Raw genomic sequence first — 61562 nt, 5'->3', positions numbered from 1 at the left:
AAAAATATTTTTCCATTGATTTGAGAGAGAGAGAGAGAGAGAGAGAGAGAGAGAAACATCAACTCTTTGTTCTACTGAAGTTGTTCCATTTAGTTGTGCCCTCATTGGCGGCTTCTTGTATGTGCCCTGACTGGGGATCAAACCTGTGACCTCAATGCGCTGGGATGAGCTCTATCCATTGAGCTACTTTGCCAGGGCTGGGTATTTTCTCTTGAATGGAAAATCATCAGTGAGTGATGGTAAAGATGTGGAGAGAATTCTAGTGCACAGCTGGTGGGGATGTACGTCGTGCAATCACACCCTGGTAAGCCAGCATCTCCACCGGGTATATTCCCAGAGAGGCTGCAAGTGGGGACCCAGCTAGTTCACCCCGATGGGCAGAGCTGCGTTCTCTGCAGCAGCCAAAGGGCAGACACAAGTTGGGTGCCCAGCGACAGATGAATGTGTTAACTAAACGTGGTCTAGACACACGGTGGTCTATTACTCAGCCTCAGAAAGCGAGGAAATTCTGTTCTGACAAACAGGCTACAACACGGATGAACCTTGACAACATTATGGGAGTAACGGAAGTCACATCAGGACAACAACATTATGATTCCACTTCGATGATGTAGCTACAGGAAGCAAATTCACAGGGACAACGCAGAAGGGGTTACTGTGGACAAGGCAGAGAGGGTGATGGGGAAGGAGACGGTATCGCTGAATGGGTAGAGTTTCTGTTGGGGATCATGAGAAAGTTATGGAAAAGGGGTGGATGGGGTGATTGTACAACACCGCAAACATACTTAATGCCACTGAATTGTGCTTATGAATGGTTGAAATGGTAAATTTTGTATTCTATGTCGATAACAGTGTTTGAAATGGAATCATTGAAAATAAGTTATGTAATTTATTATATTGATGTACTTACGTATTTATTGTAGATTACATTTGTTTATACTTTAAGTATAAGTTAAAAAATTTTAATTTAAATAATGGTGGGTTGTTTTTTAGCAAGAGAGAGACAAGGACAGAGGCAGACAGGGAGAGAGATGAGAAGCATCAACTCATCGTTATGACACTTTAGTTGTTCATTGATTGCTTCTCATATGTGCCTTGACTGGGGGGCTCCGGCTGAGCCAGTGAACCCTTGCTCAAGCCAGTGACTGTGGGTTTAAGCCAGTGACCTTTGGGTTTCAAGCCACAACTGTGGGGTCATGTCTATGATCCCACGCTCAAGCTGGTGACCCACACTCAAGTTGGTGAGCCCATGCTCAAGCCGACAACCTCAGGGTTTCAAACTTGGGTCCTCAGCATCCTGGGCTGACACTCTATCCACCGTGCCCATACCTGGTCAGGCTAATTCTTTCATCTTTATAGAGTTGTGATGGAAAAATAAAAATTGTATATATTTAGGTTGAACAACATGATTTTCTTAGGTATGTGAAGTAATGATTTAATATATGCCCATTGTGAAATGATTACCACAATTCAGTGAATTAACGCAAGCGTCCCCTCATGTGGTTGCCTTTTTTTTTCTTGTGGTGAGGAAACCTATGCTGTCTCCTCTTAGCAAACTTCAAGTACACCATACAATTTTATAAAAGCATAACCATCGTATTATACATGAGACTGTTGAAAGTGACTCAGCGTATAACTGAAAGTTTGTACCCTGAGCAGTACTTACCTTTCTACTCTCTGGTTTTATGAATTCAACTTTTTTAGATTTCACATGTACATGAGATCACGCAGTGTTTGTCTTTCTGTTTCAGGCTGATTTTACTTAACATGATGCCCTTCCACATTTAACCGCATTGTTGCAAACGGCAGAACTTTCTTTCTCTTTAGTGGCTATATACTTTTCCACCGTGTGTCTACACCACATGTTCTTCATTCATTGACAAATACCAGTTGTTTTCATAGTTGGCTATTGTGAATAATTCTGTAGTGAACATGAGGGTAAAGAGATCGCTTTAAGATCCTGATTTTGCTGCCTTTGGATATCTTCCCAGAAGTGGACTGGCAGGATCAAATGGAAGTTCTAATTTTTAATTTCTTGAGGAAATTCCATACTGTTTTCCACAGTGGCCGCACCAATGTGCATTTTCACCAACAGTACACGAGGGTTTGTCTGGGAAATGATCTGGTCCTGGGCTTGTCTTGGTCAAGAAGTTATTGATTACTGCTTCTGTCTCCTGACTTGTTAATGGTCTGTTCAGTTTTTCTATTTCTTCCTGATTCAGTCTTGGCAGGTTGTATATTTCTAGGGGTTGACCCATTCCTACTCAGTGGCCCAGTTTGGAGAGGTATATTTGATAACAGTCTCTCACGATCCTGTATATTTCTGTGGTATCAGTTCTGACATCTCCTCTTTGATTTCTGATTTTATTGGAGTCCTCTCTCTCTTTTTTTCATAGTCAGTGTGGCTAAAGCTTTGTCCATTTTGTTGATCTCTTCAAAAAAGCAGGTCTTGCCTGACCAGGCGGTGGCGTAGTGGATAGAGCGTCGGACTGGGATGCAGAGGACCCAGGTTCGAGACACTGAGGTCGCCAGCTTGAGCGCGGGTTCATCTGGTTTGAGCAAAGGCCCACCAGCTTGAACCCAAGGTCGCTGGCTCCAGCAGGGGGTTGCTCGGTCTGCTGAAGGCCCGCAGTCAAGGCACATATGAGAAAGCAATCAATGAATAACTAAGGTTAACGCGCAATGAAAAACTAATGATTGATACTTCTCATCTCTCTCTGTTCCTGTCTGTCTGCCCCTGTCTATCCTTCTCTCTGACTCACTGTCTGTCTCTGTAAAAAAAAAAAAAAAGGCATCTCTTGGTTTCACTGATCTTTTCTAGGTCTGCCTGGTCTCTATTTTACTTGTTTCTGCTCTAATTGTTATTATTTCCTGTCCTCTGCTAACTTGGGGCTTGGTCTGTTCTTTTTCTAGTTCCTTAAGGTGTCCACTTGGGTTGTTTATTTGACATCTTTGTTTGGATATTTTTGGCTCAGAGATCAAAGATATCAGAATTCAAAAGGAGTGGTGGAGGTTGAGTGCTGACCTAAGGAGTGGTGGTCATCAGAGGGAGCTGGCCATGGCCAAACACCGTGGCAGTGAATCAAAGGAGATAAAACTTTGAGATGGTGGCCAACCCATGATGACTTGAGGAAAGCATCCAGAAAGTTCTCAGATGGCAGGGATGAGAATCAAAAACATAATCATAAAAAACAACTCAGAGAAGCAGCAGTGTATGAGTAGCAGGTGGACAAGGAAGACGGCCCTTCTCTCTGATCAGTGATTTCATTCTTCTGTCCCTTCCTCTCCACAATCTACTCCTGTCCACAATAAATGTGAGAGAAGAAGACAAAGAAAGAAGAACTAATGGAGAGGGAATGGAGAGAGGGGAGTCACATATCTTCAACTCTAGGAACTTTTTAGAAATTCCAACTGAGTCTTTAAAATAATCGTGGTATAGCCTGACCGGTGGTGGCTCAGTGGACAGAGAGTTGACCTGGGACACTGAAGTCACTAGTTGGAAGCCCCAAGGTCGCTGGCTCTGAGCACAGGCTTGTCAGTGCAGGGTCACCGGCTTGAACAGGGGGATCGTCCACAGAATCCCAAAGCTCGCCAGTTTGAGCGCAAGGTCACTGGCTTGAGCAAGGGGTCACTGGCTCCACCCCGGTCAAAGCACATATGAGAAGCTCAATGGATAACTAAAGTGAATGCACCTACAAGTTCATGCTTCTCATCCTCTCTCCCTTCCTGTCTTTCTCTCTCTCTCTTTTTCTCTCTCTCTCAAAAAAAAGGAAAATAAAGAAAAAAATCATCTAAAATTGTTTTCTGTTGATTTGAGAGAGAGAGAAAGAGAGAAGCGTTAATTTGTTGTTTCACTAATGGCTCCATTCAGTTGTGTGTTCACGGGTTGCTTCTCATACCTGCCCTGCCCAGGGGTCGGACCCATGACCTCTGGGGCATTGGGTCAATGTTCTATCCACTGAGCCACTTGGCCAGGGCTACGCTAATTTTCATATAAAATTTCTAAGGGTCAGATATGCAGGAGGGGTTAGCCAGGTGCTTCCACCTCATGGTGTTCTGGGAGGTCTCGGTCGACCTACTGACTGGAGTTTGCTGGGGACTGAAGGGTCCACTTTCAAGGGCACCCAGGTGGCTATTGGCAGGAGACCTCATGTGCTCTTTGTGGGGAAGCTGCCAGCTTCCTCTGGAATGAGAGATAAAGAGAGAGAGAGAGAGAGAGAGAGAGAGAGAAAGAGAGAGCCCAAAGCAGAGCCAGGGTTGTTGTTTTTTTTTCTTTTTCTTTTTTGTATTTTTCTGAAGTGAGAAGCGAGGAGGCAGTCAAACTCCCACATGCTCCTGACTGGGATTCACCCGGCATGCCCACCAGGGGGCGATGTTCAGCCCATCTGGGCTGTTGCTCTGTTGCAACTGGAGCCATTCTAGGGCCTGAGGCAGAGGCCATGGAGCCATCCTCAGCGCCCGGGCCAACTTTGCTCCAATGGAGCCTTGGCAGCAGGAGGGGAAGAGAGGGACAGAGAGAAAAAAGAGGGGGAGGAGTGGAGAAGCAGATGGACGCTTCTTGTGTGCCCTGACCAGGAATCGTACCTGGGACTTCCACATGCTGGGCCAATGCTCTACCATTGAGCCAGCTGGCCAGGACCTGAGCCAGGGTCCTTTATTACTGCATCAAGAAGGTGATGTGCCATCCCTTCTTCCCTATCCTGTGGGTCAGTGAGAGAGAGAACCACATCAGAGCGTGTATAATGGAGGGAGGACCATTGAGGGCCAACGGGAAGGCTGCCTACCACAACTAGTGCCTGGTGGAAGCAAAGCTTGGACTCCGTCCCTGAGCTCTGGAGAGCATCCCCCACTGGTCTTGATCTCTCCATGGGACAGACTGAAGGGGTCTCCTGGGTGGTACATTTGTGTCCTAGAGATCTTGCCTACTTTTTCCAGGACAGAAAGAAAAAACCCCAAAATACTTCATTTCTCTACTTCACAGGGAGAGGAAACAGTCACGAAGTAGACATGATGGACAGGCTGGAGGGCCCCAGAGTGACCTTAGACACCCTGAAGATAGCCCAGGACTGGAGTGCGGAGGGCTCGGACCAGGCAGCGTGGGTGGACTGAGCCGGCGACCTCCTTTGCGTAGCTTTGTCCCTGGTGAAGAAATGGGGGAAACTGCTGCGTGCTCTGTGGGCCATTCTCTGTCTGTAATGGCTCAGTTAGTTCTGGAAAATGGTGTTGGGTATAACCGTCTCACCCTAAACTGCTCCCTGGGAGGTACCGACAGTCCTGTCTTCAACAATACCTCCCAGGGAGCAGTTCAGATTAGACAGTGATTTGGGGACACCACAGTGAGGAGGATCAGGCTCACTGCCATCCCTGGTTCTGATGTCTTTGGATAGATCATGTCAACGCTGTCTCTGGGAAACAAACGTCTGTCTCACCTGATAAAAAGTGCTGGTAGAATTTAATTAAAAACGTGCACGAAGGCAACTTGAAAACGGTTGGATTGTCCTCCGCCACCCTCTATCTAGTTCTCTGTGCCCCTCCCTCTCCCCCTAACTCTCTCCCTCCCTCCCTCCCATCTGACTTTGGGTGAGGGGTACGCAACATAATTTAGTGACAAAATAACCTAGACATGTTTTCTTTGAATATATGTACCCTGATTTATTAATGTCATCCCATTACCATTAATAAAAATTTATTTAAAAAAAAAAAAAAAAAAGATAACGGTTGGAGTGCTGTTCATTGACCCGTCGACGCGTGCATCACCTGTTAGAAAGGAAAACAATTCCAAGAGAGACAATTCCGTGTCCGGGAGGGAGAACTCCCTCAGTGCCTTTGTTTACTTTATACATCTGAACTAATAATGAAATAGGAAAATTGACCCTGGCTGGGTGGCTCAGTTGGTTACCGTGTCATCCTGCTACACTGAGGTTGTGGGTTCGATCCCCAGTCTGGACACATACTAGAATCACCAATGAATGCATGAATAAGTGGAACAACAAATCAATGTCTCTCTCTCTCTCTCTCTCTCTTTCTCTTTCTCTCTCCCTCCCTTCTGCCCTCTCTCTAAAATCAATCAATCAATAAAAAAATTTTTTTAAAAAAGAAAGAAAATTGATACCATATTAGACGAACACTTGGAAAGACCAATTTACTATGTGCTCATGGGAAATTAAAACATGATGCTTAGATCGTAAAACAGGGCTCAGGGAAACAATGGAACCAGGCAGCTTTTTGTACTTTTTAGACAAAGAAACAATACATTTGTGAGAACCTGTGTAGCTTTTTTTTTTTTTTAACAGAGACAGAAAGAAAGGGACAGATAGGGACAGATGACAGGAAGGGAGAGAGATGAGAAGCATCAACTCGTATTTGCTGTACTTTAGTTGTTCATTGATTGTTCTCTCAGATGTGCCTTGACTGGGGGGCTACAGCATAGTCAGTGACCCCTTGCTCAAGCCAGTGACCTTGGGTTTCAAGACAGTGACTTTGGGCTTCAAGCTAGCGAGCGACCTTTGGGCTCAAGCCAGCGACCATAGGGTCATGTCTATGATCCCACACTCAAGCCAGCAACCAGCAAACCCATGCTCAAGCCAGATGAGCCCATGCTCAAGCCTGTGATCCTAGGGTTTTGAACCTGGGTCCTATGTATTCCAGTCCTATGCTCTATCCACTGTGCCACTGCCTGGTCAATAACTGTGTAGCTTTTAACCAAGAAAGTCTGTGCCCATTTGATAGGCATATTGGAGGGCCTTGGTCCGCGGGAACTCCAGTCAAAGTGAGGGCTTGAGTGTTGCCAGGTTCCTTTCTACAAGCTTTCGACTTGATTCTTTTCATTCTTGTCACAAGGTTGTCAGGCATCTTGCAGGGACATGGGTGGGGCCTGTCCTGCTTTTAGGGGGACAAAGAGGTCAGGATTTTTTTCGTGCATGGGCATCTTTCCTTTTAAAAACCATTTTCAACTTTGCAATTACAGTTAACACTTGCTATTCCTTTTTTTTTTTTCCTGAAGTTGGAAACAGGGAGGCAGTCAGACTCCCGCATGCGCCCGACCGGGATCCACCAGGCATGCCCACCAGGGGGCGATGCTCTGCCTATCTTGGGGTGTCGCTCTGCCGCAATCAGAGCCACTCTAGTGCCTGAGGCAGAGGCCACAGAGCCATCCTCAGCGCCCAGGCCAACTTTGCTCCAATGGAGCCTTGGCTGCGGGAGGGGAGGAGAGAGACAGAGAGGAAGGAGAGGGGGAGAGGTGGAGAAGCAGATGGGCGCTTCTCCTGTGTGCCCTGGCCAGGAATCGAACCTGGGACTCCTGCACACCAGGCCAACACTCCGCCACTGAGCCAACCGGCCAGGGCCAACACTTGCTATTCCTTTAAATCAAACTTAGGCATGCAGCATTGTGGTTAGACATTCATATAATGTATGAAGCATTCCCCCTGGTAAGACTAGCGCCACCTGGCACCATCCATAGTGATTATCATATTACTGACTGCATTCCCTGTGCCATGTTTTACATCCCTGTGACTGTCTGTAACTGCCAATCTGTACTCTCCATCCCTCCCCTTTATCAACTGTCCCCCAACCCTCTCAACTCCCTCCCTCTGGTGACCATCAGTTTGTCCTCTTTCTATGAGTCTGTTTCTGTTTTGTTTATTTTGTTTTTCAGTTTCTACACATAACTGAAACCACAAAGTATGTGTCTTTCTCTGCCTGACCTATTTCACTCAGCATAACCCCTCTAGGTACAAGAAGCTTCTTCAATGATTTTAATTTAAAATAACCTACCAGGCCCTGGCCAGTTGGCTCAGGGGTAGAGCGTCGGCCTGGTGTGCAGGAGTCCTGGGTTCGATTCCCAGCCAGGGCACACAGGAGAAGTGTCCATCTGCTTCTCCACCCCTCCCCCTTTCCTTCCTCTCTGTCTCTCTCTTCCCCTCCCGCAGCCAAGGCTCCATTGGAGCAAAGTTGGCCCAGGCGCTGAGAATGGCTCTATGGCCTCTGCCTCAGGCGCTAGAATGGCTCTGGATGCAACAGAGCAACGCCCCAGATGGGCAGAGCACCACCCCCTGGTGGGCATGCCGGGTGGATCCTGGTCAGGCGCATGCGGGAGTCTGTCTGACTGCCTCCCCGTTAACAACTTCAGGAAAATAAAATAAAATAAAATAAAATAAAATAAAATAACCTACCGTAGGCCTGACCTGTGGTGCCTGTGCAAGTGCAGTGGATAAAGCATTGACCTGGAATGCTGAGGTCACTGGTTCGAAACCCTGGGTTTGCCTGGTCAAGGCACATATGGGAGTTGATGCTTCCTGCTCCCCCCCTTCTCTCTCTCTCTCTCTCTCTCTTTCTCTCTCTTTCTCTCAATCTCTCTAAAAATGAATAAAAATAAGTAAATAAATAAAAACTAATAAAAAATCCCCCAAAACCGTCTTCTCAAAATAACCTACCGTATCTCCCCATATAGAAGACGCTCCCATGTATATAAGACACACCTTAATTTTGAGGCCTGAAATTTGAAAAAAAGACAAAACATATTCCATCAAGTTATTGAACTCAAGTTTTATTTATCATAACATTCATACAACTCCTCATCCACATGAAAAAGTGGGAAATGCAAATTAAAAAAAATCTACAACCACTTGTAGAATATGCACCCAGTTTTTAGATCCCAAATTTTTCCAAAAAAAAGGTGCACCTTATACATAGGGAAATACAGGATGTGCTGTGGTGAAGTATCTTGGGTGGTGGCTTGCCCTGAGCCCTGACCCCAGCAAGTAAGTGATGGAAAAAAGGAATCATGTCATGTTGAATGGGCTCTTTAAAAAAAAAAAGAAATGTGACTCATCTTTTTTAAAAGCGAGTTTCATCCATTCATAGTGTAAAACCAACTAACGCAAGTTTTCTCGGGCCTGCGGTGGACTGAATGCAGCCCCAGGTGGATCTTGGGGGGGGGGACCCACGTTCTCTGTCTCCTGAGCGTCAGCCACAGGACCCTGAGAAGTTGTTGGGATGAGTATGAGGGAGGGACTTTGAGTCCTGGGGCAGACCCTGAAGTTTTTCAGGTCCCACCTACCCAGGACATCATTAAAGGGGTTAGGACAACATCGGTCACTCAGTGACCCAGAAAGCAATCAGAGAGCTGTTTTATTTTCCTTTGGAAATACTATTTTTTTGTTGTATTTTTCTGAAGCTGGAAACGGGGAGAGACAGTCAGACAGACTCCCGCATGCGCCCGACCGGGATCCACCCGGCACGCCCACCAGGGGCGAAGCTCTGCCCACCAGGGGGCGATGCTCTGCCCCTCCAGGGCGTCGCTCTGCCGACCAGAGCCACTCTAGCGCCTGGGGCAGAGGCCAAGGAGCCATCCCCAGCGCCCGGGCCATCTTTGCTTTAATGGAGCCTTGGCTGCGGGAGGGGAAGAGAGAGACAGAGAGGAAGGAGGGGGAGTGGTAGAGAAGCAAATGGGTGCTTCTCCTATGTGCCCTGGCCGGGAATTGAACCTGGGTCCCCCGCACGCCAGGCTGACGCTCTACCGCTGAGCCAACTGGCCAGGGCCTACTGCATGTGTCTTTACGTATCAATGTTTCTGAGTTTTGGGGGTATATACCCAGTAGAGGGATTGCTGGGTCATAAGGTAGTTCTATTTTCTGGGTTTTGAGGAACCACCATACTTTCTTCCATAATGGTTGTACTACTTTACATTCCCACCAACAGTGTATGAGGGTTCCTTTTTCTCCACAGCCTCTCCAACATTTGCTATTACCCGTCTTGTTAATAATAGCTAATCTAACAGGTGTGAGGTGGTATCTCATTGCAGTTTTGGTTTGCATTTCTCTAATAGCTAAAGAAGATGAGCATCTTTTCATGACATTCAATATTATTTTAAAATACTTCCAGAGGAACCCCGGCCCGTTCTCGAGGGGCAGACAATAAAGAAAGACCCGTGCAAAGTCAAGGTCTTTTATCAATTTGTTTTCTCATTCATTCTCCAGAGCCCAGAATTGAACAGCTGCTGCTGATCACATGCCTGGGATGACTCCCATGCCCCACCACACCGCATGAATAGTTGTGGCTACTCTGAGGGCCTTGCTGGGGTCCCTGGGCTCAGAGGGGGGCCCTGCAAAACCAGAGACCCACCCACTGAGGTGCTCCCCAAACAGCCTAGGAGACACCCCGTCTCCTCAAGCCCTAAGGGAACGTGCCTTCGGAAGACTGGGGCAAAATGTAAGACGGTGCTCCCCGATTTCAGTAACACACTGTATTCCACGGGGGACCTTTAAAAGGGCATAGGGTAGCTCCTGGCCCAGCCACACTGACCATGGGAACGGGGTGGGGCTCAGGCATTGGGGATTTGAAAAGTACCCCCAGGTGGGTCTCACCCTCAGGTGGGTCTAACCTGCAGTGAAGTGTGGGAAGGACTCCGTAGGCGATAGCCTTACATCTTGCAATATATAAATGTATCACATCAAGCTTCAACCTATACACAATGTTGCCAGTTAATATATCTCCATCAAGCAAAGGGACAAAAAAAAAAAAAAAGAAAAGAAAAGGAAAAGAAAAAGACTTCAGTTCTGACTGGGTAGCCCAATTGGTTAGCGCATCATCCCCATATGCCATAATTGTGGGGTTGATTCGCCCATCAGGGCGCATACAGGAATCAACCAATGAATGCTCAACTAAGTGGAGCAACAAGTCGACGTTCTCTCTCTCTCTCTCTCTCTCAAATCAATTTTTAAAAGAAATAAATAGAAGATTTCAGGAAGTAACCAGTTACAAAGAGCCTGGAGGCATCAGGTAGCTGGTATGTCTGCTCCCCAAGGTAGACACTTTAGAATGTTGGAGAAGAATCTTATGATGGCAGACAGGTGTGCTTACAAGAGGTTCAACAGGGAACTCAGGTCAGAGCATTTCCCAGAGAAAAGCTGAGTCAACACACAGCATCCTGAGCGACTGGTCAGTGAATGCCAGGTGATATTCCCAGGTTGTTTCAAAGCCAAGGACAGGTGAAGGCTGTGCTCGCCGGAGGGCCCCCCCCCCAGGAGAACAGGTAAACCAGCCGCCCCTCCCTCCTCCATAGGGGCTGACCCTTCCCCGTGGCAGCCAATGGTCCATGAATACGTCACGTCCCAGATTCCCCAAAGGCCAATAGACAGCTTGTGGCTGCTGGCTGGCAGCTGGCCGTGGAGGTGAGGAGTCCAGTCGGTGAGTGTCTCCTCCTGTCTTGTTCCCAGCCCCCCTTCTTGCTCTCTTACTGATGGAAACCGGCTTGCTGAACCCTAGCCTGCAGCCCCACCCTCTCCGCTGAGAACAGTGGGAGCCCAGGGGCCCCTTTGAAAGGATGACACGTCCAATTTCCCAAACAAAACACCCTTGTTTAGGGGGTGGGATTTAGGTGAGAGCCTCGCTCACTTTGGTTTCTGTGTCTAGGACAGAGGACCGGGCTGGGGCACCGCCACTCAAAGTCAAGGTCAGCGAATGTCTGGGAGTGTTTCTGTGTGCACGGTCATCCATCCTCAGGGGGCTCTATGTCAAGGGAGGAAACCGAATACAGATGAGTTAAACGGCTTTTGCCTGGGGTGGGGGTTTAACCCACCTTCAGAACTGGGCTCTGTCATGGGGACTGCTTCTGTGGGAATCACTGAAGAAACCTGTGACATCACAGGAGTGGCGGGGAGCAGAGAAAGGATGTGGCCAAAGTGAAGCCCTGGGAAGTCCTTTGTCCTGAAGAAATAGCCTTGCCTGCCCATCTTAACTCACCTGCCTCTGACCTCCACTCCTGCTGGACTCCATCTCTCCATCTCTCCGTCCCTCCATCCGGCCCCACTTTTCCAGGAGGAGTTTGTGTGCAAATCCACGTTCATGTTTCCCCCTGAGCTCTAACCTCATTCACCTGTCTGTCTCTCGGTTCAGTGTACCAGCTTCCTCTCTGGGATGGAGGAGGAAAGCTATGGGATTAACCTCAGATGTGCCTTCAAATGCTTCTGGTGCCCTGGCCCAGGTAGCTCAGTGGTTTAGAACAATGTCCCAATTTACCAAGGTTGTGGGTTCGATCCCTGGTCAGGGCACGTAAAACAACCAAAGAACGCACAGATAAGTGGAACAACAAGTCACTCTCCCTCCCTCCCTCCTTCTCTCCCTCTCTCTGCCCCTCTCTCTCCCTTTCCTCTCTCTTTCTCTCCCCCTTTCCCTTCCTTTCCCTTCCTTTCCCTTCCTCTCTCTAAAATCAATAAAATTAAAAAATATTTTTTTAATGCTTTTCACTAAAACACAGCGAGCTATCCAAGTGGCCAGAACTCCGTCTTTCAACTCTGTGAACTGAGGACCATAATCTTTCGATAATCTTTCTATCCTGAGGCTGTATGAAAAGCGAGGATGGAGGATTTAGATAAAAACATGCATTCGTTTATTTTTGTTGTTGTTCCTTTTCTGCCTCTGCCTTAACATGTTCTTAGCGAGGAGCCAGCATGTAGATCTTCTCAGTTATCCCATCCTGAGAGGGACCCTCCCTGCCCTGAGCTGGTTTTCTGACTCCCATGCAGGGCTTGTAGCTTTTTATGGCCCGGGCTCTAAACCTTCGAGTGAGTTTCTGTGCTGGGGGTTTAATTCCAGTGCTTCCTTCAAAATTATGTGTGTGTGTGTGTGTGTGTGTGTGAAAGGGTTTAAGGGTAACCACTTGAAATTCATTCTCTTTTAAATCAACTCCTCTCATTAATTTAATCACTTAACTAAATAATTGAGAGGGGTTTTGTGTGTGTGTGTGTGTGTGTGTGTGTTCAATTTTCTTTTACGTTAGAAGTTTGGAAAAATGAGGAATTTATTAATTTTTTTAGCAAATTTCTTTTTCTTTAGAAATTAAATGTAATGGGATGACATTGGTCAACAAGAGGACATGGCTTTCAGGTGAACAACTCCGCAGCATTTGAACTGTTGATTGTGTTGTGTGCCCAACACCCAAAGTGTAAATCTTAAGTTTAATTTTCACCTAGTAGGAAACCAATTGCTCCATGGCTAGGATGCAACCTTTTTAACTTGTTCTTAGACATAAGTGGGGTTTTTGTTTTTTTCCTTTTAACCACCAATAGGGTCAATATATTTCCTAGATAGTATATGAGAATGTGCAGAAACACTTAACTTCTTGCTAGAGTTCTATGCACAGCACATAAACTTGATCATCTGTCCAGCATCAGTAATATGTCTCTCCCTCCCTCTCTCTCCTTCCCTCTCTCTCCTTCTCTCTCCTTCTCTCTCCCTCTCCCTTTCTCTCCCTCCCTCTCTCCCTCCCTCTCTCCCTCCCTCTCTTTCTCCCTCTCTCTCCTCCCTTTATCACTCATAGCCAGGCAATGGCAATAACTCAATTGTTTTAGTAAAACTCATCTATTTCTACGAGCTTCCACGAACACGATGTTTTCAAGGGGGGATACCTTTTCGTGTTTTAGAACCAAACCGTCTGTGAAGGTAGAAAGTAAAATACAACTTTCAGTTCTCTCTCCCCCACTCAATCCATTTCCTTCTCATCCCTACCACCCCCCAATAGTGTATTTTGGGTGGGAATGTTTATACCTTACAGGCGAGGTACCATCCTGTGCTGACCCATTGGGGCATTTTTTTTAAGGAGACAGCACTTCGGAGCGTGAATGAATGAACACACCTGTTATTCACCAACACCCAAATGGCCTTCAGTCTTCTGGTTGCAATCAAAAGCCTGAGGCTGATAACAGTTGCAATTCAAGTACACTGACCTTTCCAATCGCCCCCCATGTGGCACGTCCACCCAAAAGTACAGGAAGCATCTTTTTCTCATCTGGGAGCAAAATAGGAAGTGATCAGATGTGATGGAGGTGGTCGGCTTGGGATACCCAACTTGACACCAACTGACGGGTTTTAGAAAACCAAACTATTCCCTCCCAGCGGGTTGTGGTCTGTTATTGGCTCTCTGTGCCCAGACGCTGGTAATTCTCATTAATCATCGGTGTGTTCCTGTTCTTAAACCAATGGCCTTCAGTTCCGCAGTTTCCCCAGACGATGTGTAGGGTTGTGACTCTACCTTAAATAGAATCTTCTCCTCTGTGTGTGCATGTGTTTGTGCGTGCGGTTAGCTATCTTTCCTCTGAGCCTTCATTCTCACCACTGGTACCCGCCCGTTGACTTCACGCAGCCCGTCTCCAGGGGGGTTACACTCCATCTCCCTCTAGGAAACGCTCCATTCGTGTGACGAAATATTGGTTAAAAACTGACCACGGTGTAGAGGGGCTAGAGATACTTCAAATTTGAGGTCATTCACAGACACAAGAAGACTTGAAATTGCTTTGAGTATAAAAACATAGTTGTTCTACGTTTATCAACACGTGGAGGTTTCTGACCCACGGTGAGGGGAAAAGGCTATTAGTAGCTACTCTTTTTGTTGTTGTTGATGATTATGATAATGCTTTCTGCAGAGTTTTAACATTTATAATTTTTTTCAGTGACAGTTGATGTTTAATATCATATTAGTTTCAGGTGTAGCACAGTGGTTAGGCATGTAGGTGGTTGAGGTTCTGGGTGGAAAAAAGGTGAAGAAATTATTATTTATTCTTACAACTGTTTCAATCATGTAAATAACAAAATGGTAACATAAAAAGGATTTTTTTCCCCAAAAGGTCGGAAGGTTTGTGGAAATCTTGCCTCTTGTGACACAATTATAAATTTCAAAGGCTGGATAAAGGCTAGATTATTGACCTTAAATGTCCCAACTCTTAATCTTCAGACATTCCAGAGCTAGCAAGATGTAAGGGTTCCCCAGCCTCACCCACACACCACAGACTGAAGAGTTCCATCCCAATTAGAATGAACCCTGGGTCCGTTTACAAGTCCTACTACTTACTGTGCTTGGGAAGTCTCATTCTCATCGTGTAATTATTAGAGCAGAAGTTAATTTTCAGAATTTCAATGTTTGTATGTGTTGCTTCCCTGAAACCTCACAAGATCTCTGGGAAATGGAGGTGTCTGACTCCCACCTTCTAGAGGAGAGGTCTCCCCAAACTCAGGGGTATTTGGTTACCTGGCCCCAGAGGACGTATCCTAAAGGTTATGGGAGCAGGAACAGGACTTTAAGCTGTCACTGTTATTTTGGGAGCCCTTGTCATGCCAGAATTACCTATGAGGGACATTTCTCCCCAGCTTTATTGAGTGATGATGGACAAATAAAAGTTGTATATGTTTGGCCCTGGCCAGTTGGCTCAGTGGTAGAGCATCGGCCTGGCATGTGGATGTTCCAGGTTCGATTCCTGGCCAGGGCACACAGGAGAAGTGTCCATCTGCTTCTCCACCCTTCCCCCTCTCCTCTCTCTCTCTTTCTCTCTCTCTCTCTTTCTTTCTTCTGCTCCCCTCCCACAGCCAAGGCTCGATTGGAGCAAGTTGGCCCTAGGCTCTGAGGATGGCTTCATGGCTTCTGCCTCAGGTGCTAAGAAGAGCCAAGTTGCTGAGCAACAGCAATGCCCAGATGGGTACAGCATAACCCCCTAGTGGGCTTGCTTGATGGATCTCAGTCAGGGCAAATGTGGGAGTCTGTCTCTGTCTCCCCTCCTCTCACTGAATAAATTTTTTTAAATTTGTTTATGTTCAAGGTATACAGTGTGACATTTTAACACATGTATGCATTGTGGCACAATCGCCACCATTGAGTTCACTTATCCATCACCTCAGTTACCTTTCTTTCTTTCTCTCTCTCTTTTTCTTTCTTTTCTATTTTTTTTTTTTTTTTGCATATATGGTGAGAACATTTAAGATCTACCCAGCAGATGTCACCTGCACAATACAGTGCTGCTAAATTATATTGCTCACACAAATTAGGGGATATTTCAGAATGAATAGGAAGTGATAAAACATCCCCTAATTTGTGTGAGCAGTGTATCTCCACCCACTCTGCATGGGAGCCCCAGGAATTACTCATCTTAGAAGGAAACTTTGTACCCTTTCAGCGGCATCTCCCCCTTCCCCCAGCCCCACCCCAGTCCCTGGCAGCAACCAATCTCCTTCCTGTTTCTGTGAGTTCAATTTTCTGGGATTTCACCTCTGTGGACTCTGAATCTTCAGACTTGGCACCACGAGGATGCAGACGTGGTGGCTGTTGGCCACGGTGTCGCCGCCATTAGCATTTCCTTTGGCAGAAAACTCTCTGGGGTCCGAAGAGAAAAACAGAAGGACGCAAGGGGGAAAAACAACATGAACTTCTCCAGGAGGCTGATCAGCCCACCACAGGCGTTTAGGGAGCACTACCCAGGACTGTTTTGAGGGACACTTCCTGTGGACAGAGCATTCGTGATAAATAATCTCTTTCCTAGGTCCTAGGAGAAAGTCACACCCGTGCACACCCCATCATCTCTTTACGTGGTGTTGGGAATAGTCTGACATAAGAAATCTAATATTTTGTCCCATGGGTGTCTCTCTGTCCCTTTTTTTGTCACCCCCTAGAAGTTGTCTTCCATATATAATCTTTTTTTATTAATTGCATTTTTTGGGTGACACGAGTGCACAAAACTGCACAGGTTTCAGGTGTACAGCTCGCCAAAACATCCCCTGCACATGGCATTGTGTGCTCACTGCCCCAAGTGAAGTCTCTTTCTGTCTCCATTCCCCTCCCTCCACCCCCCTCTCTCTCCGGCTGTCACCAACCTGTGGGCTGGGTCTGTGACAATATATTTTTCTTGTTTGTTGTGTTTTCGTTTTTGTTTTTGGCTAAGTCCTCCACTTTCTTTCATCCAGTTACCCCCTGACGGCTGTCAGCCTGTTCCCGGTGTCCACTCTGTTTCTAGGTTGTTTCTCCATTTATTTGGCTGGTTAGATTTCACGTACAAGTGAGACCACTGACTGGCTTATTTCACTGAGCATCATGCTCTCCAGGTCCATCCATGCCCTCACAAAGGGTATGATTTCCAGCTGTGGTATGTTTACACAGCTGGCAAGAGCAACCCCAATGGAGGATAGACACTCAGACAACTTAGTTAATAGAGGAAGGAGAATTTATTAGTAGCTGGCAGAGCATGTGAAAATAGTAGCACCAAAGACATGTGCTAACCGGATTATATGGTATTCCAGCAATGGGCATGTGATTCCTTTAGGGTTTCCCAGGATTCAAAGAGAGGGGAGGGGAAGTTTTGGTAGGGTCAGCAAGGGAGAAGGGGTTTCCACATCACTGGTCGTAGCTACAGACAGATCCTGCTTTTCTTGCTTTGTGTTGCCAGTGGCTATAAGCACCCATTTAGAGAACTATGGGATGTAGTTAATTTATCACTGGCTGACTCGGTTACCCCTGCTAGCTCCTTTCCCTTGTATTCTTCTGGATTCTCTCCTCTCAAGGTAGAAGGGAGGTTCGCCCCCTACTCAGGAATACTACTTGGCCATGAAAAAAAATGAATGTGCTCGTTGGATGCAAGAGTCTCCTCTGAGTCTTGTCACTATCTCTACCACCCCACCCCCAGGTCCCATCTGCTCCCTGCAACCAGAGAATTGACTTTTCCATCCACACCGCCGCCCCCTGCCCTGTGTGAAGATGGGAGAAGCCCACATGCCCTCCTCTCCCCACTATGGGCTGCCATGGTACCTCCGGCAGCTGACCAAAGAGGAGTTTCAGACGTTTAAAGAGTTCCTGAAGGACCGCATCCCCGAGCTGGGAGCAGGCTCTTCTCCACGCGCCGAAGTGGATGATGCTGACATGGAACGGCTGGCCTCCCTCGTGCAGGAGCACTGTCCAGGAACCCTTGTCTGGGAGGTAGCCGCAGGCATCTTTCAGGAGATGAACCTGCCGGCGCTCTCTCAGAAGGCCAGGGACGAGGTGGAAAGTGAGTCAGAAAGACGTGGGGCCGACCTAAGGGTAGGAAAGAGAAGCTGGGGTGGGTGGGGTGGGGTGGGGTGGGGGGTCTCAAGGTCCCATGGGAACAGGGAGGCTACCATGGGTCTCTCTCACTGGGTCTGCCTCTACGGTTGAGTCTAAACTCTTGAGAAGTAGCTCATCAGTCATCCTCCCTGTCTGTAAGTGAGCGTGTTCTCTAGCCTGGGAGAGAATGAAGGGGAAGAAATGTCCAGCAGGATGCTCTACCTGGGCAGAATTTATTCATAGGCAGGATCTGGAGTCACACAGAGCTACTACCCCTTGTGACCCTGACCCTTGGGGTCCACATCTTATTGCACTCAGCATAATACTCCAGCTCTACCCATGCTGTTGTGCAAGGTAAGATTTCCTTCTCTTTTCAGGGCTGAGTGGTATGGTTGTCCCTTGCTGTACCGCGGTTCACTTTACGTGGTCTCACTGTATCATGGATTTTTAAAATTGTAAAGATCTAATTTTGTATCGAGGATGTTTTGCTATGTTGCAGGATTGGGAGGTATATAGGTGTTATTATATATTTATTATTTTAATTATTTCTGTGGTAAAATAGGTATTTTCTAGCTTAAAACATTGAAAATATAAAAAGTTAAAAATATTAATTAAAAGAATATTAATTCAAAATGAAATACAAGTAAGTGGGCAGCAGATGAGTAGACAGAGACTCGCACGTACGGAAAGCGCAGCTACAGCCGCTTCTGCTTGAGCTAGTTGGCCCACGTGAGCTCGTACACGGCACACCGCTGGGTGGTGGATGGGAGGCCACCCACCAGAGCACTGTGTTCTGTGTATATAAATAATAGAATAGATATAAGGTCGCTGCTTTGTGGAATTTCGCCTATTGGGGGCTCCTGGAACCTAACCCCCCGCGGTCAATGAGGGACCACTGTATTCTGTTGTAGATGTACCACAGCTTTTCTCTCCACTCGGCCACCGATGGGCACTTGGGCAGTTTCCAAATCTTGGCTATTTTAAAGGAGGCTGCAATGAACATAGCGGTTCATGTATATTTTTTTATTCTAATAAGTCTTTCAAGTTTCTTCAACTATATTCCCAGAAGTGGGATTGCTGGGTCATCAGGCAGCTCTATTTTTAATTTTTAATTTTTTTGTGTGAGAGAGAGAGAGACAGAGAGAAGGATAGATAGGGACAGGCAGGCATCAATTCTTTGTTGTGGCTCCTTAGTTGTTCATTGATTACTTTCTCATATGTGCCTTGACCGGGGTGGGGGGGCTACAGCAGACCGAGTGACCCTTTGCTTAAGCCAGTGACCTTGGGCTCAAGCCAATGACCCGATCTGTGCTCAAGCCAGATGAGCTCGCACTCAAGCCAGTGACCTCGGGGTTTTGAACCTGGGTCCTCTGTGTCCCAGTCCAATGCTCTATCCACTGTGCCACTGCCTGGTCAGGCCCATTTTTAAATTTTTTTTTTTTTTTTTTTTTTTTTTACAAAGACAGAGAGAGAGTCAGAGAGAGGGATAGACAGGGACAGACAGACAGGAACGGAGAGATGAGAAGCATCAATCATTAGTTTTTCATTGAACTTTGTGACACCTTAGTTGTTCATTGATTGCTTTCTCATATGTGCCTTGACCGCGGGCCTTCAGCAGACCGAGTAACCCTTTGCTGGAGCCAGCGACCTTGGGTTCAAGCTGGTGGGCTTTTTGCTCAAACCAGATGAGCCGGCGCTCAAGCTGGTGACCTCGGGGTCTCGAACCTGGGTCCTCTGCATCCCAGTCGGACGCTCTATCCACTGCGCCACTGCCTGGTCAGGCCCATTTTTAATTTTTTGATAAAACTCCCTATGGTTATTGGTACAGCCACCAGTGTGCATTCCCACCACTGGGCACCTACCTTGACTATCTCATGTCAGGTGCCAGGAAGCTCTAACTTTTGGTGAGGTGGGGGAGAGGGACAGAGGAGTGACTTTTTAAATGGATGGCATAGAAAAACAGGGGAGGTTTTTACTTTAGACAAGAGGGAAGTGAACATTAGAATCACCCCCTAGAAGAAGTAAGATTTAAGCTGAGACGAAAAAGAAAAATGAAGGAGTTCGCCGAGTGCCATGGGCATGGTAGAGAAGAAGTTCTGAGCCAAAGATAACAGCTCTGTGAAGAATTCAACAAAGAGCGAGCCCAGGTAGACCAGGAAGAGTTGGAGGGCAGGGGGCGGGAGATGGTGATGGAGAGATAGACTAGAAGTTGGACAACACAGCATCTTGAAAATACATTTTTTGGGGGTGGGGATAGGCAGAGAGAAAGAGAGAGAGAGAGAGAGAGAGAGAGAGAGACAGGAACACGGAGCTGCTCCTGTATGTTCCCTGATTGGGGAATTGAACCTGCAACCTCCCCTCTCCATGAGGATGTTCCAAATAATTGAGCTTTCCAGCCAGAGCTTAATCTTTATTTTAATTTTTAATTCTTTATTTTTATTAGAGATAGAAGAAGGGAGAGAGAGGGCAGGGGGAAGGGAAGCATTCATTTGTTGTCTCGCTCAGTCGTATATTCATTGGTTGCTTCCCACGTATGCCGTGACTGAGGATTGAACCAACAAGCTTGTTGTTTCAGGATGATGCTCTTAACCAACTGAGCTAACTGGTCAGGACTGAAGATAATTTTAATAGCAAAGAGGAAGCAATTAAATAATTTTAAATGAGTGGGGGTACAAATCATCAAATTGGCATTCCAGAGTCATTACTGTTGGGTTGAGTGGTCCAGGAAGAGTCACGAGTAGATAGATGGGTGTTGGCCCACTAGGAGGCCATGGGAAGAAGGCTGGAATGACAGTGGCATCTAGAGAAAGAAGCAGAAATGAGACCAGAAGGGCCCTGGCTGGTTGACTCAGTGGTAGAGTGTTGACTGTGATAGAGTGTTGACCCAGTGTGTGGAAGTCCCGGGTTCGATTCCTGGCCAGGGCACACAGGAGAAGCACCCACCTGCTTCTCCACCCTTCCTCTCTCCTCCTTCTCTGTCTCTCTCTCTCTCTTCTCCCGCAGCCAAGGCTCTATGGGAGCAAAGTTGGCCCCAGGTGCTGAGGACGGCTCCATGGCCTCTGCCTCAAGCACTAGAATGGCTCCGGTTGCAATGGAGCAATGCTCCAGATGGGCAGAGCATTGCCCCCTGGTGGGCATGCCGGGTGGATCTCAGTCGGGCACATGTGGGACTTTGTCTCTCTGCCTCTCTGCTTCTCACTTCAGAAAAATTAAAAAAAAAAAAAAAAAAAAAAGAAATGAGACCAGAAGGTGTTTCAGAGGCAGACACAGCAGTTTCAGTTTTCAAGGGCTATGTGCAAGAGAGGAGGTGGTACCAAGGACAATATCCTGAGTGGACAGGGTCCCATTGCCTCCTCCCAAGAGATGCTGGGAGAGATGTTTTGCAGCAAGTAGCCCAGGGAAGAGTGGCCAATGGGAGACCTCACGAGTTGGCGATACCTCTGTTTGGATAACTCGCAGGTGTCTACTGAGTGGTTCACTCATCGGAAGTCAACAGCAGTGTCTCAGATGGCTTTCAAAGATAAAGTCTTAATAATCACAATATGCTGCCTTGTTATATGACTTACCCAAGGCTTATCCAGCAAAACAGGGGGCAGAGATTTGTTTCCAAGTTCCACATCAGAGTGATCTTCACACACATCTCTGTTGTCTCTCTGTGACGGTGGCCGATGTGGCTCTGGGTCCACCGTCTCCATTCTGGGCCAGCTGTGGGATACACACTGTGCGATCCTGAGGCAGCTGGTGTTGGTTCCCCTCAGTAATCTGGGCAGAGGGTGCTCTCCCCTGTGGTCTGTCTGGGTCATTATTGCTGGGACATCATGGAGACCATTCGTTCGGTCATCTGTTCCATGTTGCAGATTCCTCACTGGCTGAAACACAAAGAGATTCTACACTCACGAAGACTGACCAAGAAACAGGCATGGAGCAACTTTCAGGTCAGCGTGGGGTGGCGGGTAAAACATTTTCTATCTTGGTCAACAGCACTGCCAGCCACTGAGCTATTCACACTGAAAGCCTGGTCATTGTGTGTGTGTGTGTGTGTGTGTGTGTGTGTGTGTGTGTGTGACAGAGACAGAGGGACAGATAGGGACAGACAGATGGGAAGGGAGAGAGATGAAACGCATCAATTTTCCGTTGCGGCACCTTAGTTTCTTAGTTGTTCATTGATTGCTTTCTCATTGTGTGCCTTGATCGGGGGCTACAGCAGACTAGTGACCCCTTGCTCAAGCCAGCAACCTTGGGCTTCAAGCCAGTGATCATGGGGTCATGTCTATGATCCCACACTCAAGATGGCGACCTCAGGGTTTCGAACTTGAATCCTTTGCATCCCAGGCTGATGCTCTATCCACTGTGCCACTGCCTGGTCAGGCCAGTCTGTTTCTTTGTGATTGAGGGAGTGAGTGATTCTTTTTCTTCCTCTACTCTCTACGTAATTAGTCAGGAAATCATGAGGCTGACCTCTGACGTGTGATTCACTCCTACACATTTCTCACCACAGCCTGTACATCGGAATTATCTTGCTTGCACCTCTCAATCGGTCTCCACTCTGGTTACACGGCCTCTGTTTTCCCCACAGTGACAACCAAGGTGATCTTTTAAAAACTTTCCATCGGATCATTTCATGCCTCAGCTTTAACAATCCTGAAGGGGTTTTCCATGGCACTTGTGATAAAACACGCGATTTTCTGCAGCAGGCAAGACTAATCCCACCCTTGTGACAGCTGTATAAGCAGAGCAAGTCATTCCCTATACTTCCCTCAGACTGGTACAGAGACACACCAGGAAGTGATGTCCTGATGGGAACCCATCATGGTCACTCACGTGTCAGCTGTGAGAGCCAGAGGCTGTTTTGTTCTTTCTGAAGTCTCCTTGTTAATCCTTCAGAATGACTTCAGAGCATAGGACCTGCTACTCTGGCTGTGTAGACAGACATACAGAAGCACATGAGCCCCTGGAGTTGTCCGAGTCCTCACAAATAGAGACGGAATTCACATTTAAATTGACTCTCTGGGCTCTGGCTGGTTGGTTCAGTGGTAGAGCGTTGGCCTGGCAATGTGGAAGTCCTGGGTTCAATTCTTGGTCAGGACACACAGGAGAAGCAACCATCTGCTTCTCCACCCTTTCCCCCTTCTCTGTCTTTTTCTTTATCTCTCTCTCTCTTCCCCACCTGCAACCATGGCTCAATTGGTTCAAAAGCATTTTCCTGGGTGCTGAGGATGGCTCTGTGGAGCCTCCACGTCAGGTGCTAAAAATAAGTCGGTTGTAAGCATGGCCCCAGTTAGGCAGAACATCAGCCCCAGGTGGGGGTTGACAAGTGGATTCCGGTCAGGATGCATGTGGGAGTCTGTCTCTGTATCTCTCTTCCTCACTAAATGAATGAATAAATGGATCAATCAATTGAGTGTCTGATGCAGACCTTAGTTCTTAACCCACTAGGTTTGACCTCTCAATTTTCTGACAAATTTTTAAATTTTTATTTATTGATTTGAGAAAGGAGAGAGAGAGAGAGAAGGGGGGAGGAGTAGGAAGCATCAACTCCATGTGCCTTGACCAGGCAAGCCCAGGGTTTCGAACTGGAGACCTCAGCATTCCAGGTCGACACTTTATCTACTGCGCCACTGCAGGTCAGGCTGATCTTCCATTTTAATAACTTGCCCAAAGGTCTGTTTTCCATACGCTCTGCTCCTCCACCTGAGCCTGTGATTCCACATGGGTCCACAGGTGAAATCTGGCATCGCAAACCACGTCTTGGAGGTTCTGTGGATCTGCCCCAGATAATTTTCCTAAGTGTGTGGGGAATTTATTCTTCTCCCCTATTTTTTTTTATAGAAATGTCACAAGCTGTGGAACAAGATGGTACCACAGCAGCAGAGACAAAAGACCAAGGTAAAGAATTCTGATTTAGGTGTGTGTGTGTGTGTGTGTGTGTGTGTGTGTGTGTGTGTTTGCCATCTTGGAATGAAGTTGGGGGACGCATCATCTGTGGAGTGTAGACGGCGAGGAATCCACTCTTCCTTTCTCCATTCTCATTTCTCTCTGGTGCGTCAATCCCTTCCCTCCGAGTTCCTGGAATCGTCACTATGGGCAAGGTCACAGAAGTTCATGGTCATTATCAGCAGTCTCTGCTTTTCTGTGTGTGTGTGTGACAGAGGGACAGACAGACAAGAAGGGAAAGAGATGAGAAGCATCAGTTCTTTGTTGCGGCACCTTAGTTGTTCATTGATTGCTTTCTCATATGTGCATTGACCAGGGGGCTACAGCAAAGCAAGTGACCCCTTGCTCAAACCAGTGACCCCTTGCTCAAGCCAGTGACCTTTGGGCCCAAGCTTGTGAGCCTGTGCTCAAGCCAGCAACCTTGGGGTTTTGAACCTAGGTCCTCAACAGTCCAACATTCTATCCACTGCGTCACCACCTGGTCAGGCAAAATTTTGTTTCTTTTAAGAAAGTTCTTAATTCCCCCTTTCCACCTTCCATTAGTGAATACCTGCCATTTGAAGAACTGTGAGGAGGATTTAGTGGCAATATATATATTTCTTGCCTTCATACTGGTGACAGTTCAGAGTTACACATTAATTAAACTCAACGATATAAAATGAAGACGAGACCCCAGGGGTGATGATTGTGTGAAATGACAATTGACCAGTCCAGGACGTCACAGCCGGTTTCCCTGAGGAAATATCACTTAAGACTTATTTTATATTGACAAATAATTTACCAGCAAACTCATCCTTTTTCAAGTGCACGATCAGTGCTTTTTAACATGTTCAGAAGGTTGTACTACCATTATCACAACCTAATTCCCGAACATTTTCCTTTCTCAAAAAAGAGGCCCCAAACCCACTAGTGGTCATTCCCAATTTCCTCTTCCCCAAATTCCTGAAAATCCCCTAATCTGTTTTCTGTCTCTATGAATTTGCCCATTCTAGACATTTCATAGACATGGAACCATACAATTGGAGCCTTTCTTTTCTTTTTTTTGTAAGCAAGAAGCGGGGAGGCAGAGACAGACTCCTGCATGCGGCCCAACTGAGCTCTCTGGTTCAAAACCCTGGGCTTGCCTGGTCAAGGCACATATGGGAGTTGATGCTTCCTGCTCCTCCCTCCTTCTCTCTCTCTCTCTCTCTCTCCCATCTCTAAAATGAATATATTTTCTTTTTCATTTTTTTTTTTTGTATTTTTCTGAAGTGAGAAGCAGGGAGGCAGTCAGACAGACTCCTGCATGAGCCCGACCAGGATCCACCCAGCATGCCCACTAGGAGGTGATGCTCTGCCCATCTGGGGCTGCTGCTCTGTTGCTCAGCAACTGAGCTACTTTAGCACCTGAGGCAGAGGCCATGGAGCCATCCTCAGAACCTGGGGCCAACTTGCTTGAACCATTTGAGCTATGGCTGCAGGAGGAGAAGAAAGAAAGAGAGACAGAGAGAGAAAGGAAAGGGGGAAGGATGGAGAAGCAGATGGTCTTTTCTCCTGTGTACCCTGACTGGGAATCAAACCCAGGACTTCCACATGCTGGGCTGACACTCTACCACTGAGCCAACCGGCCAGGACCAATAGGGAGCCTTTCATAACTGTCGCTTTTGGTTTTAGTAGAATATTTTCCAAGTTCATCCCTGTCATAGCACATACTGGCATGTAATGCCTTGTTACGGCTGAGTAATATTCCATCAAACGAACAGATGGCATTTTCTTCGTCTGTTCACCAGACAAAGGGCCCTTGGGTACTTTCCACTCTCCGTGGCTGTTTTATGAAGAACGCTGCTAGGAACATTCATATACAAGGACGAGATCATGGAAAGACGTGATTTCTCTGTGAGACAGACTGCTCACAAAAATCGGGATGTTTGATTGCTTCATATTCATTTTGAAATAACCCCTGGTTTTTGTGAGCAGTATAACAGGGTTTGGGGTTTCAGAAACAAAAACACTTCAGGAATTGGCCACCACCTTCCGCTTGGGCGGCTGGTGGTACTGGAAGTCTCAGCGGTTTGTTTCAGACCCTGGAATCACCTTCATTGAGCTGGGATTTTCTTGTCACCTGTATGGCACAGTGTGATGGCCTGGTATGAGCTACTTAATTGTTCCACGGGACAAACGCTTGAAACCTAACAGCTGCCGGTATTGTCCATTTTTATTTGGGATGAATAGTAGTAAGGACCAATGTGGATGGCATGTATCGGGGACTTCCCACGGGCCGGGCGCTGGTCTCCTCTTTCATGACTGTGTGTGGCCTCCTACACCAATCCCCCAAAGAGAGAATTAGTCTCTTTTCCCCCCACCCCCCAGTTTATAGACAAAGCAGCTACTGTCCAAGGGTCAGTGGGAGGCTAACGTTAGATTTAGGTATAAAGCACTAAACCAAATCTCTGTTCCAATGTAAGTTCACAAATATTTTTTTTTCTTTTAAAGATTTTATTGATTTTTAGAGAGAGAGAGAGAGAAGGAGGGAGCTGGAAGCATCAACCTTTAGTAATAGTTGCTTCTCATGTGTGCCTTGACTGGGCAAGCCTGGGGATTTGAACCAGCAACCTCAGCATTCCAAGTCGATGCTTTATCTAGTGTGCCACCACAGGCCAGGAATAGTAGGGTTTTTTTTTCTTTCTAATGATCACTTACAGAAAACTCGTGAGAAGTACAATTTGGGTTGGAGGTCAAAGATGAGATGAGGTTTTGATGTGTTGACTTCGAGATTTCTGTGACATTATAAGGTGGAGAGCTAGACACAGAGCCTGGGTTTGTTTGTTTGTTTTGTGGGGTTTTTTGTTTGTTTTTTTGAGAAGTCAGCACAAGAGAGAGGTTTGGAACCCTTAAGCGCAGACAAGATACAGAATAATGAGGTATAAGGTTTAGAAATTTGGTGTAGAGATTTTATGTACGAGCTGGTCAGGATCTTATTATGCACACATGCAAGAATCCTTGCTGTTCTTTTAAAAAAGATTATGGTAATGTCAGCCAATGAGAGGAATCAGAATTAGAGGGGTTTCCCCTTCACCCCCACCCCATGTTACTGAGCTCCTGTCGGATGTCAGAGACTGTTGAAGAGGCTGTAGGTACTGGGATAGAATGACAAGGCACTTTCTCATGGGACGTGCATTGTGAGCTAGGGGTCAGACAGTAATTACAGGAACAGACTTATAGATACAGAGAACAGAGTGCGGGTTGCCAAAGGGCAGGAGGGTTGGGGGACTGGGTGAAAAAAATGAAGGGACTGAGAAGCACAAATGGTTGTTACAGAATAGTCATGAGGACATAAAGTATAGCATAAGGAATATAGTCAATAATATTGTTGTTGCCTGACCAGGCGGTGGTGCAGTGGATAGAGTGTCGGACTGGGACGTGAAGAACCCATGTGCAAATCCCCGAGGTTGCCGGCTTGAGCGTGGGCTCATCCAGCTTGAGTGTAGGGTCACCAGCTTGAGTATGGGATCATAAACATGACCCCATGGTCACTGGTTTGAGCCCAAAGATTACTGGCTTGAGCAAGGGGTCACTCACTCTGCTGTAGCCCCCAGTCAAGGCACATATAAGAAAGCATCAATGAATAACTAAGGTGCCGCAATGAAGAATTGATGCTTCTCATCTCTTTGGTAGAAAGTATGTTAAGTCCCAAGGATGTGTTCTTGGAGTGAATGGTCGAGGGACGGGGTTTGTTATCGATCACACGTTACTGAGAAGAAACCAAGTCTGGTGGATGTTGAGTGTCTGAGATCCAAGCTGCCTTCCAACTTTGTTTCCTGTTTATTTTTTTCTCTCCCCTTTTTGGCCCATCGTAGGTGAAGGAGGGGATGCATGGGACTACAAATGTCACATGAGGACAAAGTTCGCCACGACGTGGGACACGCACCATGGTTTCGAAAACTTCACCTTGAATTGTCCACAGATGCAAGCATTGGCTGGTGCTTTTACCCCCGACCTGTCAGGCTTCCGGCCTCTCACCGTGGTCCTGCACGGGAGGCCGGGGGTCGGGAAGTCGGCCTTGGCCAGAAGCATCGTACTGAGCTGGGCCCACGGGGAGGTCTATCTAGGCCTGTTCTCCTACGTCTTCCTCTTCATCGCCAGAGAAGTCCAGTCGAGATGGAACAAGAGTTTCGCGGAGCTCATTTCCAGGGAGTGGCCAGACGCCCTTGTCCCCGTCAGGAAGATCCTCTCCCAGCCGGCCAAGCTCTTGTTTGTGGTCGACGGTCTTGAGGACCTGGACATGGCCCCTGGAGATGCTGACCCGGCTCTCTGTGCCGACTGGGCAGAGAAGCGGCCCGTGTCCGTCCTGATGCGGAGCCTGCTGAAGAAGGTCCTGCTGCCCGAGTGCTCCCTGCTGGTCACCGTCAGCGACGTGGGCATGGAAAAGCTCACGTCCATGCTCATCTCTCCCCGTTACCTCTTGGTGGCAGGGCTCACTGTGGAAAGGAGGATGCAGCTGTTCCTTGAACACCTCAAGAGCGAGGACCAGGAAACGCACGCCTGGCACTCGCTGGTGGGCAACCACGTGCTGATGGACCTGTGTGGGGCACCCATGGTGTGCGCCCTCATCTGCCAGGCTCTCGAGCTGCAGGCAGCAGCCGGAAGGAGCCAGCCCCCGACCTGTCAGATCCTCACGGGCTTGTACGCCACCTTTGTCTTCCACCAGCTGGCCCCCCGACAGGCGCCGGCAGGCTGTCTCAGTCCAGAGGAGAGGGTCGTCTTCAAGGGCTTGTGCCGGATGGCTGCCCAGGGCGTGTGGACCACGAAGTTCGTGTTTTACGGCGACGAGCTGTGCGTTCATGGGCTGACAGAACCGGAGCTGTCTGCCCTGTCTTGTAAGAACCTCCTTCTTCAGGATGACTGTGCTGAGGGCTGTTACACGTTCCTGCATCCGAGCCTGCAGGAGTTCTGTGCTGCCCTCTACTACCTCCTGGAAGGGCTGGAAGCAGAGTGGGACCCCCACCTCCTGTGTGTGGAAAACATGAAGACCCTGGTGGAGCTCAGACAGATCAGCCTCAATGTCCACTTGCTCCAGATGAAGCGTTTTCTGTTCGGCCTCATGAATGGGGAGGTGGTCAGGGCCCTGGAGCGCCTGCTGGGGTGTCACGTGGCCCCGAAGATACGGCGGGTGCTTCTCCAGTGGGTGTCTCTGTTGGGTGGCCAGGCCAAGACCGCCACCCCTCTGGACTTCCTGGATTCCTTCTACTGCCTTTTTGAGACCCAAGACCAAGAGTTTGTCCGTTTGGCTTTGGACAATTTCCAGGAAGTGAGGCTGACAGTGAACCGGCCCATGGACCTGGCCGTGTCTTCCTTCTGCCTCCAGCATTGCCAGCATTTGCGGAAAATCCGGATGGATGTCAGGGAGATCTTCCTGGAAGAGGAGTCTACCAAGGCGGGGCCCATAATTCCACAAGGGTGAGCATCCCCCTCTGCCACTTTATTCTTTCCATCTTTTTAAAAAATATTTTAAAAATATATTCATTTTAGGCCCTGGCCAGTTGGCTCAGCAGTAGAGCATCAGCCTGGTGTGTGGAAGTCCCAGGTTCAATTCCCTCTTGAATTAGGGCACACAGGAGAAGCGCCTATCTTCTTCTTCCCCCTTCCCCCTTTCCTTCCTCTCTCTCTCGTCCCCTCCTACAGTCAAGGCTCCATTGGAGCAAAGTTGGCCTGGGTGCTGAGGATGGCTCCATGGCCTCCACCTCAGGCACTAGAATGGCTCCGGTTGCAACAGAGCAACGCCCCAGATGGGCAGAGCATCACCCCCTAGTGAGCATGCTGGGTGGATCCCGGTTGGGTGCGTGCGGGAGTCTGTCTGACTGCCTCCCTGCTTCTCACTTCAGAAAAATACAAAAAAAAAGAAAAAGAAAATATATTCATTTTAGAGAGGGGAGAGAAAGAGAGAAGGAGGGAGGAGCAGGAAGCATCAACTCCCATATGTGCCTTGACCAGACAAGCCCAGGGTTTTGAACCAGAGACCTCAGTGTTCCAGGTCGATGCTTTACCCACTGAATCACCACAGGTCAGGCCATTCTTTCCATCTTGACTGAGGTATCAGTGTTTTGAGATGATAATCGCCACAGTCAAGCTATTTGGCATATCTGTGACTTACCTGGCTACCATTGTGTTTGTGTGTGTGTGTGTGCGTGCACACGTCTGTGCACGCAGGATGAGAACACATAAGACCTTGCATCCTAGCAAATTTCAAGTGCGTAACACCAAATTGTTGACCACAGTTCCGTGGCTGTGCCTTAGATGGCCACCTCCTGTAACTGAAACTTTTGTGCCCTTTGGCTATCATGTCCCCATCTCTCCCCCTCTCCCTCCCCCATGATACTGCCCACCACCACATTCGCTCTGCCTCCGTGATTTTAGATTTTGAATGTGAGATTGGGCATGCTGTTTCTGTGTCTGGCCAATAGCTCACTCAGCGTTAATGTCCTCCGGGTTGATCCATGCTGTTGCAAATGGCAGGACCTCCTTGGTGAAGGCTGAGTCATATTCCATGGGGTGTGCGTGTGGCATTTTCTTCACCCATCTGTCCATCAGCGGGCATGCAAGGTTATTTCTATATGTTCACTGTTGTGAGTTAACAGAGCGCAAATATCTCTTAGGATGCTGAGGTCAGTTCTTTCATACAAGTGGGATTATTGGACCATGTGGCCGTTTTAGTTTTATTTTATTTTTTTTGAGGAATGGCCATACTGTGTTCTATCGTGGCTGCACCATTTTACATTCAGAGGGGGTGCTAGAATTTAAGCACAGTGTGATTTGAGAGCCGGTGGCCCAGGGGTGGGATTCAGCCAGTTTGCACCAGTTCGGCAGAACCGACACCTAATTTTTTGTTGAGTTCGGAGAACCGGTTGTTAAAATGGCACTTGTCATCAGGGTTCTCTCTAAGATGGGTGCCCAGGAAGCCACCCAATGTGAAAATCACAGATTTACGTTCCTTATTCTTTTTTAATGCTCATCTGAGCAACGGTGTGTTCTCAATGCTGGTAGTAATGTTCATTCTGTCCATAGGTGAAAAAAATTGCAAGTGAGGATGCCAATCAAAAAGTAATATGAAAATATCTTAAATAACAGTTTTATTGTTTATTTTGTCAGGTATTATTTAATTTTTTTTATTAATATTTTAAAACTTTTTTATAACATAATCTAGTTTTTGTTTGTTTTTTGGCGACAGAGACAGAGGGACAGATAGGGACAGACAGGAAGGGAGAGAGATGAGAAGCATCAATTATTCATTGTGGCACCTTAGTTGTTCATTGATTGCTTTATCATATGTGCCTTGACCAAGGGGCTACAGCAGAGCGAGTAACCCCTTGCTCAAGCCAGTGTCTTCGGGCTCAGGCCAGCGACCTTTGGGCTCGAGTCAGTGACCATAGGGTCATGACTATGATCCCACACTCAAGCCAGTGACAGCATGCTCAAGCTGGTCAGCCCACACTCAAGCCAGCGACCTCGGGGTTTTGAACATGGGTCCTCTGCATCCCAGTCTGATGCTCTATCCCCTGCACCACCACCTGGTCAGGCTAACATAATCTAGTTTTGTGTGCCTCTTTTATTGTTCTCATTTAAGTACTAAATGCATGAAATAATAAACTATCTTTTGGTATATCATTTTTTTTATACTTAAAATGGTCATTAGGGCAGAGAGCCAGTTGTTGAATTACTTGAGTCCCACCACTGCAAGTGGCCCCAAACCACCCTTGTATACTCCTGAATACCAAATACTCAGGACGCAGGGTGGATGGGAGCGTGCTCATGCAAAGCACGAAGTGACGTCACCAATGTGTCCTCAGAGGACACCGTCCCTGTCTCATCCTGATAGGTCTCTTATTTTTTTTTTTTTTAATTTTTCTGAAGCAAGAAGCGGGAGGCAGAGAAACAGACTCCCGCATGCGCCTGATCAGGATCCACCTGGCACACCCACCAGGGGACGATGCTCTGCCCATCTGGGTGTTGCTCCATTGAGGCCGGAGCCATTCTAGTGCCTGAGGCTGAGGCCATGGAGCCATCCTCAGCCAACTTTGCTTCAATGGAGCCTTGGCTGCAGGAGGGGAAGAGAGAGACAGAGAGGAAGGAGAGGGGGAAGGGTGGAGAAGCAGATGGGTACTTCTCTTCTGTGCCCTGGCCGGGAATCAAATCCAGAACTTCCACATGCCAGGCTGACGCTCTACTGCTGAGCCAATCGGCCAGGGCCTGGATCCCTCTTCTCTGATGTGGTTATGGGAGCTGCTTGTGTGGAAATCCATCCCATGGGAGCAAATGTTTTTTCCTTCTCCAACATAGGATGCTGGTCAAGCCCCTGGTTAGCGAGTGGTGGGAACAGCTCTGCTCCGTGCTCAGCACCCTGCCGACCCTCCAGCAGCTGGACCTCAGTGGCAGCATCCTGAACGAGGGGGCCATGAAGACCCTGTGCATCCAGCTGAGACAGCCAACCTGCAGAATACAGAGGCTGATGTAAAGCTGCCCGGCCCCTGGTCCACGCCATCTTTGCATGGCCCGTGTCACAGCCCTCCTCCCCTACCTGCTAAGATCAATCCATAAAACATATTTGGAGGGGGACAGATGCTACGGGAGGTGTAGGGACCGAGTTCCCAAAAGCATAGGGTGGGGAGTGACGCAAGACCTGGTGGAAGGGCTTGACTGAGGTGGGTTTGTTTATTTGGGGTTTTGAAGGATAAATAGGAGTTGGCTAGTTGGGGCAGGAAGGCAAGTGGTAGAACATGAGGCAATGGCAGGATCCGAGTGCCTGATTGATGGAAGCCTTATTTCTATCGGCATCTTAGGGTCTCAGGCTGATTCTTAAGGTCACAAATACTGAAACACCCGATAGGTTCCTGGGTCCGTTGTAGAAGACTCCAGGGAACTCGCCAGGCACCTGCCGGGGAGATGCGGGGCTAGTTGTTCATCGAAGGCTCTATTCTTTCATTTTCCTTCCAAGACCAAGCAAAGTCCACATGACAGCTAAGACCAGGGACCCTGTCATGCGTGTTCTTGGTTGCGAACATCTTTCCCTTTCCACCGTTTCTGTCTGTAAAGGGCTCTTCTTGACCTGGGCTGAGCTGATGAGCTTGGTGATCCCAGAATCATGAATGATGCCCTTGTCACCAAACCCAACTGCTCTGCCAGCTGTGAGCTAACAGCTTCTCCCTGGGGAAGCCTCCTCAGTGGTTCTGCCCCCTCCCTTTTTGTTTATTTGAGAGGAGGGGAGGCAGAGAGACAGACTCCCACGTGCGCCTCGACCAGGATCCACCTGGCAACCCCCATCTGGGGCTTATGCTCTGCCCATCTTGGGACATGCTGACAACCAAGCTATTTTTAGTGCCTGAGGCAAAGGCTCCATGGAGCCATCCTCAGTGCCTGGGGCCAACTCACTGTAATCCCATTGAGCCATGGCTGCAGGAAGGGAAGACACACACACACACACACACACACACACACACACACAGAGAAGAGGGGGAGGGAGGAGAAGCTGATGGTCACTTTGACTGGGAATCTAACCCGTGATGTCTGCATGCAAGGCTGACTATCCACTGAGCCAACTGGCCAGGGCCTACATATTTCATTTTTTAAATTATTATTTTAGTGAAAGGAGGGGAGGCAGAGACAGACTCCCACATGCACCCTGACCAGCAAGCCCACTAGGGGGCGATGCTCTGCCCACTTGGGGCCCTTGCTCTGTTGCAACCAGAGTCGCTTTTTAGTGCCTGAGGCAGAGGCCATGGAGCCATCCTCAGTGTCCAGGCCAACTTTGCTCCAGTGGAGCCTTGGTTGCAGGAGAAGAGAGAGACAGAGAGGAAGGAGAGGGGGAATGTTGGAGAAGCAGATGGGCGCTTCTCCTGTGTGCCCTGGCCAGGACTCAAACCCAGAACATCCACACACTTGGTCGACGCTCTACCACTGAGCCAACTGGCCAGGGCCTTCATTCTTAAGTATAATCCTTTTGTGCGTCTCTTTGCTGACCGTCTCCCCCATTAAGTTAGGCTCCACAAGAACATGAAATACTAACATTGGTAATAATCTCTTCCCTTGCCTGCTCCACTGTCGGGGCTGAAGTATTTGTCACTTTAAAATGAAATAGATGCAATCAACCAAAGATGAGAGAGTTGTAGTGGGAGGGGCATGCAAAGGAAAAATTAGGGTAATGCCTGCATGTCACCGTGCCCACTTCACCCTTTCTTGTTTCTCTTCTGTAGACTTCAAGGCACACAGATGACCCTGGGCCTGCCTCATCTATGGAAGACTCTTATCATCAACTCTAACATTAAATACCTGGACCTGGAGAGCACTCATCTGAATGATGAAGGGATCATGGTAGCATACGAAGCATTGAAGCACCCACACTGTATGTTGGAGTCTTTGAGGTACGTCCCGGGTATGGCTTTCACTTATTTAATTGTAGAGTTGGGGGTTTTTCTCTTTTCTTTTTCTTTTATTTTTGGTTGTGTTGCTTTTACTTTTTATTTTTCTTTTTGAAATAATTGTTCACAGCGAGTTGCCAAATATATTGCTGAGGGCTGGGAGAAATGACAGGGTGTGGAGATGGATGGTGGTCATGTGACAATGACAATGTGAGTGTACTTGAATGTCACCCACTTGTGCACCACAGAAAAAGAAATGATAACCAGGGGATCCGACAGAGCGCTCACTATTGCGGCAGCGGCACTCGGTACCTGTGTCACCGTCTCCGCCTGCCTCAGAGCTGCGGGTTCTCATGTTAGGTGTCCACAGCATTGTACGTCCAATGTATTTCAATTTAGGAAGCAACCAGTGTGAATATAAATATGTGGAATGTTTGCAGGTGATCCATGCTATAGATGACATCATGCTGGAGGAAGGGGCGTGGGGTGGGCATAGTATAAGGTAGCGAGACAGGCTTACACAGAATGGAGACCCTGGGGTGGGGGATGAACAGGGATGTCACAGAGGAACAGAAGACACTCAGACTCTGAGCCACAGCAAACAGCATCCCAGAACCAGTGATGTAACCAGAGCAGGGACACTGGGTTGCCTTTGGGAATGATAGTATGTTTCTCACCTTCCATGTCTGCAGGTTGGATCACTGTGGCTTAACCCACACCTGCTGCCCGGTGATCGCCCAAATCCTGGTGACATCCACCAGCCTGAAATCTCTGAGCCTCGCTGGAAATAAGGTGGCGAACCAGGGCGTCGCATGTCTCTGCGAGTCCCTGAAGGTCTCACAGTGCACTGTGCAGAAGCTGATGTGAGTGGTCCTTCTTTTCATAGGGGTCATCTTGTCCTCTCTGGAGTCCTCCAAGTGAAGGGGGAGGGGGGCCGGCTGAGGCAGGAGCCAAGGGTTAAAGTAGGAGTTGTGACCTCACGGGAGGGGCCCCCATGTTGAGGTTCAATGATCAAGACCTAACAAATAATACCCATGCCTGTGCTGTTGAGCTCTGATATAAAAGATGGAGTAGAATGCAACTTGTAGCATCAGAGAGGAGCTGGTGTTACCAGGGGCTGGGGGTGGGGGTGGGGGGGATGGGGAACATGAGGAGATGTCCATCAAAGGGCACAGACTTCCGGTTATAAAATGAGTGAGTTCTAGGTCTCTAAAATACAATTGGTGACAACAGTTAACGATCCTGTATTGTGTACTAGAACATGTCCCTAATGCTGAAGTTGCAGAGGGTCCTAGGCTGGTGGTTAGAGCTGCCACCTGAGCTAAGTGTTGTTCTCCCAATAATACCATCTCCTTCACAAGCATCTGCCAGGTAGGAGCTGTTTTCATGCCATTTGCTGAGCAAGAAAGCAGATTTCAGCAGAGGAAGGGAAATCTCTCTCTTTTTTTTTTTGTATTTTTCTGAAGTGAGAAGCGGGAAGACAGACTCCCACATGCACCCAACTGATATCTACCCAGCATGCCCACCAGGGGGCGGTGCTCTGCCCATCTGGGGCATTGCTCTGTTGCAACTGGAGCCATTCTCGCATGTGAGGCAGAGGCCATGGAGCCATCCTCAGCGCCCAGGCCAACTTGGCTCCCATGGCACCTTGGCTGCAGGAGGGGAAGAAAGAGAGAGAGAGGAAGGAGAGAGGGAAGGGTGGAGAAGCAGATGGGTGCTTCTCCTGTGTTCCCTGATTCAAGAGGGAATTGAACCTGGGACTTCCACACACCAGGCCAACACTCCACCACTGAGCCAACTGGCTGGGGCGGGAACTCTCTTGTCTAAGGTCACACAGAGCAAAAGGTACAGCCAAAGCATGAGCTCCTCTTTGATACCTAAAGAACTGACCTGTTACCTGGGTGTGTCCTCTGGTGTCCTCCAATCCGGACAAGGTGGTTTCTCCCTGGAGCCCCCATCACACCTCCAAAGCATGCCGTGGCCATAGCAGCCCTTCCTGTAGTGGGAGTTTGGTTCTAAAGCCCTAGTAAAAATGGAGAACCGAATAACACCAGTTCCCCTTGGTGGAAGGTAATAGTAACAATGAGAGACACCTTTTCTCCCTTAGTCTGTAGGAAAGAAAAAGAAATTCAAATGCTTTTTATCCACCCTCTTAGGTTCCATGTCTGGGGCCTGTAAATTAAAGGGAGACTAGACCAGTGATACGAGAGGACAGGCACACAGATTTTATTGACATTCATTTTTTTTGAAGTGCTTGGAGACTTCACAGAAAAGAAGTGAGAAGCCCAAAGGTGTGGGTAGACTTAGGAGCTTATCTAGCATTTTAACAAAAGGCAATGCATTATAAGTAAACAGATCAAGGAAAGGAGGTTGGTGCTCCTAGGGAAATAAATCGTGGGAAAGAGTCTAGGAAGTACATGAGGAAATTGATGGTAGGTAAGGGCTATATGAAGACTCATCTCCCATGGCTAGTGATAAGGGTCATCGTCCTCACTTGGTCCAGGAGAAAGGGATTTCTGCCAAAGGGAAATTCATGACCTGCTTTTAGGCAAATGGGAGGGAGGGCTGAGTGCTTTTCCTGTGTTTGCTTTCTTTCAATTGCAACCAGCTCAAAATAACCCAAAAGGGGCATATTTAGTGGTAGCCTATCCTGGTCCCCTTCAAATCCAACCAAACCAGCATTTCTTTTTTTTTTTTTCTTTTCCAAATGAGAGACAGACTCCCCTATGTACCCCTGACCGGGATATACCTGGCAACCCCCATCTGGGGCTGATGCTCTGCCCATTTGGGGCCATACTTGCAACCAAGCTATTTTTGGTGCCTGAGGCAGAGGCTCCATGGAGCCATCCTCAGCACCAGGGGCTGACATGCTCGAATCAATCGAGCCATGGCTGTGGGATGAAAAGAGAGAGCAAGAGAGAAAGGGAAGGGGTGGAGAAGCAGATGGTTGCTTCTCCTGTGTGCCCTCACTGGGAATTGAACCTGGGACATCCACATGCCAGGTTAATACTCTACCACTGAGCCAACTGGCCAGGGCCAGCATTCCTTTATTGAAAGAGATCATGACCGATAACACAAAGTGTTTGCTCTATGCAGTGCACTGCTTGAAGCATGTTAGCCATGTTTGTTTATTTCTTTGCACCCCAATAGTCCCATGAGAGAGGGACTCTAAAGCCTGACTCTCAAATCTGATTGCTTCTTAAGCCTTGAGAGACAGGTGGCTGGTGTCGTTCATGTCCAAGGGTCACGATGCGTTCAAAGTAGGTTCCTTCTAAATGGGAAGGTCGCTTGTCTCTGTGAAACCTCGCTCCATTGTGTGTCTGGGAACATAATCAGCCAGACCAGAGAGCAGAGCCTCGTGGCTGGCATGCTCCCCTTTGTGGACGCCGCAGACCTGATTGTCCAAGACACTTAGTTATTGCTGGCCTGGAGTACTGGCATTGAGTTCATAAGATAAATGCAGGTACAGTGTGACCCCGCCGTATGGCCGTGAGGGTGCGTCTGCTCTGGGGGCGACATTTCTTTCCCTTCCTTATGAGAGATGTGCAATGTGTAGACCCCAATGTTTTTTTTCTGGGCTCTCCTCTTGCAGCCTGGGGAACTGTGGCCTTGCGGCTGCCGACTGCCAAGACCTGGCCTCCCTCCTGACCAGCTACCCGAGCCTCACACACCTGGACCTGTCCGACAACCGCCTGGGGGCTCAAGGCGTGGCTCTGCTGTGTCGGGCCCTGAAGCTGTTCACCTGTGCTCTGCAGAGGCTGCTGTGAGTCGGATTGGCTTTTCTGGGAGATCTTGGTAGCTCTGCTTTGTAACCAAGGGCGTCTGCCCGTCTCATAGAGCAGGGAGTGTGGACAAGCTTGGGAGGGGGGACCTGCCGTGGGCCACATCCTGTCCCTACGGATTATGGATTACGTACCTCCTAGGGTTCACACTCTCTCGGAAAGTTCAGTCGCTGTCATTTTAATTGATTATAGAGAGGAGGGGCCGGGAAAGGGAGAGAGAGAGAGACAGAGAGAAATAGATTTGTGGTTCCATCTATCCACATAGTCGTTGATTGATTCTTGCACGTGCCCTTACTGCCGGGGATCGAATTTACAACATTGCCTTTTTAGAACAGTGCTCTGACCCATGGAGCCACCTGCCCAGGGTTTGGCATTTGTATTGACTTGTGATTCATCCAAACACAGCCGATTCTCATGAAGGGCAGTATTCACGTTCCATCAAAGCCACAGAGAATGCTGAGTTAGCGGCACAGAACCACGGCCCCTGAGGAGAGACGCAGGGTTAGGCCCCCCAGTCTCAGTCACAGCCTCTTTTACCAATGGATCAATATCTCACCTTGTGTCGCGTGGGTCTGTTTAAAAACACCATATGTTAGACTAGAAAGCCCGGCGGTCATACGAAATGACTGCTGTTCTAGATATTATAAATTGTAATTAAAATGATTTGTGCAAAGGTGTCTGCTAATTCAAACTGAATTACCCAGGGCAGGCGGCGAGGACGCCCCTTTGCTTAGTGCCCCGTGGGGTTTCCCCCTTCTACTTGCTTAATTGCTTAAAGTAGAGTGCAATGAAGGAAACCACTGGCGGTACATTTCTTAAGAGCCACCGCTAGCTCAATAAATAAAGGTGATTTAAATAATAAAAATGTTAATTCACATGTCAAAGATCTCTTTGTACACATTTCTTGTGTAGATCTTTCCATCATTTTTAAGCTCGCCTTGCAGAGGACCATCAATTATTTTTAATTTTATGTCCGTTCTTTCATGAACTCTTGAACAGGCAACATAAAGTTGACCGTGTCCAAATGCAGGCTCAGGTAAAAAAATGCCAACACGCTTAAGCGCGTTGTCATTTTGTATGACCGCCGGGCTTTCTAGTCTAACATATGGTGTTTTTAAACAGACCCACGCGACACAAGGTGAGATATTGATCCATTGGTAAAAGAGGCTGTGACTGAGATTGGGGGGCCTAACCCTGCGTCTCTCCGCAGGGGCCGTGGTTCTGTGCCGCTAACTCAGCATTCTCTGTGGCTTTGATGGAACGTGAATACTGCCCTGAGACTTATTGATGGTCATAGCAAAGGCAAGTTTTACAGGAAATTGTCTACGTCTCAATTGAAACGACAACCCTGTTTGAGATGGAGCCAAATCAATTCTTGGAATGACATGTATTTCACCTTTAGAGGAGCCAGTCAAAGACTTAGCTATTATGACATTATTTTTCAATTGGAGAACCTCTAGTCTTGTACCATTGCAAAGACCCCTTCTGGTGTTAAGATTTCTTAACAGCATAATAATTGCTCTAATCTTTAACCTCAATTTGTGAGGTGGCATGCCAGAAGGCGAGACTATTTGAATGCCGTGGCAACTTCACCCCATTGGCTAGTACAGTTACGCAAGCAACCAATAAACTATCGGCAACAAACAGACACTTAAGCTGCATATAATAAAGATCGATTTGCTAATACCGAGCTTGTGCCTAACAGCACTGTCACACGCATGTGTGGACTGAGCTGGTGTGACACACGCTTTTCATCCGTGAACCACGCCATGGCAGGAATCAACCCATGAACACATAATTAAGTGGAACTGCAAATCAATTTTTCCCTCTCCCCTTCCCCCTCTCCCTCCCCCCCTCTTCCTTTCTCTATAAAAAGAATAAAACTAGAAGAAAAAGAATAGAACTTGCATGCACATCACCTTCTAAGGGTCCCCGGTAAACTAAGCAACAGGGACATTCTGAGGAGGGTGGTTGATGGAATGATAGAGTGATGACCCCACGTCCTCCAAGATTGTCCGTGTTCTCATCCTTGGAACCTATGATGATGGGCCCTCCTGTGGCTAAGGGGACTTGGCAGATGTGATGAAGGGTCTTAAGATGGGGGAAGGGGCCCTGGGTTCTCACCAGGGTGTCCTTAGAAGGGAGGGAAGGAAGGATTCAGGTGGAGGTTGCTGAAGGGATGTGACCACAAGGTCAGAGTGATGAAGTTACTGGCTGGGGACCAGGAGCAGAAAAAGCTGGCCGGGTGGCCCGTAAGTGCCAGAAGGGCAGGGAAGCGGGTCTCTCCTGGAGTCTCCAGAAGGAAACAGCCCCAGGGACACCCCGACCCTACAGAGCTGCAGGAGAACATGCACGGTTTAGCAAGGGTCCCCAAACTTTTTACACAGGGGGCCAGTTCACTGTCCCTCAGACCGTTGGAGGGCCACCACATACAGTGCTCCTCTCACTGACCACCAGTGAAAGAGGTGCCCCTTTCGGAAGTGCGGCAGGGGGCTGGATAAATGGCCTCAGGGGGCCGCATGTGGCCCACAGGCCATAGTTTGGGGACGCCTGGTTTAAGGGATCACCCCGGTGGTTTGTTGATCATAGGGCAACAGGCAGCTGATACCTTGAGTCTGAGAGCAAAGTGGAAAGACAGGGTCACAGCCTCCCAACGCCTGCACTAGGCAGCGTGCCGAGGACCTCAATGCCATCCGACCACCTTTGTCCATACATAGATATGAGCGCAGTCCCCTCCCCTATGAGGCAGCGCACTGAGGCCGTGGGAAGTGGCTACCCAAGGTGACACTGCGTCCGGAGTTTGACTCGTCCTCCTTCCCTTGCATGTGCCCTGCAGACTCAGAGAGTGCAGCCTGGACATCGTTGGCTGTGGCTTTCTTGCACTTGGACTGATGAGTAACCGGCACCTGACGCACCTGAGCCTTAGCATGAACCCCCTGGGGGACGATGGTGTGAACCTGCTGTGTGAGGTCATGGTGGAAACATCTTGTCACCTCCAGGACCTGGAGTAAGTTTCTCATGGTTGGAGGGGTGGGTGGGGGGTGGGGGTCCCGGGGGCGGGGGGGAGTCCTGTCGACTAGGGTCTGACTGAGAGGTTCCTAGAAGCAGCTCTGGAGATGTGAGAGTAGGGGCGACCAGAACCAAAAAGTTAGTTTCAGGGTCCACGGAGCTGCTTTTTCTCCAGGGGACGCAGTAGGTAGGTAGGTTGTTGGTGTGTTGATATCACAGTGAGTGCGGGAAGGACAAAGACAGAAATGATTCTGAACAGGAAGGAGCCCCTTGGAGGGATTCGTGGCGTTCCAGGTCAAGTGTGAATCTCCAGACCCTGTTCCCTCCTTGGGACACGTCCTGGCAACCCCAGCTCAGTCTTTAGCTGTTTATTCTATACGTGGCGTGGAGACGGAAGAGACGCTATCCACGTCCTAACCCCTTCCCCCTCTGGGGTTGAATTTCTTCACCCTTTGTTGGAAGGTTTCTATGTAACAGAAACAGTCCATCATTGAACAAACTGTCGGAAAACCAAGATGGCAATGGGCAGAACTGAATCTCATCTGACAGCCAAGCAAGAATCACTGTTCACATTTTGGTGAACGTCTCCTGGATACCTAAGTGACACTTAAGAGTGTTACCAAAAAAACACATACCAAAAAAAACATAAAAAGGATGGTGACGTTCTTGCCACGGGGCAGGCACAAGGCTATAAATATTTTGCATGTCTCATCTGAGATAATCTCTCATCAGCCATACACCAGAGGAACCAGAACCCCCAAGGAACCAAACCCTTCCCTTTGCTCTCACGTTCTGACCCTGAGAGAGAGTTGTCCACCCCCTCATCCCCCTCATCCCCCTCATCCCCCTCATCCCCCTCATCCCCCTCATCGCTGGGGGATATATTCCAGGACCCACAGTTGATGTTTGCAAACCAAAGATAGTACCAAAGCCTCAGTTTTATTTTGTAGAGATACATACATGTGAGAAAGTTTAATGTATAAATTAGACACAGCAGGAGACTAACAACAACTAATAATCCAATGGAACAATTTTAACCAGAGACAGCAATTCAGGTTACATGAACACCCCCCCTCAAAATAGCCTACTGTGCTGGACTCCCCTTTTTCACTTAAAGGCAACCCTTTGACAGCTTCTCTTGGGTGTATTTAAGTTGCCATCATCACTCTTCTTGGGCTTAAGGGCCATTATTAGTAAAAACAGATGGACTCGTACTCAGGTACTGTGATGTGGTGATGGTCAACCTAATCACCTGGGCAGGATGGTGCAGGACAACGTGAGAGTCCATCACCCTCAGAATTTCAACTCTGGGAATGGTTCGTGGGTGGAGACTTCCACTTCATACCTCTGGGCCATGGCTGACTGTGGGTGATTGAACCCACAGATCCGGGTGGCGGGGGGACTAAGGTATACAGACCATCATACACAGCTCACAAAAACGAGGGGTTATTTTATCACTTCTGTGCGTTCTGAAATGTCCCCTGATTTTTATGAGCAGTCTAGAAAACAAAGCCTGCTGAGGTGTCCCGTTTCATGGCATGTCGCCGCTTTGAACATCCCCCACAGCGGGACGCTGAGCGCTCCGTGTCCCTGTCACATGGACCTTGTCCATCATTGTGTACTTGGTCACATTTTTCTCGAGATCCATGACAAAGGCAGGAAGGGACCAAGATGTGGGACCATTTGGAGATCTGTCCTTCCCCCCAGAAAAGAAAGGGGACGGGACAGAGATCAGAGCCCGCGAATGCTCTGCCTGCCTCTACGTAGAAGTCTTCCATTTCTTCTCACAAAATGGGCGTAGAAACTGAGAGTTTGTCCGGCGGAGATGCCATTTCTTTGGGGTGGCGCTGAAGTGCCCAGAGACGACCTGGTCGTCACTGGCGTCAGAAGACTTGGTGATTTCTCCCCCCGATCTGCAGGTGCGGGCTCTCACCTGGGGGCTTCCCTGTTCTGGACGAGAATGCCTCGTGAAGATGACTCTCTTGTCCCCCAGTGGGGTCCTTGTGTCCTTAGCGCACTACCCTGAAGGGGTGAGACTTGGAGCTGTTGCTGCCATCTCTTCTCAGAGGGGTCGTCCAGTCCTTATGGCAGGGCCATTTCCACCCTGACCTCCCCCCACTGGTCCCGGAAACAGAAGGACAAGACCCCTCTTTGGGTCCTGAGCACAAGTTAGGATTTCAGTAACCTTTCTCTTCCTCTCGGGGAGTGACCATACAGACTCCTACTCTCCTGGTTTTTTCTGTCTCTCTCTCTGCTCCACTGTGGAGAATCTCTGTCCCTTCTCTAGGTGGGAAGCAAGGAAGCTGATGTGCTTATTTCTATTTTTTTTACAAAGATCCCTCCAGTCCCAGCAGACAGCCTTTCTACTCTCCACTGTCTTATCCCTCTCCTGAGCCGCATGCAGGCTGTGGCCATGTCTGAACCCTTTCTGGGGGCGGACGGACACAGGACCAGTCAGGAGAAATGAAGGAAATCCCCGCTAATGTTTCTGAACATGTTCCGACTGTAGCTCTCTGCTCAAGAGGTGTGGACTATCTATCTATCTATCTATCATATATCTATCATATATCCATCCATCATCTATCTATCTATCTATCTATCTATCTATCTATATCTATCATATATCTATATCATATATCTATCATCCATCCATCTATCTCTATAGTTATCTATCATCTATCATATATCTATCATCTATCCATCTATCCATCCATCATCTATCATCTATCTCTATCATATATCTATCATCTATCCATTTATTCATCTATCATCTATCTATATCTATATGTATCTATCATTATCATGTATCTATATCTATCTATCTCTATTCATCCATCTATTTGTCTATCATCTATCTGTGCTGTCATCTCTATCATTCATCTATCTCTCTCTTATCTATGTGTCTCTCTATATGTCTCTATCTCTTTCTCTCTGCCTCAGTCTCTCTCTTATCTCTATATATAGCTTTATTTTCCTCTCTCTCTATAATCTCTATATCTCTCTCATATCTCTGTCTCTCCTCTTTCAGGTTGGCAAAATGCCACCTCACCGCCGTGTGCTGCAAGAACCTATCTGATGTGATCACAAGAAGCAAACACCTGTGGAGCCTGGATCTGGCCGCCAATGCCCTGGGGGACAGCGGGGTGGCAGCCCTGTGCGAGGCACTGAAGCAGAAGGCCACCACTCTTCGGAGACTCGGGTAAGCTCCTGAGGTCGCCTCTCCTGAGGGGGCACCGGGCGCAGAGGAGGGGAGGACCCGAGCGTGAGGTCGCTTGGGCTGAGGCAGTGTCCTGACTTTCACAGTGCTGTTCCCATGGGGCAGACGCCACTCTGGGCAGAGGAGCAGAGCGAGGCTGAGTCCCAGCCGGGGTGCTGTGCGGGGAACGGCCTTCCTGGAATGGCCGATGCTGGAGAACAGGGTCAGGAGGGAGTCAGCACTTGGGAAATGTTTATCGGAACTGCTGTGTGTGCTGGGCATGGTGCCAAGTGGTGGGCATACCGGGGTGGCTGGGTCTTGGTGTTGTAGAATAACCTACCATCTAATGAGAAAGGTGGGTGGCCAAAGAGGCCAGGATTACATTGGTGGTTCTCAAACTCTAGTGTCAGCCTCAGAATCACCCAGGAGGCTTGTTCAAAAGCAGGACTGGTACATTTGGCGGAATATTATTCACCTGTGAAAAAGGAAGAAAGTATCAAGATGCACACGCTCCCACGTGGATGGTCCTTGGACATGTGAGGCTAGGTGACAGAAGCCAGTCCCAAGAGGCCACATGTTGTATGATTCCATTCATATGAAAGGTTCAGAATTGGTAAATCCATAGAGAGACAGGGGCCGGAGGGTGTGTGCTTCATGGGTATGGATTTCCCATGGAGGGAGTAAAAATATGTTGGAGCCGATACACGTAGCAGACCGCCCTACAATGTGCTGTTTGCTGCCATGGCTGAGCGTCAACCGTGTGCTGTCAGCCTGCACCTGGGACACTGGAGTAAAGGGCTATATTCCTATTTTGTTGGGGAAGGGGCTAATCAGAGGACCCCTTTCCTTCTCGGAACCACGTGGCATTCTTCAAGTTCGTCGCCACTTCCTCTCCGTGGCCGCAGCCGGTCTCCACCTGCCTGTCAACCCTCTCGGCTTCTGTGTCCTTGTAACCTTCAGTACGTGGCTGCATCTACCTGAAAATCCTCCAACTGAGGCATGTAGGAGCAGAAAGGGGGTAGAAAGGAAAAAGACAAACCAGGGCATCAGGGCAGTCAGGGGGCATTGATGTAGATTTCTGTCTTCCCAGCTGTTGTTAATGTTCAGGGTCTCATGAAGAGGAGCCACAAAGGAATGAGGCAGCAACAATATGGCAAGTGGAGGACCCCAATCTCTCCAGGATTGAGGTGCCTTGGAGAGATTAGTTATCCAATTTATTAAGCAGAAACATGACATCATGCATGAGAAACTAACAAGCAGAATACAGGGTACAATTTTGTTATTTAGTTTTGCAAAACTGATTAGATTGCTCTTGCCCTTTCTGAGACATAACACCACACCAACTGCTGTCCGATTCCTGACCTGCAGAAAGCTCCAGCAGGGCCAAGCATCATGTCCTTGAAACCTTCCCTGACGCGTGACTGCCTTCAGTCATGTGTGCTTGGTCTCAACCTTCACTTCCTCAGGATGGGAACAGAAAGTCACTCGGTGCTTTGGCTTTCCTCCAACACACAGCATTTTCGTGTTCCTGGTTGACTGGCTTTTCTCTAAGCTCCTGAAATAGTGATTTCAAACCGATTGCATTCTCTGGAAATTCTTGAACTGACCTTGTCCCTCCTGCGACTGAAGAGATGAGCTCACCCCCCTTTGAAATCAACAGAAGACCATGTCATAGGAAAGCCTTAGACCTTCTTCCAGGAAGCCAATCAATATCTACACCCATGTTTCCTCCTTTCCAAGACAGGGAAGGAAGTATCCTTTGCCACGATTGTGTTCACAGTTAACATTCACCCATGTTGGGGACCCCAAAGTCATCTGTCTCTCCCCCTCTCCCTTGACTCTGTCAGCAGCCCTACTGGAGATTTTGTTTCCATAAATGCTTATTTTTGCAGAAGCAAAACCAATAATAACACTAAGCTGCATTCAATCCTGTCTCACTGTTTAGGTGTAGTCCATAGTCCTTCTCATAGGAATCTCCAAAAACAAACTCTACAAAGATTATTAGGACATCTTCTATCTATATATACCCACCAGCTAATTTCAGCTGTCTACCTGGTGAACTATTCCATAGCAAGTGAGGTTTTTTTGTTTGTATGTAAGAGAGAGACAGACAGACAGAAAGGGGAAGAGATGAGAATTATCAACTAATAGTTGCGACACTTTAGTTGTTCATTGATTGCTTTCTCATATGTACCTTGATTGGTGAGGCTCCAGCTGAGCCAGTGACCCCTTGCTCGAGCCAGTAACCTTGGGCTCAACCCAGAGACCCTGGGGTCATGCCTATAATCCCATGCTCAAACTGGTGAGCCCACGCTCAAGCCAGCAACCTTGGGGTTTCGAACCTGTGTCCTCAGCATCTCAGGTCGATGCTCTGTCTGCTGTGCCACTGCCTGGTCAGGCACAAGTGAGAGGTTTTGACATTCTTCCCCCATATACCCCAACATGCACCTCTAAAAGATATGAACCCTGCTACAGCGCCACGATCGCACCAAGCAGTCTTCTTTGGTTTTCCGCTGCTCTTAGGATAAAACCCGAAGTCCTTTTTATGACCTAAAATGTTCAGCCTCATCTCACACCCGTCTCTGATCCACTCTGGACATGGAGCTGCTGTTTGGGTCTCAGATAGGCCCACTCTCTCCTTCTACAAGGACAGCGGGTGCAAGATTCCCTCTGTACACCGCTCTTTCCCACCGTCGCTCACCGGGCTTCCTTCTTTTCATCTTCTCAGTTTTGGGTGGAAGTCACGATCTCAGCAGCTCTTTCTCCACATCTCTTGCCTTGGTCCCTAGTGTTTGAGCCTCTCTCAGCCTTCGCCTGCCATTCTTTGCACGGCAATGGTTGAGTGCTCCAGCAGCTGTCAACTGAAGGACTGGAAGCAGCATCTGAAAGCTCATGGGAAACACACATTTTCAATGAGCAAAGGACCTGTGTAAGATGCTTCTCTAAAGAGGACACGCAGATGGCCAACGGACATGTGAAGAGATGCTCAACGTCACTAATCATCAAAAAAAAAAAAAAAAAGCAAATTCAAACCACCATGAGATGTCAGTCACATCACACCTGTCAGAACAGCCATCATCAAAAAATCAATGAACAACAGGCTCTGGCATGGGTCTGGGGAAAAGGGAACCCTCCTGCACTGCTGGTGGGAATGCAGACTGGTGCATCCATGGTGGAAAACAGTATGGAGGTTCCTCAAAGAATTGAAAGTGGAACTGCCTTATGACCCAGCAATTCCACTCCTTGGAATTTATCCAAAGAAACCCAAAACACTAATTTACAAGAATATATGCACCCCTATGTTCATTGCAGCAGGATTTAAAATCACCAAGATTTGGAATAATCCCAAGTGCCCATCAGTAGGTGATTGGATAGAAAAGCTGTGGTACGTTTGCACAATGGAATATTAGATAGCCGTCAGAAAGGAAACCTTACCTTTTGCGACACCATGGATGGATGGACCTGGAGAGCATTGTGCTAAGTGAAATAAGCCGGTCAGAGAAGGACAAGTAGTGTATGATCTCACTCATATGTGGAATCTCTTGAACAAAATGAACTAACAAGCAAAATAAGAGACAAACTCATAGATACAGAGAACAGACTGACAGCTGTCAGGGATGATGGTTGGGAGACTGGGTGGACAAGGGTGGAGGGATTGAGCAAAAAAGAAAAAAAATGAAATGGATGTGGACAACAGTGTGGTGATTGTTGCAGGTAGGGGTGGAGGATATGGAGGAATAAACAGTGATGGACAGAGACTTGACTTGCGGGTGAACACAACACAGTGTGCAGTGATGCACTGAAGAATCATGCACCTGAAACCTGTATAACTTGAATCAGTGTCACCCCAATAAATGCAATAAAAAGAAAAAAAATAGAAACGCCAATTTTTGAATCCTTCCCGAGAACTACTGAACCAAAACCTGTAGGAAGGGAGCCCACTCCCTTTTTATTTCTAAGCCATGTGCCTGACCTGCGATGGCGCAGTGGATAATAACATTGATCCTGAACACTGAGGTCGCTGGTTCAAAACCCTGGGCTTGCCTGGGTCAAGGCACACATGGGAGTTGATGCTTCCTGCTCTTCCTCTTCCCCTTGTCTCTCTCTCTCTCTCTCTCTCTCTAAAAATAATAAATAAAATCTAAATGAACATGGCAGTCAGGCAGGCTGAAGGAAGGAGGATTGGTTGTTGACCTCTGGGCTTACCTGTTGGGTGCGCTGGCCCGGCAGGTTGCAGGCATGTGAACTGACATCTGGCTGCTGCGAGGTCCTCGCCTCAGCTCTGCGCAGCAACCAGCACCTGAACAGCCTGAACCTGACGCAGAATGACTTCAGCCCAGAAGGGATACAGGAGCTGTGCCCAGCCTTTGCGCACCCCACGTCCAACCTGCACGTTATTGGGTAAGTCCCTGGTGGTACATTGTCTCCTGAGATACAAGCCTTCTTCTCTGACAGGCAGGTTGGCACAGGTGGTGAGGTTATTATGGCTAAGCGACCAGATCTTTATCCAACCACGAGTGCCCTCTGTGCTTTGGGCCCTGTGCTGGGAGCTGGGATCCAGGGCCGTGGGGGAGAGAGAGGCAGAGGGCTGACTTTGGGGTGGGTTTGGGAAGAGTGGAAAGACAACATACAAGCGAAATGCTTATCCTCAATAAAGAGCCCTAAGAGTAGACTTGTTATGGGAGCCAACAATCCCATTTATGGGCGTCTAACCAAAAGGATTGGAAGCAGGGTCTCCAAGGGACATCTGCCCACCTATGTTCGTGGCAGCACTATGCATAATAGCCACGAAATGGGAGCAATCCTAGTGTCTAGTCAGTGACAGGCGAATGGATAAACAAAAGGTGGTCCATTCTAACAGTGGAATATTGTCCAGCCTTAAAAACCCTATAACAGGCATAACCAGGCAGTGGTACAGTGAATAGAGTGTTGAACTGGCATGTGGAGGACTCAGGTTTGAGGCCCAAGGTCGCCAGCTTGAGCGTGGGATCATAGACTTGACCCCATGGTTGCTGGCTTGAGCTCAAAGGTTGCTGGCTTGAGCAAGGGGTCACTCTGTCCCCCAGATCAAGGCACATATGAGAAAGCAACCAGTGAACAACTAAGGTGCCACAACGAAGAATCGATGCTTCTCATCTCTCTCCCTTCCTGAATGTCTGTCTGTCTGTCGCTATCTGTCTGTCTCTTTCTGTCAAAAAACAAACAAAAAACCCTAAAACAGGACCTGGCACCGTTTTTGGCTCTTGGGAAAGAGATCATGAACCAATGACAAAGCATGCCGGCCTCTTAGGTTCCTGTCCCTACAAAAGCTCCCTGTGGTGTCTGACATATCCAAGGTCCCTTTACACAGAGGGAGTTGCTTTTATTGTATGGAGAACACACCCCTGAGGACCATCTTCAACAGACAAGAAGGGGGTTCAGCTCTGTGATGGGGGAGGGGTTCCCAGGGATTTGGAGGGAAGGAGGAATGCCCTCCCATCACAAGCCCCCTCGCTGCCTCCCCTAGGCTGTGGAAATGGCAGTATCCCGGTCACACGAGGAAGATGCTGGACGAGGTACAGCTACGCAAGCCCCACCTCGTGATCGATGAGGACTGGTATGCCTTTGACAAGGACGACCGGTATTGGTGGAAAAACTGAAGATGGGAAACCTTCCCCTGCCCAGACCCGCTTGGATGGAGGAAACTTTCAAAGCTCTTTTTGGGGGTGAGCCCTGTTGGGGGGGCTCCCTCCTCGGAGATGGAAAATGATGTCTGATTGTCACAGAGCAAGCCCGTACTGGTGGTGCTTCCTGGGTGTCCAAATGTCTCTTGGTGATGGCATTAGCCTTTGGCATAGGCTTGTGGCCACCAAATCACAGGACCAGAGTCGCTGTGAAATATCTGTTCTACTGTGGTGCCCACAGAGGGGGTCAAATAAACACTGAGCACTTGGCAACAGTGTTAAGTGTCCTTCTTGCTCGGTGGGGACAGGATTCAAGAGCAAGGGTGGCGGCTGTCAGTCCTTAAAGGTGGCCCCTGAATTTCGATAGCACAACTCTGCTGGTCTTAAATAACTTTGTAAAAGGAACACATCTCAATGTCAAAGAATGATGTGTTCGTAGCTCAGTATCTGATATATAAACACATTTTATAGGTTAGTGGAGTTAAGGGGAACTGGTCGGCTACCAACTCTCTGAGCAGAGTAGACTGCTGATGTCCTGGTGGTAGAAATTCGGGGGAACATGGCATGTGGGGGTAGGCTGAGCTTCCGGGTGAGTTGACATGTAGTCACGCAGGTGTCAGACTGGCATTCATAGGTGTGTTCATCAAAGTGGATCCTTCTTCGTTGGCTCAATTTGAGAAGTTAAGGTGAATTGGTTTTTTTTGTGTGTGTATTTTTCTGAAGTGAGAAGCGAGGAGGCAGAGGGACAGACTTCCACATGCGCCCAACTGGGATCCACCTGGCATGCCCACCAGGAGGTGATGCTCTGCCCATCTGGGGCATTGCACCGTTGCAACCAGAGCCATTCTAGCGAATGAGGCAGAGGTCCTTCAGCTGTCCTCAGCACCTGGGCCAACTTTGCTCCAATAGAGCCTTGGCTGCGGAGGGGAAGAGAGAGAGAAAGGAAAGGGGGAAGGGTGGAGAAGCAGATGGGTGCTCCTGTGTATCCTGACTGGGAATCGAACCCAGGACTTCCACACGCCGGGCCGACACTCTACTGCTGAGCCAACCAGCCAAGGCAGGTGAATTGTTGATTGGCTTATAATAGCCTGTTCAGTTGGATCCCTTGAATGGGTTTAGACCTGTGTTAGGGAGCAATTTGTTCCCATAGCAACAGAACAATTTGTCTCTTCCCAGGACAGTGGAAAATTCTTGGGTTCTTACCAATAGGTGCCTTTTATGATTAAAAAGGAAAAAATCTATCTCTCTAATCTATGATGATGGTGAACGATGATCACACATCCCTTCCCGTGTGCCAGGCCCTGCTCTAAGCACCTGTCTATAAATAAACTTTTCTGACCTTCAAGCATTGGCTTTCAAAGCCGGACATGGTTGAGGCTTGTTCTCCCAACAGATCAGATTAGACAGTGACTGGTCTGCCTCTCTTGTCCCTGTACGTGGCCGATGACAGGTGTCTGCCAGGCATAGGAGACAGACACGTCAGCCCCATAGTTTACTGGGCATCCATTATTAGCATTCCCTGAACCTGGCAGCTTTGCCAGCCGTGGGTAGAAGGCCTTGGTTCCTTGCGGGCAGTCAGTGACTCGCCACGTGGCCCCTTCCTGTGTGGCTTCTTCAAAGCAGCAGACTGCAACAGTCTCCTTGCAGAGCAGACATACAGTTTTATGACATCACAGAAGGGTGATGTCAACTTTGCCACATTCTATATGGCTACGTGTCACAGGTCCTGCCCGTGCTAAAGGGGCAGGAGATCCCATAAGGACATGAACACCATGGAGGAAGGGATCGCGGGCCACCTTAACCTGTCCAGGGCCCTGTGGGGGAAAAGGCCACTCTGTGGGTTAGGAAGTGGTCAGTGCAGGCAGTCAGCCTTGGCAGGTTTTTGAATGACGCAGGTGATATCCAGATTTATATCTAATCCCTGACTTGGCATTTGATTCCAAATCCCAAAAGGAAGGGACAAGGGTTTGATGATTCTTTTTTTTATTTATTTTTCTGAAGTGAGAAGCGGGGAGGCAGAGAGACAGACTCCCACATGTGCTTGACTGGGATCCACCCAGCATGCTCAGCAGGGGGCGATGCTCTGCCTATCTGGGGCATTGCTCCCTTGCAACCAGAGCCATTCTAGTGCCTGAGGCAAAGGCCACAGTGCCATCCTCAGTGCCTGAGCCAACTTTGCTCCAATGGAGCTTTGGCTGCGGGAGGGAAAAAGAGAGATAGAGAGGAAGGAGAGGGGGAAGGGTCGAGAAGCAGATGGGTGCTTCTCTTGTGTGTCCTGGCTCGGAATCGAACCTGGGACTTCCACATGCTGGGCCGATGCTCTACCGCTGAGCCAACTGGCCAGGGTGGTTTGATGATTCTTGAAACCCCCCCCAGCTCCTGCATGCTTCCAAGTTTGGGCAATGATGGATAATGCAGCCACATTGTTGATTGTTGAATAAACCATCATCTAAGGGGTAGCACCCTCGCCAGCCCCCGTTGTGACTACTAAAAATGACTTCCAGACATTACCAGGTGTTTTATTTGTGGGGGGCACAGTCGCTGTGGCCTGAGAATCCTTACTTTCGTGAAGCAGGGAAACCCTTCTCATGAGCACCCCCAATGGCTCCCCCCCCACTGCTCCACCAGAGGGATGGGTTCACGGGCAACCCCATGTCAGCATGTGGGGCTGGGGGCCACTTCCTGTTTCCTCTGCGGGAGGGCACAGCTGTTGAGTGAACACCCAAGACTGACTGCATTATCCATCATTGCCAAAACATGGAAGCCACCTAGGTGCCCTTTAGGGTGAAGACATTTGTATAGCGAGTTGGTGCTTCTCTCTCTCCCCCTTCTTTCTCTCTCAATGGAAAAGGGGGCTGAGGGCATCAACAAGATGTGGTCCATCTGGACGAGGCAATATCATTCAGCACTTAGAGAAAGAAATGAGCTATGAAGCCAGGAAAAGACATGGAAGAACCTCAGATGCGTATCACTAAGTGAGAGAGAACAATGTGAAAAGGCCACACACCATACAATTCCAACGATATGTGACTGACTAAAAAAGGTGAAACGATAGACGCAGGGAACCCACTGCGGTCTTCATCCCGGAGCGTGTATGTTATAAAAACGGAATATTTTCATTGTTTCACGGAGGCTGGGCTGTTCTTAAGAATCCGGATGGTGGCAACAGAGATCAAAATTTTTTTAGAGCCTGCCACCCCCACCGCACATTTCTCAAGTTCCTTTCCTCCCTTCCAGAAAGCTCCAGAAGAGGAATCCTTACCTTACAGGGTTGCAGGTAGTGTTTCAACCCTGCAGGAATCAGCTGACCCATGGCGGTTGGCTTTAAATTGTTCTGGATGCATCCACAGTGGCGAAGGTGGCTGAGGAGAGGGAGGGGCCGCTGAGGTCCAGGACCAAGGGACGCAAATGGAGGAAATTTCTGAGCTAGCTGGGGTTCTGGGCAGTATTTCTATCCCTTGATGACGACAGGACATCAACGTATCTTGGGCAGGTGGCTTCACTTTTTTTTGTTGTTGTTTTTGTTTTTTCTGAAGCTAGAAACGGGGAGAGACAGTCAGACAGACTCCCGCATGTGCCCGACCGGGATCCACCCGGCACGCCCACCAGGGGGCGATGCTCTACCCACCAGGGGGCGATGCTCTGCCCCTCCGGGGCGTCGCTCTGTCGCGACCAGAGCCACTCTAGCACCTGGGGCAGAGGCCGAGGAGCCATCCCCAGCACCCGGGCCTTCTTTGCTTCAATAGAGCCTCCTCTGCGGGAGGGGAAGAGAGAGACAGAGAGGAAGGAGAGGGGGAGGGGTGGAGAAGCAGATGGGCACTTCTCCTGTGTGCCCTGGCCGGAAATCGAACCCGGGACCCCTGCACGCCAGGCCGACGCTCTACCACTGAGCCAACTGGCCAGGGCTGGCTTCACTTCTTAATGAAATCCAGTCATGTCTGTCCAGTGTGTGTGTGTGGACTCCAGGAGCTGAACCCAGCGTCCCTCTGTCTCTTGTCCTCTGTCCCACGGAGGAGACAGTTCCCGAGTCACGGTGTCTGTGTGAGGGTCAGGCAAGATGGTGTCCATGAAGCGCTGGGCATGTGATAGGTGTGTGTTAAATCGTGCCTCCCTTCCCTGAATCTCTCGAATGTCAGCCATCTCAAAATCCTCACCCATGCGTCCCCTCCCTGGGGAGGACAGGCAGGGACAGTCTCCTCGTACACTGTTGTGAACACGGCCAGTCTAACCTCCAGGGGGTGGACTCGTCTGTCAGAATAAAAGGCATCTCCCCTCTTTCATGCAGCTCCTGAGTGCTAGGATAGGAATAAAGAGTTTTTTCTGGGCCCCGGCGGGGTGGCTCAGAGCAGAGAGGGTCATTCCAGTGCACCGAGGTCATGGGTTTGGTCCCAGGCCAGGGCACATAGGAGAAACAATCAGTGAGTGCACAACTAAATGGAACAACCAAGTGGAATAGCGAGTTGGTGCTTCTCTCTCTCTCCCTTCTCTTTCTCTTTCAATGGAAAAAAAATTTTAAGAATCTTTCCTGCAGCTTGTTATAGCTGCAGAGGACAGAAAATGTTCTAGCTGTGCATTGGTCAGGGACTGTAAATAAGATGTGTCTGCAATAAAATGTTTTAAAAATATTAAATAAGAATTATTAATATATGGGCCTCTCTGGAACAATCTTAGGTAGATAGATATAGATATGGACATAGATAATAGACATTTGTATTGATATACCATAGATACATAGATATATAGATAGACTAAAGATAGATATAATAGACATTTGTATAGACATACGATAGATACATAGATATATAGAGATAGATATAATAGACATTTGTATAGACATATGATACATAGATATATAGATAGAATAGAGATAGATATAATAGACATTTGTATAGACATACAATAGATACATAGATATATAGATTGAATAGAGATAGATATAATAGACATTTGTACAGATACATAGATACATAGATATATAGACTATAGATAGATGGTAGAAAGATATACATACTGCTCACAAAAATTAGGGGATATTTAAAAAATGAATATGAAGCTATAAAATCCCTCATTTTTTTGTAAGCAGTAGAGATGAGTGGATAGACGTGTATAGATAGATGACAGATACATATACACAGATACCTAGATATGAGGATAGACACACACACATGTCAGCACAGAAGGCATGCTACTGTTTGATAGATTATCCTAAAAGGCTCTTGTAATTCACTAAGTCTCTCAAAGGATAATGTCCAGTAAGGAATGAGGCACCTGGCCTGGGAATTGGTCTTCAAGAGTCTCAGTAAATAACCTTTGTCCACCGAATACCTTTTTTTTTAAGTCTCATTTGCGACTAAACATATCCATTCCTGACCCAAATTCCCCTTAGCATAGCCTCCATCTGCCAGTCACCCTGACTTGATCCATTCAAGCAGTCTCTGTTTGGCAAACTGGGGGCTATACCCATCCCACCAGCGTTGGCGAAGCACAGACTAAGGCGACTGTGGGCGTTTTGTGCAGACTCTTCAGCTCTGCTGCTCAGTACCGGGGAGCACCTGCGCCCTCAGCCTCCGTTTCTACAACCGGGCTTTGGGGAGAATGCCTCCTCCTGAGACACGGGAGTGTTAGGGGGCAGGCTGAGCAGTGGCCCAAACCCAGGGCAGGGGCTCTGACCACCGTGCTGAAGGGCTTGCCCCAGAGGCAGGGGGAAGGCAGGGGAATTCGTGGACACGGCTTTGTCTGTGCAGGCGGGAGAGGAGGCGAAATGGAAGAGGCTAGAAACAACCCCCTCACACCCACCACCTCTTTGGGAGGTAGGTAGAAGAGAAAATCAATGGGTTATAACAGATACATGTGAATGTACACACAGAGATGCAGACAGTTGTCCCTCAGTATCCGTGGGAGACTGGTTAATTGAAGGACCCCCACTGGATACCAAACTCCGTGGACACTCCAGTCCTTTGTATAAAATGATGTAATATTTGCATGTAACCTGTTTGTCTTCCTCAGTTGCAATGTCGAGTGTTTATCCCAGAGTCAAAACTGTTGGCCTCCAGACCTGACTCTACCAAATACAAGGGGAAACCCAAAGTGGGTTGGGTTCTGCACGTCATAAAGACACCTGCTTCAGGGTCCTGTCACCAAGAGCAATAGACATCCTGGTCTCTGGGCTTCAGGGTGTGTGTGACTCTGAAGAACACACACACACACCTTCAGCTAATTGTCTCCTTCAATATGAAGCCTTCATGTTGCCATACTTGATTCAGTCCAAGAAGAAGCCAAGAATACAGATTTTTTTTTTTGTAATATCTTCTGATTTAAAATTCCAGCTCAACGCCTGGCCTGTGGCGGCACAGTGGGTAAAGCGTCGGCCTGGAATGCTGAGGTTGCCGGTTCAAAACCCAAGTCACACACAAGGAGCAACTAGTACGAGTTGATGCTCCCTGTTCCTCCTCCCCTCTCTCCTCTCTCTAAGACACCAATAAGTAAAATATTTTTTAAAAAACAAATTAAGGGCCCTGGCCTGTTGGCTCAGCGGTAGAGCGTCCGCCTGGCGTGCCGGGGACCCAGGTTCAATTCCCGGCCAGGGCACATAGGAGAAGCGCCCATTTGCTTCTCCACTCCCTCCCCTCCTTCCTCTCTGTCTCTCTCTTCCCCTCCCGCAGCTAAGGCTCCATTGGAGCAAAGATGGCCCGGGCGCTGGGGATGGCTCCTTGGCTTCTGCCCCAGGCACTAGAGTGGCTCTGGTTGCGGCAGAGCATCGCCCCCTGGTGGGCAGAGCGTCGCCCCTGGTGGGCGTGCCGGGTGGATCCCGGTCGGGCGCATGCGGGAGTCTGTCTGACTGTCTCTCCCCGTTTCCAGCTTCAGAAAAATACAAAAAAAACCCCAAAACAAAACAAAACAACAACAACAACAACAAAAAAAACAAATTAAGAACAATTCTGGCTCAAGATCATGAAAAGGAAACCAAAGTTACTGATGTGAGCTTCTGAACCTTAATTCTCTTTGTGTTTTTTTTTCCAGCTTTGCCGAAGCACAATGAAGAGATAAAATAGTAAGATCGTTAACGTGTACCCTGTGTTGATTTGACCTGTGTGTACATTGGGAAAGGGTTTCCAACATCCAGATAATTAGCCACATCCATCACTGCACATATTTCATTTGTTTATGGGAAGGACTTTGTTCTCCTGAATTCACGCTGAAGAATTGGACACTGGAGGCCCTTAGACCAAAATGGGTTATGGATGTGTTCAGGTTGGTTCATACCAGACTAAATGTTTAAAATTTAATTATTGATTTGAGAGAGGGAGTAAAAGAGAGGGGGAGAGAGAGAGAAGGAAAGAGAGGGAGGGGAGAGAGAGAGAGATTGATTTATTGTTCTACTTATTTATGCATTCATTGGTTGACTCTTGTATGTGCCCTGACTGGGGATTGAACCTGCAACTTTGGCGCATATCGCTCTGACACTGTAACCAACAGAGGTACCCGGCCAGTGCTGGTTCACTCAGGCTTTAAAAAAAAATCATTGTCAGGGACTGAGCACTAGGCTGTTACAGACACCCCCAGGGTGGCCCTTGAGACAAGTCTCCCAGGTCAGGCAAGCTCTTCTTTGCACAGAGGAGGAAGCAGAGCGCGTGAGAGTGATCAGTTCATGTACCCGGGGCCACGCTGCCCATCTGTGGCCATAGAAATTGGCCCTGAACTTTTCTTGCCCTGCTGTGAGCTCCCGCCACTCCTCCTTGGGTAGGAGACAATGAGGCCGACATGAGAGCTGATACACACACTGTCCCCATCCTCCCAGCCACTCTAAGCTGCTGCAGGAATCAGAAGCTGCTGGCTTCTATATACTTGAGTGACAGGACACCTCCTGCCTGCCACCCAGGTGCCCACAACTCCTCTCTTCCCTCCTCCCTCCTCCCTCCCCATCTCCCACTTCCAAAAGTAGCCAAGGTCCATTGGGCAATGTTATCTCAGTCCTGGAGTCCCCATGCCCATCTTTTGGACCGGCAAGTTTCACCCCTCCCTCCTTTAAAGTGACCTGAGATCTCAAAGTAAGCTGAGCCCAGTGCACTGATTTTGCATGAGGGGATGGACGGACACTTAAAAACATGCTCTTCCGACCTGAAATCATGCCCTCCCATGATAGCCTAAATACGTCCTCCGGGAGCCAGATTTGGGGCTCAGATGGGAAACCTCAATTCCTCCTCCAGCCCCTCCTCTGCTGCTGTGAGGGGAGCGCGAAACCCTCTACCCCCAACCCCCACCAGCCTCCTCGGCATCCTGCCAGGCTGAAAACAACCCGTGGCCAGCTCGGCTCTCTACCCCACAGGACCGCCCACAGCAGCCTCCCAAGATCCCGAGGACTGGGAATTGGAATTGGCATCAGAGGGTACCACCCAACGAACCACGTGCCAGCAGCCCTCACCTCACAAGGCTGGGGCCCTGACAGCAAGGGCCTCGTCAGGCACTGGACAGATGTCATACCCTCGTCCTGTGCACCCCTCCTTAGTCCCTGCAGTGGGACCCCGTAAGCAGCCTAGCAGGGACACTTCCAGCTTCCTCTGCAGTGAGGTGTGACCCCCACCCCGGGGGGATGTGTGGAGGGGGGAGAGAGGTACATTTCTAGGCCAACACCTCCCAGAAGCTGGACACAGGGAGGGGCACCCGGGCTCACAGAAGTCAGGTAGGGGGTGGGCTCCTCACTGTCACGTAGACACAAGCCACCTGCCACCGTCTGTCCTTTGAGCAGAATTGATATTAACGGGCTATTCCTTTAATTTTTTTTATTTATTCATTTTAGAGAGGAGAGAGAGAGGGAAAGAGACAGAGAGAGAAAGAGAGAGAGGAGCTGGAAGCATCAACTCCATATGTGCCTTGACCAGGCAAGCCCAGGGTTTTGAACTGGCGACCTCAGCATTTCCAGGTCGACGCTTTATCCACTGAGCCACCACAGGTCAGGTCTTTTTTTACTTTTATTTTTTAATTTTTGGCTATTCCTTTAAAAAGCAGCAGTAAGCAGCCCTAGATCCTCACACGCCTAGACACACGGTGGCTGGCCCTCTGTGGCTCAGGACCAGCTGCAGGTGACCTGGTCAGGTCACTCGCCCAGGGAAACGGCCCAGTCCGCACCCAGGCTGGGCATGAACTCACCGAGCAGCTGGCCCTCTCCGTTGCCTCTAGCCCTTGTCCCTCCCTAACTCAAGAATCACGCACAGCAGACACAATCGGATAGTGCCATTTATTGGCCCCCACCCCCTTCCTCCACCGCACCCAGGCCACAGAATAGGGACGGACCTTCTCCAAGGGGCACCTTGGATAGGGGTTGGTTCTACTCCCGCATTTCTGCGCCCCCAGACCCAGGATGGGGGGAGGGGGCGGGCTTGGGCAAGGAGAAGGATGGGACCCACGGGAGAAGAGAAAAATAATGGTGGATGAGGTCAGGTGGGTATGATTAAAAGAAAATTCTAAAAAAGGAAAAGGACTCCTCTTTCCCTTCCTTCTCTGGGGCCCCCCTAAATGAAAAGGCCTTATTCCTCGCCACGCCCACGACGGTGGGGAAGAGAAAGTGGGGACATGGTCTTTCGCTCGTGGGTTTGTCATCTCTTGGTCTCTAGTTCACATCATCTATCTCGGGCTTCGCCGAGAACCTACAAGGGGCAGGCCAGGTCCAGCGCCGGGGCGCCGCGGGAGGTGAGCATCCCCGAGGCCACGGCACTGCTGGACCACAACTGCGGGGAAGAGAGGGCGCTGCGGACCAGCGCCCGGGCCCCCTCGGTCCATTTCTCCCCATGTCTATGGGTCCTGCGCCGCCGTTGCTCCCGCCGAGCCTGAGGGGCCCATCCCCCGGGCCCCCTCCCCGCCCCTACCGAGCCTCCCCTCCGCGGCACTCGCTGCACCGGCCGGCAGCTGCCTCGTCCTCGTCGTCCTCATTGTCCCCGCCGGCCCGGTAGTAGCTCTGTCCGCAGCCGCTGCAGACCGCGGGTGCGCCCACGGCGTGGACCTTCTTGTGTCTGCGCAGCGCAGCGCCCTGCACGAAGCCCTCGCCACACTCCACGCAGATGTGCGCGGGCTCCTCGCCGCCTGCTGCCCCGAGCCCGTCCCCGTGCTGGGCACGCTGGTGCGCCCCGAGCCCGGCCGCGTGCCCAAAGCCCTGCCCGCACTCCACGCACACGTAGGGCTTGGGGGCCGGCGCGCGCCGCGAGCGGGGCCCCGGAGCCTTGGCGCCTATGCCCGCCACCGCCGCGCCGGCCGCGGCCCCCTCTCCTGGCGCGCCCACCACGATGATGCCATCGCCGTCGCCCACGGGGATGGCAATGTCGCCATCGGCCGCTGCTGCCTCCTCGGGTGCCTTGGCCCGTCGCACGCTGGCCGCCAGCACCTTGGCTGCCACACCAGGACCAGACAGCTCTGGGTGCAGCCGCAGATGGCGTGCCAGGCTCTTGGGCTGGCTGAAGCCGCGGCCGCAGCGCGGGCACACGAAGGGCTTGAGGCCGCTGTGCGAGCGCCGGTGTTTGGCCAAGCTCTTGCTCTGCGTGAAGCTGCGGCCGCAGTCGGGGCAGGCGTAGGGCTTCTCGCCCGTGTGGATGCGCTGGTGCTGCATGAGGTTGGAGCTCCAGCTGAAGCGCTTGCCGCACTCGGAGCAGGCGTAGGGCTTCTCGCCAGTGTGAATGCGCCGGTGCTGCACCAGGTGCGAGCTCTGCGAGAAGGTCTTGCCGCAGTCGGCGCAGGCGTTGGGCCGCTCGCCCGTGTGCGTGCGCTGGTGCCGCGTCAGCTTGGACCAATGGCTGAAGCTCTTGCCACACTCGTTGCAGATGTAGGGGGCCGGCGGTCGCGGCCGGGGTGGGGGGCCGGCCGGGGCCGCGGACTGGGGCGGGGACAGCTTGGTCGGGGGCCAAGTGGGGACATCGTCGTCATCCATGATGAGGATGTCCACTAGAAGGCGAGAGGGTGGGAGGGGAGAAGAGTCAGAGGTCAAGCTCCATACAGAACCCGTCCACGTGCAAGTGTGGCCAGGCCAGCCAGGGCTTGGGGGTCTTCCACCCGGCTGTCCTACCCGCCTAGTGCACACCTCGAGAAACCTCGTCACCTCTGGGCGCCTTCCAGCCCCGCCCCCTGGCAAGGGGCATGGCACCGCGCACTTCTCTGCCCAGACCTGGTCCTTCCGGTGTCCTATCTGCCCCCACCCCCTGACCGGCCTGGCCCTACTTTCCTCAGAGCATCTGCCAGTCCTGTTATTTCACTGAACGGCCCATCCCTCCGGACGTCTTTCGGGCTGTCGCCCCACGTCTAGAATACAGTAGGAACACCTGGATGGGGGCACAGGTGTAGGTGTTCTGGGGAGGGCTCACAGGGAGAGAGGGCCGAGGACCACAATGACCCGGGCCCAGGGACGCCGAAGTTGCACAAGCTGGGAAGCATGTAGCCTCTGGCCACAGGTTGGAGGAAGAAAGGGAAGGGGCTGGTGACAGACCACAGGCCAGTCCCCCATGGCCCCCACGAACCTTCAAGTAATGCATCCACTATTACAGATGTCCTCACACGGGTCACTGGTTTTGTGGGTCGTGTCTGCCTATGGGCCCTGGGTCTTGCCATCTGCAGACTGAGGACACCCACACAGACAGGCTGCCCAGAAAAGCCACCCACCGGCGCAGGCCACCCACCCACGCACACCACCCCAGCCCTGCGCAGTGTGCGGGGATAAACCAGCCTGCCTGCTCCCGGCTCATGCTGCCTGCAAACCGGTCTCTGTGCACC

General features: G+C 49.2%; 2 protein-coding genes across 6 annotated transcripts in view; one reads left to right on the top strand and one right to left on the bottom strand.

Moving 5' to 3' along the window:
* The first annotated feature begins 11184 nt into the window (after window positions 1-11184).
* NLRP5 (NLR family pyrin domain containing 5) lies at window positions 11185-50717 on the top strand. Its single transcript, XM_066270908.1, has 12 exons — window positions 11185-11190; window positions 21697-21774; window positions 23669-23725; window positions 27610-29209; window positions 32087-32257; window positions 33997-34164; window positions 34854-35024; window positions 37754-37924; window positions 40780-40950; window positions 43981-44151; window positions 48379-48549; window positions 49655-50717. Exons 2-12 carry the CDS (start codon window positions 21759-21761, stop codon window positions 49785-49787), a joined length of 3000 nt encoding a protein of 999 aa, XP_066127005.1. The 5' UTR covers window positions 11185-11190; window positions 21697-21758; the 3' UTR covers window positions 49788-50717.
* An 8315-nt stretch (window positions 50718-59032) lies between these two features.
* The window catches only part of ZNF787 (zinc finger protein 787), a 20370-nt gene continuing 17840 nt past the window's right edge, over window positions 59033-61562 (bottom strand). For 3 of the 5 annotated variants that reach the window (XM_066270932.1, XM_066270931.1, XM_066270930.1), the window contains exon 3: window positions 59033-60740. In XM_066270932.1, coding sequence (XP_066127029.1) covers window positions 59671-60740 — 1070 coding nt within the window. In that variant the 3' untranslated portion in view covers window positions 59033-59670. Of the gene's footprint in view, window positions 60741-61309; window positions 61408-61562 lie in introns of all 5 variants that reach the window. The other 2 variants (XM_066270928.1, XM_066270927.1) reach the window with 1 other exon arrangement.

Source organism: Saccopteryx bilineata, chromosome 3 (assembly GCF_036850765.1).
Source record: "Saccopteryx bilineata isolate mSacBil1 chromosome 3, mSacBil1_pri_phased_curated, whole genome shotgun sequence".
In the NCBI taxonomy this organism is placed as follows: domain Eukaryota; kingdom Metazoa; phylum Chordata; class Mammalia; order Chiroptera; family Emballonuridae; genus Saccopteryx; species Saccopteryx bilineata.
Note: the sequence above shows the minus strand (reverse complement) of the source record. Positions and strands in the feature narration are given on the sequence as shown.

Coding starts and splice junctions, on each gene's coding strand:
- NLRP5 (XM_066270908.1), top strand. Junction 34,165..34,853: donor TGTATGTTGGAGTCTTTGAG/GTACGTCCCGGG, acceptor CCATGTCTGCAG/GTTGGATCACTGTGGCTTAA. Junction 48,550..49,654: donor TCCAACCTGCACGTTATTGG/GTAAGTCCCTGG, acceptor TGCCTCCCCTAG/GCTGTGGAAATGGCAGTATC.